This window comes from Miscanthus floridulus, chromosome 5 (assembly GCF_019320115.1).
Source record: "Miscanthus floridulus cultivar M001 chromosome 5, ASM1932011v1, whole genome shotgun sequence".
Lineage (NCBI taxonomy): Eukaryota > Viridiplantae > Streptophyta > Magnoliopsida > Poales > Poaceae > Miscanthus > Miscanthus floridulus.
The window spans coordinates 13018407-13087756 of record NC_089584.1 but is presented as its reverse complement, the minus strand read 5'-3'; the positions used below and the strand labels follow the sequence as shown (position 1 = coordinate 13087756).

The window sequence follows — 69350 nt, the reverse complement described above, 5'->3', positions numbered from 1 at the left end:
ATCAAATGCAAGCAATCAAGTGCAAGTGCTCCAACCAACCAATGTTGCAAAAGATCATCCATTGGATTCTATCATTTGTGTCTTCTATTGAACCAAAGAAGATAAACGAAGCTTTATTAGATGTTGATTAGATAAATGCTATGCATAAAGAGCTAAACAACTTCACAAGAAATCAAGTATGAGAGTTAGTTGAGAGGCCTAAGGATCATAATGTGATTGGAACCAAGTGGATCTTTCAGAACAAGCAAGATCAAGATGGGATAGTTGTAAGGAACAAAGCAAGATTAGTGGATCAAGGTTACACTCAAGTTGTAGGTCTTGACTTTGGAGAAACATATGCCCCTATTGTAAGATTGGAAGTAATTAGGATCTTGTTAGCCTATGCTTGTGCCCACAACATCAAGTTGTACCAAATAGATGTGAAGAGTGCATTTCTCAATAGGTACATCAATGAGCTTGTGTATGTTGAGCAACCTCCTGGTTTTGAAGATGAGAAGAAGTCCAACCATGTTTACAAGCTAAGAAAGGCATTGTATAGTTTGAAGCAAGCATCTAGAGCATGGTATGAGAGATTGAGAGATTTCTTGCTCTCTAAAGGGTTCACGATGGGTAAGGTTGACACCACTCTCTTCACCAAGAAGCTAGGCAATGACTTATTTGTGTTGCAAATCTATATTGATGATATCATATTTAGATCAACCAATCAAGATTTTTATGAAGAGTTTAGAAAGATGATGGCAAGTGAGTTTGAGATATCCATGATTGGAGAGCTTAGTTACTTCCTTTTTCTTCAAATCAAGCAAATGAAGAATGGCATATTTGTGAGTCAAGGCAAGTATATCAAAGACATGCTCAAGAAGTTTGGCATGGATAAAAACAAAGCTATTAGTACACCAATGGGGATAAATGGAAGCTTAGATAGTGATGCTAGTGGAAACATGGTGGATCAAAAGATGTCTTAGTCAATGATTTGAAGCCTATTCTATGTGACCGCATCAAGACCGAATGTGATGTTTAGTGTATGCATGTGTGCAAGATTTCAAGCCTCACCAAGAGAGTTATTTGAAGGCAACAAAGAGAATATTGAGGTACTTAAAGCATACACAAAAAATGGATTGTGGTATCCTAAAGGAGCAAGATTTGAGTTGATTAGATATTCAGACTCCGATTATGCGGGATGCAAAATTGAGAGAAAGAGTACATCGGGCACATGTCAACTATTGGGAATATCACTTGTGTCTTGGTCATCAAAGAAGCAAAATAGTATAGCACTCTCAACCGCCGAAGCGAAGTACATATCAGCCGGTAGTTGTTGTGCACAATTACTATGAATAAAGGCTACTTTGAGTGATTTTGAATCAAGTTCAAACAAGTGCCATTGCTTTGTGACAATGAGACTACCATGAAGCTCACCAACAATTCGGTGAAACATTCAAGAACAAAGCACATAGATGTCCGCCATCATTTCATAAGAGATCACCAACAAAAAGGGGATATTTGCATTGAGAGTGTGGGCACCGATGATCAACTTGCCGATATTTTCACCAAGCCACTTGATGAGAAGAGGTTTTGCAAGCTAAGAAATGAATTGAACATACTTGACTTCTTAAATATGTGTTGATGCACCCCATTATATGACATGCCTCTCCTTCGAGCAAAAGCAAGGTAAAGTTGATTGACATGTCATTCATCCATTGCTAAGGATTTGTTTAGTGCATCTAGTCATTCCTCATATATCTTAGGCTCATTCATGAAAATTAAATGAATTTTATGCTTGTATGGTACCACTATTGCTTGTATGCTTGAAATAATCTAGTGATAGCATATGACATGTTTGTGGTCTTGTGAACCTAGTGTTTAATCTAGAAAATGAGCTATAAGTGTTTAACTCAACATGGTGCATGATAACCCTTATTTGGAGGTGTGAAGAAGCTTGCCCTTGGATCAAACTGAGTTAAATATCTTTTGCAATTGATCTAGATTGAACCAAATTGGAAAAATGGTCCTCACTTATCATGGTTTCACACAACCTATCTAAAAGTTAAGCTCACCTTTTGTGGTCATTGATGACAAAGGGGGAGAAGTAATTTCCAAAGATAAGCAAAGGGGGAGAGAAACCAAAGATAGCCAAAGACAAAGATAGTAAGATAGGTGAAAAAAAGGGGATCAATTAAAATTTAAAGCACACAAGTAGGGGAAGCAAGCTCATAAACTTGTATGTCAAGTTGCTTTTGAATGTGCATTACATATGTTTGCTTGCATAGCACAAGTTTTAAAATTCCATATCCATACTTGTGTGGTGTATGCTAGATTATAGAAAATGATTGATGAAATAAAAACTAGCATGCATAGGATAACTAGATATACCTTGATCTTTTATAAGTGGTACTAGAGCCTTACTTCTAATGTTGATCTCGCGAGGTATCTAGTTTGTCCTTGCTTTTCAAGTGATATCTAGCAAATCTTGGTGCTAAGGATGGTGTTCAAATGGCAACTCCGATTGGTATCACTCTTCAAAGGTCCATTCTTTACACCTTAGCATCATTTGGTAGACATTATTTCCCCACACTTCCTAACTATGCATATATGTAAGCTTTCAAATCCAAACTCTTAGCACATATGCAGGGGAGCTAATGCTACTAATTCGGGTTTATGAAACTTGTCCATATCCTTTACACATGGTAAAATGCTTGGACAAGCAACATGAATCCAAAAAGATTTTATTGAGTATATTTGGGAAAAGGTTGTCATCAATTACCAAAATGGGGGAGATTGAAAGCCCTAGTTTGGTTTTGGCTAATTGATGAAACCTAAGTGTCATGTGAGCAAGGTTGGTACATACCAAGTGATGGAGCATGGTGATGAAGTCCATGGAGATAGAGATGAACATGTGTTGAAGACGATCAAGCTCCAACTTAAAAAGAAGAAAGAGAAAAACAAAAACAAGATTGATCAAGGCAAAGGTATCAAATAGGTTTTTGTTTTGGCACTCAAGACACCATAGAGGGTGTGGGTGTATTTAGGATCGATAGTCATACTATAAAGAGGGAAAATCTTTGGCTAAACGGTTTATCGAGTGCCACTAGGTGACATGATTCGTGCATATGCATTTAGGAACCTAGTGTGCTAACCTTGACCCTAGTAAAATGCTTTGAAAAATGGTAACATACGTGCACACAAGTTCTACACTTTGTGGTTAGCAAGTTAGAAGCAAGGGTGAAGCAGTTGTGGACTTAGAAAAAGAAAAATTGGAGAAGGTCCACGACCGTATGCTGGCCATAGGGTGACCGTACTCACCCTAGGCATGTCCGATCATTATAGGCATGGCGCGCTGTCTGGCTGAGATTGAACAGAAGCGATCAGACGCTAAGGCCAGGTGCATCGACGCGTCCGATCAACCTTTGGTGGCCACGCGCAGAGAAGAAGAGAGAGGATCGGACGCCGGGGTGCGTCAGGTTGCCACTGACCTAACGCGTTCGGTCATTAAAACCCGCCTCTGGAGCCTTACTGGAAATGACTAGACACCACGTGTACGTGCGTCAGGTTGCATCAACGGTGCGTTCGGTCATCTTTTAACTGCGCGAGCGATCGAGAGATGACCGTTGAGATTGAGCGTCTCTGGTTCAAACGGGGACACATGGATGGCCGTAGGCAACCAGACGCTGGGACATGTCTGGTCAGCCCGAGAGTGCCCAACGGCTCTTTGAGTCTTGGGGCTCTATAAATAGAAAGGTACCAGCTTTGGGCTCTCTCTCTCTTGGCACTTTGACATACCTAACATCCTTGTGAGCCTAAGCAAACACCTTCTACTCATCTCCATCATTGATTCATCATCATAGCGAGATGGGGAGTGATTCCAAGTGCATTTGCTTTAGTGATTGCAGATAGTGGCACTTGAGGATCATTGTGGCTGCGGAGTTCTTGTTACTCTTGGTGGTTGCCACCACCTAGATGGCTTGAGTAGCGGAGGAGCTTCGGCACGTGTTGGTGATTGTTCATGGTAGGCTCCGGTGATTGTGAGGGGTCTTGCACCTTCCCCGGCGAAGAGCCTCAAGATAGCTCTAGTAAATTGCTCGTGTCATTGAGTTACCTCACTTGTGGGTAGGTTCTTGCGGCACCTCTTATGGTGGGCTAGATGTTTGATACCTATTAACCGCCGAACCACCAAGTGTTGGTCGACACAACGGGGACTAGTGTGCTAGCAAGCACGTGAACCTCGGAAGAAAAATTAGTTGTCTCTTGCCCTTTGGTATTCTCCCGGTGATTGAATTGGTATTCATCTTGTGGTTGGTTTACTCCTCAATGCGGTGGTATAATCACCCTACTCACTCATTTACGTTTCCGCAAACTAGTTGTAATAAGCTTTTTAGTGTAGCTAGAATTGAGAGCTTGTCTTGCTTGCTAGTTTAGTATCACCTAGTGGAGCTCTTTAGTGTAGACTTATTGAGAGCTCTTAGTGAGTAGTGACATAGCCATTGTTTGTGCATAGTGATCATAGCAACTAGAATTATTGAATAGGTGGTGTTGGGTACCTTAGAACAGGGTACCCCAAGCAAACATCGAAGGGGTCGCTAAAGTCCTATCTAAAAATTAAAAACTAGAAGGTAAGTCGTGGGCCCCTCACCCGCCACGACCGAGCCCACTAGGTCCTCCTCCTCCTCACCTCGAGCCTCGAGTAGGAGGTCTCGGCATCCTAACGCAAACTCCGCTTCGTGCGAGGCTCTCCAGGGAAGGCCTCGGCAGGGAACACCGTCTCCGCCTCGCCTGAAGCTCTCCAGGGAAGGCCTCAGCAGGGAATGCCGTCTCCGCCTTGCCCGAGGCTCTCCACAGAAGGCCTTGGCAGGAGGTGCATTCTCCGTATCACGCGAGGCCTCTCATGTGAGGCCTCTCGCAAGGAGCCTGATCTCTGTCTCACGTGAGGCCTCATTCTCCGTGTCGCCCGAGGTCGGCTCGTCCGTAGCCCGTCGCCCCCCACCTCGGTCGACCCTCCCGACAGCGCATCACGTCTCATTAATACTTCAACCACTCCCGCAATCTTAGCCGGATGGTGGCTCAACGCCATAGAATGGCCGACGTGACCCGAGGTCGCATCAGTGCCATACCGGCCAGGACAGGGCATGGTGGGGATTACCGGCCACTGTGTCCTAATACTGTGTCCACGATTAGCGCCATACCGGCTGGGACAGGGTACGACGGGGATTACCGGCCACTGTGTCCTAACGCTGTACCCATGATCAGCCGCTCGCTCAAGGCCTCGGCACTATACACCAGGGCCTTGGTGATCTTGGGGTTCGTGCCTGCCGAGACCCCCCCACCGCAGTGCAAGCCTCGGCACCGACCAAGTCTCAGCCTCACGCACAGTCCATCCATAGTGGCTTGCATGTTCGCCGCCACGTCCACTTCGAGGCATTCCCGGGGCTCCCACGACGCACAGGATCTGATGGGACAACCATGCCGCCCCAGTACTCCAAGGACGGATCACTCCTATGACCACGCCGCCACAAGAACAGGCCACAGGGCTTGGACGTGCCACCCCTATTAGCATGATGCCGCATAGTAATACATGTACTGTCCTTTCCCTCCCTTCAACTATAAAAGGAGAGGACTTGGGCCACTTAGGGGGGGGGACGAAGAACACCTTGTAATACACACACGCACATATTCCAGCCGCTGGAGAGCAACGTCTCAGACGGCCCACATGACACCCTGCCGAGACCTGGGACTAGTTCCCTCTCTCCCTTAGCTTGTAACCCCCTACTACGAGCACTTCGGTGCAAGGAATACAAGTTTGATCTCTCAGACTGGACGTAGGGCACCGATTGCCTGAACCAGTATAAACCTTGTGTCTCTTTGCATCACCATCCGAAATAGGGAGCACGCAGAACAAATTCACTAGTTGGTTGAGGACCCCCCGGTCCGAAACACCGACAGTTGGCGCGCCAGGTAGGGGACTCTGCGTGTCAGTTTCGTCATCCCAGCAAGTTCCGGATGGCAGACCCCGTATGACCATTGCGTCTCGGCACCGTGGTTTGGTTCGGGAGCCTAGAGTTCATGTCTCTAGGGCATGAGTACGACATGGTACTCCTCACTCCTCGAGGCCCCACCGTCCGACGATGAAGTTACGCACCGGCAGCCCAGGCGCAGGCGGCGCCCGGGCGGCCGCTCTCGCCGCACTCGCCTAGCACGACACGAGCAAGGCCACCCCTGACGCTACGCGAACCAGGGGGCACTGCCACTCCCCCCAATATCCTACGACCAGCTGTTGGCGCAGGCTCCCTAGCTAGGGGACCTGTCTAGCCTGAGCCTGGACAAGGGAAAATCGCCGGTGGCACGCGGCGATGCCCAGTCATCAAGCTCCGCTCCACCACTCCCTAAAGAACCGACCCCGGTGGAGCAGAATCTGGCGACGACACCATCCCCATACCCCTTTGGGTTGAGGAATGCCACCGCCTCTTACGCCTACGCTTACACTGCTGCTCACGAGGATCCCTCGAAATGTCACCAGTGCTTCGCTCTCGACCTGAGCACCCACGCCGACCCCTCGGACGAGGACGAGGCATGGCCCAGAGTGGATTTCTCCGGACTCCACAACCCTGGGGCTTTGCGCTAGTTCTTGGCCGCAAGCGACTACTACCTCGGCTACTCCGACTCCGACGACAAAAGCACTTATGACCCCACTCGCGAGTGTTTTCACGTCGGGCTCGGGATGCCGAGGGCCGGTGAAGAGGATGAGGGGGCAGGTAGCCGTTCCCCGCTTCGTCCAGGGGCGGGCGCCGCCACGCCCCCACGCAATGTCCTGCCGGCCGCACGAAATGAGAACGTCGCTCTTGCATGACCACAGCGCCTAGACCTGGAGCAGCTCCGTGAGCTCCAGGCCAAGGTTGAACAAGACCAACTCCTTCTGCAGCAGCTTCGAGACTCTCTCGAACAAGAACAGCGAGGCCGCGGCGAAGGCGGGGGAGCCCGACGGAGGGCCCACGATGTGCATCACCGCATCCATGACGACGAAGGGAGTGAGCAACCCCCAGTCTTTAATCGCGCCAGCTAGAACGTCGCGGTTGCGGCAATGCTGGTCCGCGCAATGCCCGAGCCTTCTACCACGGAGGGGCGGCGGGTCCGCGGTGAGCTCCGAGATCTCCTAGAGACCGCAGCGGTTCAGCAGGCCAAGAGTTCCTGCCTCTCGACGGCACGAGGGCGCCTCGAACCTGCCCACGGTACCGCCTCGGCAGGACAGGGAAGCCTCAGCTCGTCCCAGAGCCCGACCGAGCGCCAATAGCCCACAGGGTCCCCGTGCTTCTGGACTGCCTCGGCAATCGATGCGAGGTGTAGGGAGACCATGAGGTGGTCAGTAGGCGATGATGCCACGACAACGAGGGGCCCGCTCGGGGCTACCACCCACACCGAGGCGGTCGCTACAACAGCGGGGAGGACCGCAGTCCTTCCCCTAAACCGCCAGGCCCTCGGGTCTTTAGCAGGGCCATCCGCGCTGCTCTTTTCCCCGCCCGGTTTCGGCAACCTAGCCAATCTCGCTAAGTACAGCGGCGAGACCAACCTAGAACTTTGGCTTGCCGATTACCGCCTGGCCTGCCAGTTAGGTAGCGCGGACGATGACCTACTCATCATCCGCAATCTCCCCTTGCTCCTGTCGGACTCGGCGCGAGCCTGGCTCGAGCACCTTCCTCCCTCACAAATCCACGACTGGCGTGACTTGGTTAGGATCTTTGTCAGGAACTTCCAAGGGCACATACGTGCACCCTGGGAACTCCTGGGATCTTAAGAGCTGTCGCCAGAAGCCAGACAAGTCTCTCCGAGACTTCATCCGGTGCTTCTCCAAACAGTGCACTGAGTTGCCCAGCGTCGGCGACTCGGAGATCGTCTAGGCTTTCCTCTCCAGCACCACTTGCCGGGACTTGGTCTGAGAGTTAGGTCGGAACATGCCGCGCTCTGCTGCCGTGCTCCTCGACATCGCCACCAGCTTCGCCTTGGGTGAAGAGGCTGTCGAAGCCATCTTCCCCGACACCGACACCAAGGGTAAGCGGAGGGACGAGGCCCCCGAGGCCTCAGCCTCTCACCTCCCCAAGAGAAAGAAAAAGGGGCGCCTGGGGAAGCAGGAGATCCTGGAGGCTGATCTGGTTGTGGCCACAGAGCGCAAGAATCCCCGAGGCTTGAAAGGCCCTAGGCCCTTCGACGACATGCTCAAGAAACCCTGCCCTTACCACCAGAGCCCGATCAATCACGCTCTCGAGGATTGCACCATGCTGCGGCGCTACTACGCCAGGCTCGGGCTCCCCGGCGACGACGCCAAGCAGAAGGATGCCGACGGCCGGGATGAAGACAAGGACGACGGGTTCCCCGAGGTGCGCAACGCCTTCATGATCTTCGGTGGGCCCTCAGCATGCCTTACGGCGTGGTAGCGCAAGAGGGAACACCGAGAAGTCTTCTCGGTCAAGGTGGCCACCGCCCAGTACCTCGACTGGTCTCGAGAGGCGATCACCTTTGATCGAGATGACCACCCTGACCATGTTCTGAATCCCGGGCAGTACCCACTGGTTGTCGACCCGATCATTGGCAACACCCGACTCTCCAAGGTGTTGATGGATGGAGGCAGCGGCCTCAACATCCTCTACGTCAATACCCTGGAGCTCTTGGAGATCAACCGGTTGAGGCTCCAAGGCGACATTGCCCCCTTCCATGGCATCATGCCAGGGAAGCGCACGCGACCCATTGGGCGCATCGACCTCCCTGTTTGCTTCGGCACCCCCTCCAACTACCGCAAGGAAGTCCTCACCTTCGAGGTAGTCGGGTTCTAGGGAGCCTACCATGCCATCCTGGGGCAGCCGTGCTACGCCAAGTTCATGGCAGTGCCCAACTATACCTACCTCAAGCTCAAGATGCCAGGCCCTAGCGGTGTCATCACGGTTGAGTCCACGTACGAACATGCATACGACTGCGACGTCGAATGCATTGAGTACGTCGAGGCTCTTGCAGAGGCCGAGACCCTCATCGCCCACCTCGACCAACTTAGTGGCGAGATGCCTGACTCCAAGCATCGCGCGGGGGCGTTCGAGCCCGTGGAAACCATCAAACTCATCCCGGTCGACCCCGCCTGCCCCGACGACCGAGCGCTGAGGATCGGCGCCACCCTCGCATCAAATAGGAAGCCGTGCTCGTCGACTTTCTCCGTGCGAACGCCGACATATTCGTATGGAGTCCCTCGGACATGCCGGGCATACTAAGGGAGGTCGCCGAGCACGCCCTGGACATCCGGGCCGGATCTAGACCGGCGAGGCAACACCTACGCTGCTTCGACGAAGAAAAGCGTAGGGCCATCGGTGAGGAGATACAGAAACTCTTGGCGGCCAGCTTCATCAAGGAAGTGTCCCACCCAGAGTGGTTGGCTAACCCCGTGTTAGTTAAGAAGAAAAACGGGAAATGGAGGATGTGTGTAGACTATACCGGTTTGAACAAAGCCTATCCGAAAGTCCCCTTTCCATTGCCCCGAATCGATCAAATCGTTGATTCCACTGCAGGGTGCGAGACCCTATCTTTCCTTGATGCGTATTCTGGTTACCATCAGATCAAGATAAAAGAGTCTGACCAGCTCATGACTTCTTTCATCACACCATTCGTCATGTACTGCTACGTGACGATGCCCTTCGGCCTCCGAAACGCAGGTGCCACGTACCAACGATGCATGACCCAGGTCTTTGGCGACAACATTGGGCGGACCATCGAGGCCTACGTAGATGACATCGTGGTCAAGACCAGAAAGGCCGAGGGTCTCGTCGACGACTTAAGGATAACCTTCAAATGCCTTAGAGAGAAGGGCATCAAGCTCAATCCCGAGAAGTGTGTGTTCGAGGTCCCCCGAGGCATGCTCTTGGGATTCATAGTCTCAGAATGCGGCATTGAAGCCAACCCAGAGAAGGTCTCGGCCATAACCAGCATGAGACCAATCAGAGACCTCAAGGGAGTGCAGAGGGTCATGGGATGCCTTGCGACCCTAAGCCGCTTCATCTCGTGCCTCGGCAAAAAAGGTTTGCCTCTGTACCAACTCTTGAGAAAGTCCAAGCATTTTTCTTAGACCCCCGAGGCCGAGGAAGCCCTCGACAGACTCAAGAGGCTGCTCACCAATCCTCCCATCCTGATACCTCTAGCCATGGACGAGGTCCTCTTACTCTATGTTGCCGCAACAACCCAAGTGGTCAGCGCCGCCGTAGTGGTAGAGAGGCAGGAAGAAGGGCATACTCTGCCCACCCAACAACCTGTTTATTTCATCAGCGAGGTGCTCTCTGAGACCAAAGCATGCTACCCCCACATCTAGAAGCTGGTCTACTCCTTGGTCCTGGCCCGGCGCAAACTGCGTCACTACTTCGAGTCGCACCCAGTGACTGTGGTATCATCCTTCCCCCTGGGCGAGATAGTCTACAACCGGGAGGCCTCGGGCAAGATAGCCAAGTGGGCTGTCGAGCTTATGGGGGAAACCTTGACCTTTGCGCCTCGAAAAGCGATCAAGTCTCAGGTCTTGGCTGATTTCGTGGCTGAATGGACAGATACCCAACTGCCACCTGCTCAAATTCAGATGGAGTGCTGGACCCTGTACTTCGACGGATCCCTGATGAAGACCGGAGCAGGCGTGGGTCTGCTCTTCATTTCGCCCCTCGGAGTACACATGCGCTACATGGTGCGGCTCCTCTTCGCCGCCTCCAACAACATGGCCGAATACGAGGCCCTCCTCAAAGGCTTACAAGTCGCCATCGAACTTGGGGCGCGGCACCTCGACGTCCGAGGCGACTCGCGGCTCGTCATAGATCAAGTGATGAAGGAGTCGAACTACCTCGACCCCAAAATGGAGGCTTACTACAAGTTGGTACGACGCCTAGAAGACAAGTTCGATAGTCTCGAACTTAGTCACGTCGTGCGGAAGTACAACGAGGCCACCGACGAGCTGGCAAAGATGGCCTCGGCACGGGCCCCGGTCCCCCCGAACGTCTTCGCTAGAGACCTCCACAAACCTTCCATCGGCTACACCTCGGCAACAGAGGGGGGCCCACCTGTGGAACCCACGGCAAAGCTCGACACCCCCTCTGCTGCCGAGACCCCCTCGACCAAGCCCAAGGTCATGGAAGTCAACGCCGAGCCTCCGCAGATTGATCAGGATGCGGATTGGCGAGTCCCATTCCTCGATTGGCTTGATCGGGGGGAGCTTCCTGATGACAAAACCGAAGCACGATGGCTCACGCGCCGAGCCAAGACCTATGCCCTCTACAATGACGAATTATACAGGCGAAGTCCCTCAGGTGTCCTCCAACGTTGTATTAGTGCCGAGGCGGGCCAAGCCCTGCTTTGGGACTTACACGCAGGCGCCTGCGGGCACCATGCAGCGCCTCGGACGCTCGTAGGGAACGCTTTCCGCCAAGGGTTCTACTGGCCGACGGTGGTCGCCGATGCTACCAAGCTAGTACGCTCCTGCAAAGGATGCCAGTACTACGCTTGGCAGACACATCTCTCGGCCCTGGCCCTGCAAACCATCCCCATCACATGGCCATTTGCCGTGTGGGGGCTCGACATGGTTGGGCCTCTGCAAAAGGCCCCCGGAGGCTACACCCATCTACTGGTATCAATCAACAAGTTCTCCAAATGGATCGAGGCTCATCCGATCAATCGAATCAAATCCGAGCAGGCGGTGCTGTTCTTCATTGACATTATCCACAGGTTTGGGGTCCCCAACACCATCATCACCGATAATGGGACGCAGTTCACTGGCAAAAAGTTCCTGACGTTTTGCGACGACCACCACATCCGTGTGGCCTGGTCGGCCGTAGGACACCCAAGGACCAACGGCCAAGTAGAGTGTGCCAACGGCATGATCCTACAAGGTCTCAAGCCAAGGATTCACAACCGGTTGAAAAAGTTTGGCAAGAAATGGCTCGCCGAACTCCCGTCGGTCATCTGGAGCCTGAGGAATACTCCAAGCCGAGCCACGGGATTCACGCCTTTCTTCCTAGTCTATGGGGCCGAGGCCATCCTCCCCACCGACCTAGAATATGGTTCCCCGAGGCTGCAAGCCTATAACAAACAAAGTAACCGCACCACCCGAGAGGACGCCCTTGATCAACTGGAGGAAGCCCGAGACGTTGCGCTACTACACTCAGCCAAATACCAGCAGAGCCTACGACGCTATCAGGCCTGACATGTCTGAGGCCGAGACCTAAAGGTAGGCGACCTAGTGCTGAGGCTAGCACAGAGCAACAAGGGTCACCACAAGCTGACCTCACCATGGGAAGGACCATACATCATCACCCAAGTACTGAAGCCCGGGACCTACAAGCTGGCCAACGAGAAGGGCGAAGTCTTCACCAACGCTTGGAACATAGAACAGCTATGTCGCTTTTACCCCTAAATTTCCAAGCATTGTATATGTCATTTCTCGAAATACAATTAAATAGCGTTCTTTAGTTGGTCTAAATTTTTCGAGAAACCCCCCGAGCCCATAGTAGGCCTCGGCAAGACAGTAACACGGCAAGGGAGATCCGGTTCCGCCTCGGCAGAACCAAGCCTCCCTCAGGGGCTAGGTAGGGGACCCCCCTAGGTGTCCCCTAGGTCTCACGCACCATTCTTTAGTTGTTTTTCACAAAAAATTCCTACGCCAAGACTCTAGCAGGCTCTGACGAATCATTTGTAAAGACTCCCCGGACCAAGGTCTATTTCCTAAGCAAAAGGCCGGTAGAGTCGCGAGATGGCCTATGCCCCCGGGCTACGGCACTCCCTCACTACCTCTCGCTCAAGGGACGGCTTAGGCCCCAAAGAGGTATTTTGCAAATGAAATCTGATCAGAAGCAACAGAGGACAAAGGCTCAGAAACATAAGAAAAACAACTAAGAAACACAAATACTTCGAAAATAAAGGCCTCTACAGCCACAAACGTTTTGATACAAAAATAACCCCTATTCTATCTTTACATAGCCCCCGGGGCCCAGATCAAGGCTCAGGGCCTTCAGCACTGGTAGATGGTAGGGGAGGGACCACCTCCTCTTCGAAGAGCGTCGCCAGCGCCGTGCCAGGGCCTTTTGCCGCCTCCATCAGCTTCGCGACCGCCGCGGCGGCCTCCTCGTCATCATCAGGTAGAACATAGCCATCACTGATGGCCGGGAGGTCAACACCAAGGTAGTGAGAGGAGATGATGGCCATCGCTCGCTTGACACCCGTGTGCAGTGCCCCTCGGAGCTGCTCACGCATCTGGCTGCTCAGCGCAATCAAGCGGCTACCAAGGGAGCTTCCTGACTGAACCCCCTCGACCTCCAAGGCCTCGTAGGCGGAAAGGGCAGCATGTTTTAGCGCCTCGTGCTCCTTGATCTCGGCATCGAGCACTGTCTGCACCACGCTAGAAGCCTCGGCGGCCCGAGTGAACTCCGCCTCTGACTCTACACCGTGGAAAATGGAATGAGGTCGAGCCAGAGAAAAAAAACAACCTAAGTTAGGGACGGAAGCCCACGGAACTCACCCTTGGCCTTCTGCTCCCAGCGTCGGGTCTCGGCCTGACAGTCCTTGGCCTTCTCCTTCAACCGCTGGGCCTCGACCCGAGAGGCCTCGGCCACCCTAGAAGCTTCACTCCCTAGCTCTACGTCATACAAGGAAGTTAGGGAGCGAACATAAGGAGAAGGAAACAAAACAAGGGGACTGGAACTCACCCTCGACCGTCCCCCTCAAAACCACAGCCTCGATTTGCGAGGCCTCAACCGCAGCAAGGGCCTCGTTCAGAGCGCCTTTAGTCAGCCAGTGCGCACTCTCCTCTGCCCCCAGCTGCCCGGCGAAGGCCTTGCCCGAGGCTGTCGCTTCTTCAGCCCAGGACCTGAAGGCATCCCGATCGCTGACGGCGCGGGTAAGCTCCTCCTCCAGCTCCTTGACCCACGCCGCCAAGGGGGCGAGCTACGTCTGGGCTATGGCCGCCTCGACCTTCGTGTCGGCACAGTGAAGGCGGAGGTCCTCCACCTCCGCGCTTCGTGCCGACAGAAGCTCGTTAGCATCGGCAAAAAGGCCCCTCTATCGCTAAAGCTGGTCCCAGATTCCCCTCTCCCACCGGAGAAAGACCAACTTCCCGAGGGACCGGGTCTTGAGCTCCTGAGGAGGCAGAACAGAGGCCGTCGATTGCGACAAAACCGAGAAAAGAACAACGCCACACGAGAAAGGAAAACACGAACCTGGGCGACTCCGGGCAGTTCATCGGCCACCACGGACAGCGCCATCCATAGCGACTGCTCCACCAGCTCGTGGTACTGCTCGAAGGTGCTCCAGCGCCCGCCCTCGGCCACGTCCTCGAGGGCGAACAGAGGCTCCCCCTCAGGGTCATCCCGGCTCCGCCACAGTACCCGTGGGTGATCCCACCCGCGAGGCTCGGGTCGCACCCGCATGAGGGCCGAGCTTCCCTCATCCAAGAGCAGCGCCGGCTGCTCCACAGCATCGGTCTCCTCGGCGTCGACCACCTCCGGCGCCCGGGAAGTATCATCGGAGGAGATCGGATAGACCTCTGCCTCCCGGGCGCTCTCCCGCAACAACGGCGGGCCTTGAACCAAGGGCACGACCGAGGCCTCCGCCGCCTGCATCCCCGCCTCCTACATAGATGGCCTCGCCGCCATCATGATGGCCTCGGCGGTCTTGGGGGCTCTGACCTCCGCCATCGTGGCCTCGATAGACACAGAGACGCCGACCACGGCCACTGCGGTCTCGGCGGTCATGAGCGTCGTGGCCTCCATCGCCTCAGCCTCGGAGGCCCCGGGAGCCTCGGCAACAAAGGGCACGACGGCCCCATCCGGCTGTGTAGGGGCCGCCTTGGCAACCCCTCCTTGGGCGGCCGGTCCCTTTGGGTCGACCCTCGCCGACGCCGCGCTGCGTTGGATGGCGGCTTGTGCCTCCACCACCCAGTGGGTGGAGGAGCCGGGGCTCGCCTTAAGCGCCTTAAGGGGCGCCAAGGGGAGGTCGTCCGCAGGCCGCTTCCGACTAAAGAAAATTAACCTATAGGGTCAGCGTGAGACCAAAAAAGCGAACGGAAGACACCATAACCCTGCCAAAAATACACTTACTTTGAACGGGGCGGCCCCCGCTTCGCCATAGCAAACCTCATCCGCAACGGCGGAGGCGGCAGCAGTGGCGTCGCATCCGTATCCATTGGCGCCGGTCGGTCCTCAGCAGACCCTAGCGCCCCTTCGGTCCTCTGCGGGGGTGGTGGCGTCGCCTCCACCGCCACCTGCTCCACCACGGCTGCCGAGCCTACCGGGCTGACGACGCATTTGCTTAATGCCCGCGCCTCGGGCGTGTCGGCCTCAGCCCCAGAGCGGGCAACTGCCGGCCTCGGGTCCGCTTCTCCTCCCCTTCCTAGGGGTGTCGGGCTGCTTGCCGATGCCCCGGGCGCCACCTCCATGATGTCAGGAAGGTGGTCTAGGGGACCTCGCCCTCCCTCGCCCTTGTCGTTCCCGTCCGAGGCCTCCGTCGACAACGACATCGATGGGGATTCCTCCAACGGGAGACCATCCTTCCGTTGCTGACGGTGGCGCTTATCCAATTCCTCGCGCGTGAGGATGTGCTTCGTGTGCTTCGCCGCCTTAGCATCCTTTCGCCTCTTCTGCGCATTGGCGTGAGCACGGTTGATCGCCCGCTGCCCCGCGTCCTCGGGAACGGGCGGTGGAGAGGAGCACACGTCCCTCATCCCCTGAAGGAATGACAAACGTGCATAAGGAAATAAGGGATAAGGGGAGATTGAGGAGGCTCAGAGGCTACAGCGGCACTCGACTTACCAGTGAAAGGAACCCCCGTGACGGTCGCATCGCGAAGGGGGTCAAGTTGCCACCCCTGAACTTCGCATCTACCGTCTCCCCCACCCGACAGAGAATTTCCTCGTTGGAGAGGGCGGAGGAGGACATCCGGGTGCCCTCAAGTCACAGCCGCTAGTACTCAAGTCGCTCACAGCCACCCAACCAACATGGCTTGCACAACGATGACCCCTCAGACAACCGTCAAGGCAGAAACGGTGGCCATGATGGTGGTCGGGACGACAACCGCCGCAACTACCAGGACGACAATCGCTGAGACAACCGTGACAATCGCTGTGATAACCGCGGTCGCAGGGTTAACCAGGGTGGCAATCGGGATTGCCACGATTGTAATAACGATCTCCGCCATTACCTCGAAGAACATGATCTACGCGATCGCATTAACCAGAAAGCCCACAATCATGCATCCCACGAAAGCCATCGCCGTATGGAATACGATACTACCCATGGCCCTCCGGGTTTGAAGCAGTTTACTTCTCACCTTCGCCAAGTCATATGGCCCAAGAACTTCAAGCTCAAGAAACTTCAGAAGTACGACGGCAAGGAGAACCCCGAATTATGGGTAATGCTCTACGAAACCACGTGCAGATGAGCCATGGCTGACGAGCATGTCATGTCTAATTACTTCCTAGTCACCATCGGCCATGTAGGCCACCAATGGCTAGTCAGCTTGCTGGTGAACTACTTTGATTCTTGGTAGGAGCTTAAGCAAGCTTTCATCAACAACTTCATTGCTACTTGCGAGCAACCCCACAACAAATATGATCTACAGCGGATTCGAGATCGGAAAGATGAGCCACTATGCGAGTACGTCCAGCGTTTCTCAGAGATGCACATCAAGGTCCCGTCAATCTCTAACAACGAGGCAATCGAGGCTTTCATCACTAGCCTCTGCTTCCACGATGCCCTAAGGGACAAGCTCCTCTGCAAGAGACCTGAATCAGTCATAGCGCTCCTGGCCACTGCTAAGAAATATGCGGACGCCGATGATTCTAAAAAGATAATCATCAAAGAAGCAGCAAGGGTTCCATGCTCCGACCACCCCCACACCGCGACGACTACCACGGCAACCGTGGTCGGAACGACAATTTTGATCACCGCAACCAGCGCAACGACTCCCGCAACCACCACGACCAGCGTAATCAGCGGCGTAATTGCCGTGACGATTACAGGGGCAAGCATGCTCGGGAAGACGATAGCGAGGTCAACACCATTAAAAAAGGTGGCGGACATCGTAACTACGAAGAAGACTACGCCAAAGCATTGAAAGGGCCCTGCCAGCTCCATCCCAAGCCAAACCATACCATGGAGAATTGCTGCGTTCTCAAGTCTATCTACACGCATCAATAGGCTCCGGATACATCTGACAAGCCTAACGACGTAGGGGAACAGTGCAACGAGGACAACGATGATGAAGACACAGATCCCCGTCACAAGTACGTCAAGCCAACCGATCGCATCTACACCATCATTGGAGGCAAAGTGTCCATCGAGACCAAACGAGAACGCAAGCTGCTCGCCCGCGCCTGCTTGAACGTGGCCAACATCGACAACCTCATCACTGATCCATGGCTCCCCCCTTGGTCTCACCGCGAGATCTCCTTCAGCAGAAAGGACCAATGGGCTGCAATACCCGAGCCAGGACATTTTCCTCTGGTCCTCGATCCTTGTATCAATAAGGTTTAGTTCGATAGAGTGCTAACTGATGGCGGCAGCTCCATCGATATACTGTTCAAGAACAGTCTGCCAGCCCTAAAGATAACCCAGGCAGATCTCAAGCCATACGAGGCACAGTTCTAGGGTGTTCTCCCTGGACACAGCTCTACACCTCTCAGGTAGATCACGCTACCTTTGCAATTTGGTACCCCAGACCACTTCCGCACCGACTACGTCAACTTCATGGTCGCTGACTTCGACGGCACCTACCATGCTATCCTTGGTCGACCATCGCTCACCAAATTTATGGCCATACCTCATTACAGGTATTTGGTGCTTAAGATGCCTACCGAGAAAGGGGTTCTAACTCTTAGGGGCAACGTATATGCACCTTATACCTGCGAGGACGACAGCTTCAAAACAGCAGAGGCTCACAACCTCTCTATTCGCATGGCTGAGACCATGCTCAACGCCAAGAAGACCTGAACTGACCACCTGGAGATCCCAGAGCTCGAGGCTCCACGCTAGAACATTAAGTCCAAGGAGCACAAGGTGATCCAGCTGGTCGATGGTGATCCCAGCAAAACGGCCCTTATTGGGGCCAACCTGGATCCTAAATAGGAAGACATGCTTGTCAGGTTCTTGAGGAGCAACGTGAGTGTGTTCGCATGGAAACTGACTGACATGCCCGGTGTACCTCGGAACTTGATCTAGCACTCCTTGAATGTCAACGGCAAGGCCAAACCTATCAAGCAGAAGCTACGATGGTTCGCTCGTGACAAAAAGGAGGCGATTAGGGTAGAAGTTACGCGGCTTTTGGCAGCCGGATTTATCAAAGAAGTGTATCATCCAGAGTGGTTAGCCAACCCGGTTCTTGTACGCAAAAAGAATAATGAATGGAGAATGTGCGTTGATTACACTGATCTCAACAAACACTGCCCTAAAGACCTCTTTGGCTTACCTTGCATAGACGAGGTCATAGATTCAACCGCCAGTTGTGAGCTGCTTTCCTTTCTCAATTGCTACTCTGGTTATCACCAGATCGCTCTAAAAAAGGACGACCAGATCAAGACATCCTTCATCATGCCTTTCGGCGCCTACTGCTACATGACCATGTTGTTCGGGCTCAAGAACGCCGAGGCTACCTACCAACGCGCCATACAGGCCTACCTCAAAGACGAGATAAAAGACGACCTCATCGAGGCTTATGTTGATGATATAGTTATCAAGACCAAGGAAGCACATACCCTTGTTGACAACCTGGAACACACCTTTGTAGCCCTTAATACATTCCAATGGAAATTAAACCCAAAGAAGTGCATCTTTGGTGTTCCTTCTAGTATACTGCTTAGCAACGTCGTCAGTCATGATGGCATACGCCCTAACCCGGAGAAAGTCAAAGCTATCTTAGACATGAAGCCGCTAAAAAGGTGAAGGATGTCCAGAAGCTTACCGGATGCATGGCTGCTCTCAGTCGTTTCATATCAAGATTAGGCGAAAAAGGACTACCATTTTTCAAGCTACTCAAAGCATCCGAGAAGTTTGAGTGGTCGGAGGAAGCAGACGTTGCCTTCACACAGTTGAAACAATTCCTTACATCACCTCCGGTCCTCACTGCTCCTAGAGAAGACGAAACCCTCCTGCTTTACATTGTGTCAACTAATCGAGTGGTCTCTGCTGCCATGGTGGTCAAGCGCGATGAGCCTGGCCATGCCTACAAGGTACAATGACTAATCTATTTCATCAGTGAGGTACTCAATGAATCCAAGACCAGGTACCCATAGATTCAGAAACTAATCTACGCCATACTGATAACATCCCAAAAGTTGAAACATTACTTCGACGAATATCGTGTGGTGGTCATGACCGAGTACCCTCTCGGAGACATCATTCACAACAAGGATGCGAATGGGCGCATCGTCAAATGGGCAATGGAGCTATGCCCTTTCTCCTTAGAATTTGCAAGCCATACTACAATCAAGTCTCGGGCACTCGTCAATTTCATCATCGAGTGGACAGACTTAAGCACACCTGCCTCCTAGGGGCCCGATGAGTATTGGAAGATGTACTTCGATGGCTCTCTCAACATCGATGGCACAGGAGCAGGAGTCCTTTTCGTGTCACCATCTAAGGAGCAGCTCCGGTACGTCCTCCGGATTTATTTCCTAGCGTCTAATAACGCCGCTGAGTACGAAGCATGCCTACATGGTTTGCGCATTGTGGTCGAGCTCGGTGTCAAACGTCTCTATGTCTACGGAGACTTGGCTCTGGTCATCAACCAACTCAACAAGGACTGGGACACGACCAGTGAAAAGATGGATGCATACTACAAATCGATCAGAAAGCTGGAAGGCAAGTTCTACGACATCGAGTACACACATGTGGTCTAGGACAAAAATCAAGCAGCAGATGCGCTGTCAAAGTTAGGATCATCCCGAGCCAAAGTCCCACATGGCATATTCGTTCAAGACCTGCTCACGCCTTCCATCGAAGAGGAAGATCCCACCGTCGACTATTGGTGGCTATGGTTCCGGCGTCAAACACCACCGAGCCACCTCCGACCACTAATGAGCCTGACTGGAGAGTACCTTTCATCAAGTACCTGATAGATGGTAGCGGTTACACCGATCAGATAGAAAATGAATGCTTGATGCGTCGCAGTAAGCAGTATCTGCTCGTCGATGGCAAATTATGGTGCAAGAACGCAAAGGAGGAAATCTTGATGAAGTGTATAACCAAGGAGGATGGTGAACATCTCCTGGACCAAATCCACTCTGGCTCCTACGGCAACCACGTGGCCTTGAGAATGCTGGTTGGCAAGGCTTTCCGAGCAGGGTTCTATTGGCCATCAGCTATAGCCGATGCAGAGAAGCTAGTCCGCCATTGTGAGGGTTGTCAGTTCTTCACCAAGAGAATCCACGTACCAGCACATGAGATCCAGACAATACCAGCCTCTTGGCCCTTTGCATGCTGGGGACTAGATATGATCAAGACCTTCAAATTGGCTCCTGGGAAATTTACATGTGTCTTTGTGCTGATCGATAAATTTTCTAAGTGGATAGAGTATATGCCCCTGGTACAGGCATCTTTAGAAAAGGCTATCACGTTCATCGACTAGGTCATCCACCGCTTTGGCATACCCAACAGCATCATCACTAATCTGGGCACTCAGTTCACCGGGAATGTTTTTTGGGACTTCTACGATGAAAGGAGCATAGTAGTAAAAATAAGTCTCGGTGGTGCACCCCAGAGCTAATGGATAGGTCGAGTGGGCAAATGGTATGATCTTGGACGCACTTAAGAAGAGGATGTATAGAGAAAATGACAAAGCTCCTAGAAGATGGCTCAAAGAGTTACCAGCCGTGGTCTGGGGCCTCAGAACCTAGCCCAGTCGCAATACCGGCGTATCACCATACTTTATGGTTTATGGTGCTGAGGCAGTGCTCCCAGCAGATATAGCCTTCAGATCAGCACGGGTAGAGAACTTCAACGAAGACAAGGTCAATGAAGTGCGGGAGCTAGAAGTGAATAGTGTAGAAGAGAAGCGGCTTGATTCTTGCGTACGTATAGCCAAATACTTTGCTGTTTTGTGTAGGTACTACAACAAGAACATTAAAGAGCGGTTCTTCATGGTCGGGGACCTAGTCCTGAAGTGAAAGACGAATCAGGCTGGTGTCCATAAACTCGCAACTCCATGGGAAGGGCCCTTCATGATCAAAGAAGTTACACGACCAACGTCTTACAGGTTAGCTCACCTGGACGGTACGGACGTACCCAATTCATGGCACATCGACAAGCTTAGGCGTTTCTATGCTTAACTACTAAGATATGTACTCCTCTTGTACTTTCAATTTAATTCAATAAAGCTATTATGATTTCTCCGACCACTCTAATGTGTCACTTCGAAGTCTATTGTTATTCTAACTCAACCAGTCAAAACCGACCACCATTCCTTCCTGGGTTTTCGGAGCAGGCCCTATCTTTGATTCCTCCCAATGCGTGCATGGGATCTGCTCTCTACGCTACAGGTGATTGATAGGTCCCCTCTGGTTTGACTTGTGTGCGTCTACGTGTGCACAGGCTACGCACCTCACACTCCGATCACAGGAAAAACCAGGGCCATACAAATCTGTCAGGATGATGTGTAGACTAAACTGGTACAACTAAACAGAATGCTAACATGTTCTCACTTAGTTACACCAACATGAAATCCAAGCTTAAATACGTTTTCTACAAAACAAACAAGCTTATGCTGATGTACAGTTACGTTATTACAAGCTTGCCTGAAAAGGTCTAAGTTTATAATAACATAACTACATCTTCTTCTACAGCTATAGCCTATCCTATTGGCTGGTCGGGGTATGCGGCACCTGCTGCTCGCTGGGCCTGACATCATGCTCGAGTCTCAGGGACTCTTGTACTGGTCGAGCTGAAGAAGATGGCCCCGCCGATGCCTGGCTGGTCGAGACCGCAGGCTTCGCCGGTTGGCTTAAAACTGATGGCGCTTCCAGCTGACTTGTTGATGGCGTACCCTATACAGGTGTTGTCCCGCCTCCACATAGGTTAATGTCGCCAATTATTTTTGCCGACAAGTCTAGCTAGGTCATCCGAAGCTCCTCAGCCTTGTTTGTATCTACCTCCTTCGGGTATCTAGCCTCTAGGCGCTTGAGATCGATCAAGGGGTAGTGAGCACGCACCGTGCTTAGCACATGTGCGCCTGTGTACTCACCCGCCTCCTTCACGAACTCCTGGAACCATCCCCATGCCTTTTGGCATCTATCGACCAGTCCGAGCTGTGGCATCCTTGGCACATCCTCTATAAGCGCTGGATCGATAAGGTTGAGGACCGGCAAAATGCCAGTCGCCACTTCTTGGCACCAGTTTTTCCATGTGTCCTGATCCTTGGTGATCTCTTGGCACTGCGCCTTCTAGCCGTCACAATCTTTTATCACGGCCTCCAGATGCTTCTTAGCATTAACTTTTAAAACTACAAACCGCACAAGCTATTAAAACGTCATACCACAACAAGATAAGGCGGGTAACAAAAGTGAGCAAAGGGGTTTGGAAAACTTACTTTTCAGTTCCTCTTTCATCTTGGTCGTGTGGTCCCAGAGCTACAACTGGTCATGCGCCAGTTTTCTGTTGTCCTCCTTCAGGTGATCACACTCTACGACCGCACGACTGTTCTCCTCTCGGAGATGGACCACTTCGGCTTCTAAGCTTGCACTATAGCTGTTAATACCAACAATGCAACAACACTTGTCATGCACTTGTTGTGCTACAGTGACTACTTACTTGTTCTTTCCTGCTCTTTGTTACTGAGCTAGACGACCAGGTTCTGGTTCTGGGACTCTTGCTCCGTCCTCTCATGGTTGGCGGCTTCAAGTTGGTGGCGCAAGCGTTCCACTTCGGCCGTCAGCTCTTTATTGCTTGTAGTGATCCCCTCGATCTGGTCGAAGCATTTCTTACGATACCTTACGGTCTTCATTAAGTCCTGTGTGCAAAAAGCTAAGTAAGAAAGTTTGACTAGACAGCAAGATCAGGTGGTGAAGCAAAGCATACCTGGACCTCCGTCACCAGTCATTTCGCCGCTCGTTCAACTTTCTTGGTCTCTTCGACCTCTGGAATTTCCTCATTGGTCGTTCCACCAGCGCGACACATACACATGTAGTCGCTTGTCCTGTGGACGGCCCAGGACCTCCTCTACTTCGTCCTCTTCGGGCTCTTCTTCGGGTATCGGTGCTGGTCCAGAGTTAGCAGCTTCTACGATCACTATGGCCTTCCCACGGGCTGCAGCATCGACAAACACGCTCTATGCTCTCATTTTCGGCCGCTGCTCCTCGGTCTGTTCCGTTACCCTTGGTGCTGAGGTGTTGCCCTCAGCAGGGTTGGTGCTTGGAGCACTTGTGCTTGGCTCGGCTCTTCTCTCGACCCCCTGCTCGGGGACTGTTGTCTGACTGCTTGTGTGCTGAGGCTCCAACGGACTTTCTGCTATGGGTTCCTCCATGGCCGGCTGATGGGCAGTCTTCTCTGACATCGCTAGCGGAGCCACGCCGCTCCCGGCTAGTTGGTCTAGATTTTCGGTGAATGCCGAACTAGTACATATGAGTTAAGTTCAGAAGGCAACCATATTCAACACAAATTGCAAGCTTACATCAAGGTTACAAATACTTACAGGTTGGAAGCACGGAATGATGTGGCGAAGGCGCGTCTCTTTGGCCGTGCTTGTTCCACGTGCTGTGCGGGTGACACCTGGTCTCCCTCTACATCCAGCACCGTCGCTGGGCCTTGGTGCTCGACCCCTCCACCGCTTGTCCTTCGCGTCGCAGTGGTCGATGATGTGGGTCCCACCGGCGCAGAGGACCCACCTTGCTTCGTTGACTCTAGTTGCCTTCTCCTCTTTCGAGGGACGAGTCGAAAGATGTCTGTATCCTCTCCCTCCTCTATGTCATCGTCCGACAGAGTAAAGATCGCCTGACGATGTTTGCTGGCCGCCGGCTGCTTACCAGCAGCTTTGGCCGTCGCCTCCTCACCAACTCCGAGCACGGCCCAGTCGACGTTCTCGACCACGACGCTGGTCCGGGTGGTTGGGTCGGCAACTTGCGGCCAATCTACTCTAGGGGGTGGTGACACAAACACTGTCGCTCTATCCAGACTGTTAATCTAGGAAACAAATAGGAGTGAGCACAGTAAGTTTCTTCTACAATATAAGACTATGGGTACAAGGCAAGATGAGTTACCTTTGGGGGAGGTCGGGCGAGCTTGAAAGCGTGCTCGATGTCGCTCAATCTGACATAATTCGGATCAGCTAAGTTAAATAGCTCTCCAATTCTGGCCCTGACTTTGATCTTGTCAAGCGCCTCCTGCCTCATCCTCATCGGGTCTGCGCTACCTTGGTACTCATAGCCAGGATGTATCCTCCTCTAGCAGGGCTGGATCCGTCGGCTGATGAAGCTCCCGACCACGCTCGAACCGTCTAGTTTCTTCCATGGGATCATCCTAAGTATTTCTAAAATCTGTTCCAGGTGCTCGGGCTTCTCTAACCAGCTTGTCCTCTTCTCTGGAATGAACCCCATGTCGCACAGTGTGATCGTGTTTGGCTCTTCGCGGATGTAGAACCATTTCTTGTACCAGTCGTCAAGCGACGTGTTCCAAGGGCAGTGCAGGTACTGGGCTTTCATCCCGTCACGGAGGTTGAGGTACACACCTCCGTCTATCTTTGAGTCGCCGCTTCCTTTCTTCCGCAGACAGAAAAGATGGCGAAAGAAGTCGAAATGGGCCTGGAAGCCGCCATATGCTTTGCAAAGATGAATGAAGGTGGAGACAAGGAGAACCGAGTTGGGATGCAGATTGCAAATCACAACCTCGTAGTACAGACAGAGCCCCTGAAGGAAAGGGTGCACTGGAACCCCAAAACCCCGCTTAAAGAAGTCTTCGAAAACCACGATCTCACCTGGTTGTGGATCGGGGTACCCCTCGCCCTCCGGCGCACGCCATCCTACGAGTTCCTTGTTGTGGAGTACTCCTATGGTGATGAGGTCTTCGATGGTATGCCCATTGCTTCTCGATTTCCACCACTCCTTCGCCATGACTCCTGCTTTCTTCTGGGCATCACTTTTTGCCATGAATCCGGCATTGCTGATGAACGAGGATACGGTGGAGGATTGATTGGTGGTGATTTCGGAGGTATTAGGGTTAGAAAGAGGAAGAAGAAGGTTGCGGCGGCAAATGGTAATGGGGTTCAGTAAAAAGTAACTTACCAATTCTATATTGTATTTAACCAAGAGTTCTGCCGTTTAGTTTGCCCAAAATTCTTGGGAGACGTGTGCACGTGCCGCAGACGGTTGTTTCACAACCTCGAGATCTATGCCAATATATGCGCCTCTTCGTTACCAGTGTGAGAGGGCCCACGCTGACGCACCTACTTACAGGTGCCACGTAACTATTTGCTTGAAAGGACAAGAAGGCAGTATATCGTCTATACCCGTCTACTTTTTTGACCAGACGTGTCAGATTGGACTTGACAGAGCAAGTAAATAAATAAATACACAAAATAGTAGTACAAGTGGCATTTGGTTTTTCGCCGCACCTCTCGTGCTCGGGGACTGTCCAGACCACTATCGTGCTCGGAGACTGTCCAGACCACTACCGTGCTCAGGGACTGTTCTGATCACTATCGTGCTCGGGAACTTTTCCGACCACTGCTCGGAGACCGCTCTCCTCGGCTATATGTGATTTGTACTCACATACAGTCGAGAGACATTTATTTAGACCTTGCTACAAGGCTTATATTTCGCCTTCCAGCAAGCTCGGGGACTACATCGGTACGATGCACCTGCCGGTGCATCTCGTATTGCTTGTACGACGATTGGATTCTTAACTTCAGTGGAAATTCTTTTTTAGACCCTAGCACTACGTGCCTACGTCACCTACTACCAGGCTCGGGGACTAAGTGGGCACACTTCACCTTGCGATGAATGTGCTTATTTTATCGACCCCTACGCTCTGACTGTTCGCCAGAACTACTATTGTCCAAGGGTCACTTATATTTCTTTTCAGAAATACAAGTGGGCACACTTGATAAGGAAAGAAATCTTTTTCTTTTTTCTTTAGAGCACCATGCACTCTTCGGACAACCGGAATCTTCGGCTATAATCGTGGTCCACTGCTCTCTGTTCTGACCAGAATGCTGGCACATTCGATTGGTCAATATTTTAACCAGTTGGAGATGACATGATGACGGATCGCATTAGTTGAAGGAGATCGAACGGCGTGTCGCAGCATAATACATGGTGCTCGGGGACTAGCTGTGGGGGTATTAACCCCTATACCCTTACGGCTAGGCTTGGGCCGGCCCAAATCAGGAGGTCTGGCCCACTAGAAGACGATGCGCGGCCCGACCAATCTATTCGAAGTCCCACACAAGGAATCAAGGCAGATTTGAAGGTCAAGCAAGATCCTGGTCGGTTAGAATAGGAATCCTTATCCGGTCACCTATGGCAATTGTAACTGGCTAGGATTAGTTTTCAGATCTGTAACCCTGCCCTCCGGACTATATAAGGCGGGCAGGGGACCCCTCTAAAAAACATCTCTCATTGACATACATCAATACAATCAGACGCAGGACGTAGGTATTACGCCTTCACGACGGCCGAACCTGGATAAAATCCCATGTCTGTCTTGCGTCACCATCTTGTTTGTAGCTTGCGCATCTATCTGCCGACAATCTACTACCTTAGGCATAACCCTAGGTAGACTGTCGACCATATTTCGTCGACACCCACGTCCAAACATTTTCATTAGAATATTCTTTTGTTGGTAAGTTGCTCATTCTTTGCCTGTATTGAACATAAAAACACTAAGGTCTGTTTTAGTTTCAGAAAATTTTGCAAATTTTTTTCAAGATTTCCCATCACATCGAATCTTTGACACATGCATGAAGCATTAAATATAGATAAAAAATAAAATTAATTACACAGTTTAGCCGTAATTCATGAGACGAATCTTTTAAGTCTAATTAGTCCATGATTGGACACTAATTGTAGGTAGTCTTTTAAGCCTACAGTAGCATTTTGCAAAACTTTTCGTCATCTAAACACGGCCTAAAATGAAACTGGAGTGTTCAGAAAAAGACAGGGATCGTGGAAAGTCAAGAATCCCCCGTTGCAATGTGACATGCACTGATGCACCTATAGTCCTGTATTACTAGACTCTGCCTTGCATCAGCTCTAGCGGACAAATAATGGTTATCAAAGAAAAGAAGAAGCGACTGATGGTCTGCGCTGTAATTTTCCTGCAAGTTTATTAAGCTAAAACTAAATTTGCTATATACTTTCCTGCACTGCTGTCTTTTTCGCCTGACCTTTTTTTTCCCTGCAACCATCAGTTCAACCTTACCTTGTAAGAAAAGTATGCCTTTCTACCTCCTCCTATCCACCACAGAAGCGAAGTCTTCAAGGTTTCCCACCCACACCCACTCCTCTAATCTCACATGCTGATGCATCTTCCTAATGTAACCTGAAGCTTTAAGAAAACAAAGAAAATTAGTAATAACAACTCCCGGAAGACTCCAAGCTGCAGCTCTCCTTCCCCCTCCCGTTCCAATTCCAAGAACAGGGCAGCGGAGGAGAGGAGAGTCCGAGTCAACCAGGTGAGCTGCATCTTGATTTCCTCATCCTCATCCATACATATTAGCTTCTTCTGTGCTATCTATACTACTGCTGCCCTCGGTTCTTGATTCGCTCTGTCCAGTTCGACCCCTGTCCCTGAATCCAAGAACCTCCAATTCTTCGGAACCGGAAGCTGCTTGGAAAGAAAATTAGGGGCAAAATAAATGGCAAAGCGAGCGTAATGCTTCGCGAATCTTGCTGCGAAGGCGTATCTGGATTGATGCCAAAATAGTAGCAGCTCTGCTGGCGTGGAGCGAGCTGAATCTCGTGAATCTGTTGCCTGGAATGTGGATGCGGAGGGCTAGCTCATGCTCTGTGCTGAGATAGCTACATCTTGAAGCCAACTGAAGTTCTTCCGTTACGTTGGGCTGACTGAATCTGAAACTTTTACTGATCTGTTACATGACGTAGAGTGAGGGCCCTAAGGATATATTTCATGTTTTTTTTTTTCTTTTACCTTTTGGCTTTATGGAGAAGCTTGAGTTAGCCAGCTTTTCTGCATCCATCGGCCACAGCTGATTTCATTGCGACAGTTTTCTTCTAGTTTTGTTCCTGTCAACTGACCAACTGGTAAGCAGGTACGATGTGCTCAATAACGAGGCTCGCGTTTGTGCTTGCACTGGCTATAGCCTCATCAACTGAGGTTGCAGAGAGCAGAGATTTTAATATCTTGGGTAAGTTTTGAATCTATTGATTTTTGCTCCGTTCTCTCTCTTTTTCTTTATTGTTGAATGTTGTTGATCCATAGCAGTGAATTTTCTGTTGCTATAAGTAGATCAGGTGCAACAACGTATGAAATCCTAAGTGTTGTTCTGAATGTCTTCTACCTATAAGGTTATAACTATCAAGTCTAGTGATAGTTTCAACTAGTTTACCTAAATTCCTTCTTGGTTTGCATTTGCATTTAATCCTGTGATCTGTTAAAGAAAACAATTACGTCTAAGCCATCAATTCTACTCACCGTAGAGGGTGTAGCTTCAGCTTAGCTGCTATTCCTTATAGAAACTCAAGCTTCTGAAGTTTTGCACTTCTGATCAATCTTTTCTTTTGTCTTCAATTCAGCTCAGGGCAGCTTGCCTGATGCAGCCAAGGGACTAGGTCTAACTGCATCCAGTGGAAAGCTGTGTCAATTATGTGAGCAGTACTCAACTGAGGCACTTTTCTATCTCACACAAAACGAAACACGGACTGAAATTCTTAGCATTCTACACCATGAATGTGCAAGCCTTGCCCCTCTGAAGCAGCAGGTATGTGTAGCTTGTGATCCGGCCTTGGGTACCACGTTTTCAGTTGCTTAAATCTATTGGTGTGTTGATGATTCACTCTGCTGCAGTGCATCACGCTGGTCGACTACTATGTACCCCTTTTCTTCCTCGAGGTTTCCATGGTTACCCCTGAAAAGTTCTGTGAATCGATGCATCTCTGCAAGAAGGGGATGAAGATTAGCCTACCCACTCGGGAGGGTACTTGTGGTTTATGCCACCATGTTGTTGTTGAAATTCTTGTCATGGTTAAAGATCCCAACACGCAGGTAATAGCCATATTTTCACTCTCTGTCGCCAACGTTCTGTGCGTTGTACTGCTTTGTTCTTTGTACATACTGTAATGTCTTCCTTTGTTTGCTGTAATTTTGCAGCTGGAAGTAATCGACCTACTCACCAAAACATGCAGCAAGGCGCAGAACTATGAACAGCAGGTGAGCTAAGTTCAAGAAAAAGAATCTCAGATGTGCTATGAGTGCATCGGCCTATATTGAATGGTATCTGAGAACAAAAGTCAGTAAGAAATGAGAAACCTTGAACTGTTTAAACACTTTAGAAAGTAAATACTTCGGTGATTACTGTACTTTTCTGTTTTCGCCCCCCAAAAAACTAGACCAACCTAGGTGGCATTTTATTTAAGAAGAAAATAGGCACCCAAATATTCACATCAACGAGGACTTGAACCTAGATGGTCTGGGCACACATCCACGCCCTCGACCAACTGAGCTAGCTCAGCTTCCTAATTTTAGCTGTCTTCTCCAATCTGCCTAAAGATGTACCAAGTTCAATCATCTTAGCTGTTCTCGAACTTTAACACTTACAGAACTGTATCTTAAATTAGGTTTGTTGCTGATGCCTGCACCCTGCAGGTTTGTGCAAATATTTCATATACAGAACAGGGGGTCTCTTTCTTTGAAATCTGACGTTTGCTACCTCTGTTATCTTCTGTTCATAATAATCTTCTTTTCATCCCTCCAGTGCAAGCGGCTGGTCCTCAAGTATACCCCACTGATTCTGGTGAAGGGCCAGAAATTCCTTGAGACAACGGATGTCTGCTCTGCGATACATGCATGCAAAGCAGGCACACAAGCATCAATGGAAGCTATGCCTCTGTCTGCCACTTTGTGAAGATGATGCAAATCAGAATAAGGCTTATCGGCTTATCTGCCTAGGAGATCAAATTGGGGGAAAACGATGAAAGTCAGATGACTGTTTTAAGCTCTCTTCCTCTATTGCTGAAACACTATTGACTGGTGAAAATTCGACTGTGTAAAAATCTTTGGTGTAAATTTGGAGCCATATCCAGTGTTTCTGTGAACTATATAGCAACTGAGCAGCTACACCTATCTCTTCGGCATTGGATTGAGAGGTTGTAAACAGTTATTGCATTTTACTGTATCATCTATTGTTTGTAACTACTGAGAGTTACGAATTCCTTGTTTCTCTGTTGCTCTGGCAAATGGTCTGTAACATTAAAGTGACAAGAAAACTTTTAGTTTGCTTTGAGATAATGAAACATGAGATTTAAAATACAGAGAAGGTTCATTTCATTGAATAAAATGAATGTAGCGATTACAAATGTTGAGCAATTGCACTCATAAACCTTGCACTACCAAAAAACTCCATCCATTTAGGTGGAAGAAAAATGTTTGTTTGCTATAATTTTGCAGCTAGAAGTAATCAAAGGTTTGCTTGTTTTGGCTTTTGTAGTGTATCTGTACATTACATATTTAGGTGCATAGCGAATGTACTTAGAAAAGCCTTATTCTTGCAGAGTTAAAGATGGGTTTGATTTATTTCAAAACATCCATTACGTGGTCCCATTCAGAGAAATTTTGCATTACAATCCTGAAATCACAGATCTGAGATCGACATGCCATGGTTCCCTGAGTGCATTTCAAATTTGAGCAAGAAAATGCACAGCAGACATCATAGCATCCATAGGATCATAGAAGCTGTTCGTTGTTACAGAAATGGCTTGGATCCATGTCTTGATTCACACATCTAGTCCTATACACATAACAGCATACCACCATAACAATTAGAATGTAAAAACACATGCTAATGATGCGTCATCTCATTGCATCCTCTGCTTTCTAAGCCTCTCAAGCTCCTTCACCATGTGCCAGTGCTCCAAAGAAAGACTCTTCTCGCCAAAGCTCGAGGCCATTATTTGTGCCATTGTTAGCCATCTGCAGATCAGAGGAAGGGAAATGAGCTCAAAAACGATTCATAGACTTCCTGACCAAACAGCCAGGCTAGTGTTTTCAACTGTGGCACTAATACAGACCTGCTAAGTTCAGAACAACCCAAGCTCCTATCATCGCGCATCGCACTGACCATTTCATCTTGAATCATCTGCAATAAGTGCAAACGTTACACAACTCATTAACCATGTCATGCAAAGTGGTATAGTTGGATATTCGAATATGCATCTTTTGCAATCATATTCGAGGTTTTAAGATTATATCAAGGTTTTGGATCAGTGCCATTGCTAGATAGAGAATGGAGTAAGGGGTGTTTACCTGGTAAGTCTCAGGTTCAGTGGACTGAGGAAGAGACCTTACTGTGGCCAAATACCACCTCCAACTTTCAGTTTCCTCAGCACCTGCATTAACTGTGGGAACAGAGGATGGCCGGAAAGGCACTACCAAGTCTGAAGGAAGGATGTTTGATTTTCCCTCAGAGAGAGTAAGTAGCTGCACATCAGCTGCCATTTCCAGCTTGTAGTACTCAAAATCGTAGTCAACCTGCAAGTAAATTCAAAGAAACTTAAATGTCAGATAATCGGTTCAACTTAACCTAAGGCCAGCAACACCAGTACTAGAATTAAAATATTAGGTTCAATGTTGCAAGGATCATTACCTTCTGCGACTCCATCAGATTCTTGAGCAGCATGGTATTTTCCACACCTTTAGATGTCAATGACCCTGTCTGCAGAAGAGTCTCATCAAAGGTCAGATGAGTGCCTTGAGGTAGCTGCAGAACTCCTGTGACCAACCTACAGCAAATATTAGGGTAAGTATAGGATACATTTTAGCTCTAAATGAAAGTTCATGTCAATATAATACTTATATATTGTTGATACTTAATAGACAATCTAAAAGCACGCACCTTCCTGACTTGTTGTCCTTTCTAGGTTGAAGTGTGGCTGAGTTGAGATAGTCAATTGACAGAGGTATGGCTTGTGAATATGGCACCAATTTCTGGATCAAAGAATACAGTTGATTCCCAAATATGGAAGCACTTTCCTTGTTGAAGCCAGTGAAATTCAAGGAGAGTCTGCCAACAGTGACCACGTCCACCCTATTGCGAAGCTGCATAAAGATTAATGAGCAATAATTTAGTAATTGGATATGAATTGACTTTGCAAGAATCATCTCAAATCAAACTTTTAAAATATGCTTATAGTTAGGGCATTTGATTAGAAATACAACATACTCTGGATAGAAGATGCAACAGCAAGCACTGGGCTGCAAGTTCATCATTGCCTAACACAAGGGTGAGGTGTGAGAGCAAAGATTGCCGAATGCCTTTTAACAGGCTAGGTGAAGGCTGCATGACCAAAACAAAGAACAGAATAAGTTCTATTAGTCAGTGGGTAAAAGCTGGTGAAAGTAGCAAACACACTACAGATTTCATGACAACAAATTTGGTAATATCTACCTCAACAACAGGCCTTGAAATAAAATCGTGGGATGATAATTTTCTCCATACCAAACAGTGAAGACGTGGCACCTGTATAATCATTTAAAGGAATCAAAAGTTAAGGGAAAAAAATAGCAAAAGATAAACTAACATTTTCCCGTGTTATACATGACCTCAGGTACTATGTATATGCATACCTTGCTCGGAGGCAACTGAACTGTTACATCTTCCATGAGGTCTAACATTATATCATCTGGGTTGTCACTAGGAGCAGCAAGTTCTGGGTCAAATGTATATACACCAATAAACTCAATAACATCATTTAGCTTCACTTGACTTTCAGGCATGTCATAGATCTGCAACAAAGATATAAAAGAGTCAATCGTAAATAAGATAACTAAAACAAAACCAAATAAATCTGATCATTTGCATTTCATTCACAAAATTCTAGGTCATTACCTTCACTAGACATGAAAATGAGCTTCCAGGTATATGATGATCGCCTCCATTCATCTCTGGAACAGTTCCTGCCACTTCAGTTGAACTGGATGAGACATGAACATCGCCTTCCTTCTGCAAAGAGAATAGAGATTAAATCAGATTAATAGCCGGTTCATATAATTCTTCACAATGTTAGAAGGAAAATAAGCAGGTATGCATAAATAAATCAGGTTATCAACTATCCTAATTTATCAGGATACCTGCCTATATTCAGAGTAGAAAATTACAGGATGACATATATCCAGGGAAATTGTCAGATGAAGCTTCCAAATACAAAAAAACAAGCAAGAAACTGATACATATACATTTATGAGATTCAGGTGTGTGCACATCAACATATAAGAAAGTAAGTATGAATATATGCTTCATGAGACAAACATGACCATTTAGTATTTACCCTTAATAGTGAAACTGAAATCAAATAATTGTCAACTCTTACCGGCTTCTTGCAGAATGAAGACTCTCCGTGCCCATTTTCTGAAACCTGTCGAAAGAAAGAAATACACTAAATGTCAACACTTCAACAGTGGGTGTCAGGAATAATAGCTGCATTTTATTTGCAGGAAACATGTAAAAAAACATACATCCATAGCATCATCATCCCCATCTCTCTTCCTTTTCTCTCTTAATTCAGGTGCCAAGCAGTTTGACATCCTGCGGACATCGGGTCCTGGTGAAGACTCCAGTGTCCAAGAATTTTGTCCAGGTGCCTGTAATACACCAATTACAAATCGGGTGCTGGTGCGCTGATAAAAAAACCTTTAGGGTTACAGAATGAAAAACAAATGCCATGGAAGCAGTAACATACAGGCACACAGTGGAAGAGATGCCGCTCCCAAAGATGTGAATCACAAGGATGTGGCATTGAGAACGGTGAGAAGTCAGTGTACTTGTTTGTCCTCCAAGTTGACCCATCCTACATAGATGATACAGTAAAATAAGCTTAGCAGGCACTAAAGGACAGTTTTCCAAGAGTTTATGAGCCTCAGCCCATTACCTTGAAAGCACCAATGTAGTACTCATTCCCAAGCATATCCTGAACCATTCCCCGGTACCGGACCAGGGTGTTTGGTTTGATCAATCCAAGATTTGATGCATCCAACACCGGAACCTGGAATAGTTTTTATTTTGGCATTAAAAGCCTCGCTTGCAAACACGTTACGAAAAATGCGTGCAGCAAAAAGGAGACCCTTTGCTCCTCCCAAGAATATGAAAACGTAAGTTCCTAACGCGTGTTCTTATTTGTGCAGATTATTGATTAATTAAAATTAAATGACTCAATTTATGCGACTAGTCAATCTATATCTTGAATCGCCACCCAGATCCATAGGTAAACCAGTGTAAAGTAACCGGGAAAAAACACAAAAATCAAAAACAGAAAGGGCAAGGGCTGATCCTTCACCTTGCCAAGGCCGTCTTGCTCGAAGAGGAAGGAGCGGAAGAGGTCGCCGGCGCCCCAATCCTTGCCCCGGAACGCCGCCACAGGGTCGGCTCCTCCGGACTCCGCGGCCGCCGCCGCGGCCGTCCTCTCGAAGGTGGCGCGCACCGCGCCCAGCGGGTTCCCGACGAGATCGTACTGCGGCCCCACCATCACTCTCTCTCTCTCTCTCTCTCTCTTCTTCTCTCTCGCGCTGGGGTTTGGCACTCGGGAGCAACGGCGGGAGAGGTGGGCAGGCGAGGGGACGAGAGGACTGAGGCCTGAGGGGAGGGGTGATATAGCGGCTCGGGGTTTTGGCGCCACTGGCGGCGGCGCTTCCCGCCGTTTCCTGCCCGCTTCCCGCCATCGCTCTTGGGCTTGGGCTGGGTAAGTAAGTCTCTTGAGCCGAAGTAGGCCAAGTTTTAAATGGGCCAATATCCACAATGTGTAGACCTATGAAGGCCCAGTCTGAACGTTCTTGGAAGAAATGAAACGGGCCTAAAATATTTCCGTCCTGGAACCCTTGTGTAGGTGGGCCCCACAGCTTCTGTCTGCACCTTTGTGGTTGTGGGCGAGCACCTCCGCCGCGGTGAGGCTTCTCCGGCGAGGAATGCGGCTTAGGGAGCGGTGGAGAGGGCGGCGGCCGGCGAGTCGCCTTTAGCCCAGGCGGCGGAACGCTGGTGCCTGGTGGTGGTGGGCGACGAGGAGGGGAAGGATGAAGATGCCCGGTGCGGACATGAGCTTGCGGAACGCGAGGAACACATAACAGAAGACTGAGATATACAGTACTATAAACTAGTACAAAAGAATGCAAACTACTACTGTTGACATCATGTCCATCTACCAGGTTACACGTGGAGTGGAGCATAAGAAAATAGCTTTCAGGCAGATCACTCGTCTCGAGCTGAGGTATCATCCTCTCAAGAGTGAGATCCATTTACTGACAGCACATATATTTATAGTATATGCCAGAAAGGAAGAAAAAAATAGAAGGCCAAAAATGGAACAGGAACAGGGTTGCCTTCCAACCCTAGTATCTGCCTACCAAGCTTAATTCTTTATAGCACCGTATGCTAGTAACAGAACAGCCTTCATCACGCCGAGTACTTTGAGCTCCACATTGGTACCTTCAGGGGTTCGTCGTCGGTGGCACTGCCCCCGTTTTCAGCAGCGCTCAGGGAGTCCGACATCAGAGGGTTTGATTCACCCTCTTTATCCTGTGATGTCAGTGACATGCAACTTGTCAAGAAAAGCTTCTAGAGAACTAGAAAAAACATAGTAATGTTTCCACAACAATATAAATGTTGCATATCAAGTGAAAAGATTTGACATAAGATCAATGGAACAACAAAGATTTATAGATCTGTTCGACATAAGATCAATGTCACCAGACTAATGAGAATTTCAGTTTCAAACGTCCATGGAATTTATCTGTTCGAATGTTATCTGCTCAAAACCCGGTACTATCGATGGAATTTATCCACTAAAAACCCAATACTATCCATGGAATTTATCTGCTGAAAACACGATACTATCCATGGAATTTAGCTAACCATTGCAGAACATACCTGAATGACTTGCGGGGAGACTTCTGCTGGTTTTTGCTGAGTCTCTCTAGTGCAGAAGTATGAATACAAAACCATCCCAATTACTGCAATTAGGATTCCAAGTATGTTTCTCCAGCTAAACGGATCGTGAAGCAGAACATAGCCAAAGGTGAGAACCAAGCATGTTTTCAGATGGCCAAGAACTTGGTAAGTTACAGGAGATGTCTTCCCAATCACAAGAAAAGTGCTGAAGTTTACTGAGACTGAAATTAGGCATGACAACACGATGAAAAACTGCAGAGACAATAAATGCAGACCCATGATCAGATGAAGTAATATCCACAATTAACATAAACTCCCCAAAGCCCAATTTAATGCTTACCAGAACTTGAGTTGTGTAATCGAAAGCAAAGACATTTTGGTTAGTCAAAAATCCATCAAGGAATGGACCGATAAGGAACAAAGTCAATGCTTGGTATGGGCAAGATTGGTACAGAAGCTGCGTTGAAGATACCTTGAACTTCTTCTGTATTGTATTTGTCATCTGATGGCTTGTTAAGGACTCAAGTTATTCGTCACAGAACACTAATGCTCAAATTAAATGCCGCTTTAGTGGCAACTACCCCCTTTTTTTAATGATGAGGAAATATGCATATCACTTAGATGAATGTGCTGATGTGCAATGAGATGATGACAATGCTAAACAAGACAATGTATACCATGTTTAAAATTTATGCTCAACAGGTAAACTAAATAAAACAGTAGAGGAAGAACTAGCCTCTATTGTTCACATATTAGCGCTTTGCCCCCCTTTTGCGATATTAAGAACCTCAAACACATGCAAAGTTTGTTGTATGCAAATGATTCTGTGACAGATGTACCACATAAAAGAAAATAATGAGTATATGTACAATTGAAAGGATACGATCTGAGCAATACAGGTTGTGATGATTGCCAGCAGGGACAGTATGGATCCTACAGTGTTGAGTTGCAGATCAGTTACAGTTGCAACACCAACACCAACAAGGAGCACACTAAGGGAGAGCTTGATATTCCGACTGCACAGTAAGGTCAGTGAAAAAGATTAGATGATATATTATAAAGCTGCATAAAACACATGACGTAGTACAAACAAACCTAAATTTCTTCCTGAAGAAAAGGGTCTCCAATATAACAGTACAGGGAATAATAGCCAGCTTTGTCATCTGAACATAAACAGTACTTTGTTATGAGCTTGGTGGAGTGATTAGCATGTGAGATGGAGAGCATGAATAGCGCCAAACTGAAACCATGTTTCTAGGATGTTTTTGGCCCATCCTGATATACCTTTACTGATGACAACACATCATGTTATGGGCGCCGAATAAGAAATTTGTGCCAGATCACTTAAGTTTGGATGAATACAAATAGAATTAGAGAAAAAAAAGGGATGTATACCTGATAGAAACCAACAGAATTGAAACCCAGACTCAAGTTAAGAAGTCCAATCGATATGCCATTGAGCACTCCAAATCCCATGACGGTCCTTGCATCGAAAGGTTTGTGCTCAAAGAGCTTCATACATAATGCCACATGGAGAGAGCAGAACGTAACCAGGAGATGCCAGCTTGTCAAAGTAGTGGCTGCGAAACAAATACCGCATTTCATTAACACTTGGAGGAAACCCTATTATTGTCTGTTTATAGACGGACTATCACTTCACGACACGTGGTGACACTGTAAATTAATGCGATCGGATTCCAAAAATAGACCAAACGGTAAAAACATATCCATGTGCAATCAATAGCAAAAGCGCGACGTGTTTTACTGCTAAAGATCACAGAGACCATTTTGGTATCACTTAAGCTGAACCTAGCCCCTTTTCCACGGTATAGCCATTTCCAGTAAGTCACCTTAGCCCTATCATATGAACTCACAGTTCACTCATTTTCCAACTCACGACACCAAATATTCGATTCACAGATATTCAAGCTAATTTGCGCTTGCCCCTGAAACTGTGAAATCTCTCGCAGCACCAGTCTCCTCATACCAATTCACAGCACAAAGTCGCTGTGCACTTGTGCAGCATCAACCAATTCCCGCTGCACCCGCCTGGACTAATCTTGACCTCGCGCCTCAGCAGACAGCATATACGAGTAAAAACATGGAGCAGAAGCATCTAATAGCCAAACAGTAGCTGAACGGAAAGGAGACAAGCATCTCGGACAAGATTGGATCTCATACCAAAGTTGAAGCCGAGGGAGCTCATGAGAGCCTTGTTGCAGATGACGATGGAGACGGAGGACACCACCGAGAGGCTCAGCGCCCCCACCGTCCCCAGCTGGAACTTCTCCCCCGCCACCCCCATTTCCAACCCGTCGCAGAAAGCAGACACGCAGAGCCGGAGAACGCAAAAACTCGCCGGCCCCAAAGCACCAAACCACGCCGCCGACCAGCACCTGCAAAGCACAAAAGGTCACATTTCGATCAAGCAACCGCAGCAGGAACACCAGGAAGCAGCCAAGAGCCGGCCTTTCTGGCCAAAACTACCTCTTTGCTCCCAAAGAACAGAATTCAGCCAAACGAGGCAAGATCTGGGAGACGAGCTCGTGAATCTGAGCTGCGCGAGGGACTGGCAGTGGCACGGGGACCTGAGAAACGAGCTGGAGCAGGACAGCAGGGGCCGGATCAGGTGTGCTTGGCTTCGCGGCTGCGTTCTTGGCCTCCTCCCTCCCCCCTCTCCTGCTCACCGGAGACGGAGACGGGTGTTTTATACAAAAGAAAAGAAAAGATATTGTTGCGAGTATATGGTCATCTCGGGTTGTTGGTGGTTGCTGAGGGGCAGATGTGTAATTATTATTTTTTGTCGGGGTGATCAAGGAGTGTCAATTTTGATCTGTTCGCTCGGTCGTAAACGATCATGTATTATAATTAGAACAATATTTTTCTCTCACATCAAACCAGCTAGCAGTAATAATCCATGATCGTTTCAGCCGAAACGAACAGGCTGTTTGTTTGGACTTTGGAATGTATTGTACTTTGCACGTGTTTAATGAGATTTGAAAATTTTGTATTTGAAAGTATATATATTGTTTGGTGAGGTGTTTGGTGGACTCACCTCGAATACAAGCTGGCAAGATCCAATTGTCGTTTCAAAAAATAGGTCCAAATACTTAATAGGAGTACCTCATTTGCCTCGTACGATTGATTGACAGATAATCTCTTATTGTCGGCGAATTTGTGATGTGTTTTTTAGAGTACTCTTATATTATATGTGAATGGAGGCTATCATCTCCCATTTATTGAATATTATTATAGTGAGGTTGTTTTCGTGTTGCTTAGTGGATGCCACTTAGGTCATGTTGGCTTGTCTTATAATTCGTATTTTTTCGTTTATTATTTTAGCCGGAACAGCGTTTTCCTCTCACAACAAATTAGTCAAAACAGTGTTTCGGCTTTTTTCAGAGAAGTGAACGGGCCTTAACTTGTGGCCATCTTGGTATCTAATCGACCCTTTACTCGTTGTCAATCAATAAAAAAATAATGCTCAAATGCTGCACTGCTCTTTCTTTTTCTGCCAAAAAATCATTGTCCACAAATCTGTACTAAGGTCGTTGTTAACACTTGAAATTTGACACGTGTCGGTTTGAGATAACTAAGGTCTTGTTTAAATTCCAGGGTAAAGTTTTTGGATGTCACGTTGTGTGTTATATGGGGTGTTCAGATACTAATAAAAAACAAATTACAAAATCCGTCAGTAATCCGCGAGACGAATTTATTAAGCCTAATTAATTCATCATTAGCACATGTGTTACGGTAGCACCACATTGTCAAATCGTGGACACGTCTCACAAATTAGTCATAAAATATACAATTAGTTATTTTTAGTCAATATTTAATACTTTATATATATATGTTTAAATATTGGATAAGATACGAGCAAACTTTAACTTTAGAGAGAGAAACTGGACGAGCCCTAAACGAAATTACAGTATCGGTCCACCTCCACTCGAAAAATGTACCGTGTCTCGTCAAGAACCCCACTCTTTGTTTGTTTTTTGTGAAAAGTTGCGATGCTCTTTTGGCGGTACAATTTGTAGGTGCATGGGTTTATGGAGCACAGACACAAGTGTGTCCTTGCTGCTGGCTCCCCTCTGCACAGTCGATAGCATCGAGAAACAGTATATGCGTGAAATTCGCTCACTGCGCTGGGATCTTGCATGTTCGTGGGAATCTCTACGCGGTGATCCGTGCGGGAGTACCACTCCATTTTCATCACCACATTGGAGTATGAATGCCGCCATCAAAACGAGTCCTTGTACCTCTGTTGCTCCAGCACTTAAGATGTACAGCCCGTTGGTCTCGGCCGAATTGGCTTATAAGCCATGGCTGAAAGTACTGCTAGCTGATTTGGTGTGAGAGAAAAACACTGTCCAATCCGTGAATTATAAGTTAGATACGAGCGAATAAGCCGAAACGAAAAGGCTGCAGTGGCGGACCAAGATTTGAACCGAGGGTAGTCCTAGTCAAAATTTTTGTATGCAATACGGTAAATTCCAATAGCAAATTTGAGAACACGGATATAAAAGAGAACACACATCTTACGATGGATGGCTAAGGATGCCTTATGTATATCTGTATTTATTTTCTTAAAGGAAAATGAACCGTATTTAGGCGTGACGTAAGGGTGATGTCATCAAGCTAATAAGGAGGAAGGGGCTTCGCTCGCTCTCGTGGTGTCGCCGCTGACCGTGTCGCCGCTGACCGCAAAATCTCTTCTCTCCTTCCCATCCGGATCTCCATCGTCGCCGCTCGACAGGAGGACCTCCACACGCTGCTCGACTGCTCTTCGCCGGAGTCCCCTTCCTCCTCCTTCTCTACAGCCATGCCCCTTCCTCCTAGGCACTATCGCGTCCGCTCAGCCGCCTTCACCTCGCTCGCGCTCCGCGGGCTAGTCCAGCCGCCTGCGCCTCACCGTCACTTGGCATGTCCGCGGGCGGACGGCGCACGGCGACGCTGGACTGCGGTTGATTGGGAAGCCGGCCAGATGCTTGGCGCGCCGCGGCCGGCGGGGCGCCGGTGGACTGGCGGAGCCGCAGAGCACTGTGCCTGTGCCTGTGCCTGTGCGTGCGGGCATGGCCACGTAGGGCAGCGGCCGGTGAGGGACCTGCGCTCGAGCCTCGGGGCTCGGCCGGGGGGCGGCGGTCGCTCCTCGCTACTTGCTCGCACCTGGAAAAGTCGAGGTCGAGGGCTGCGGTCGCGAGGGGGCGAGATGGCGAGCGCTTGGGCCAAACTTTTCGTGGGCTCTGCGAAGTATTAGAAAATGTCTGGGCCTAAATTTGCGGGTAGTCCCGGGCCTACCTGGACTACCCACTGGGTCCGCCACTGACAGGCTGGTAGTATAGGAGTGCTTGCCCCTAGAAAACATAAGTTCTTTTTTGTTAATCCCTATGTCCCAAATTAAATTAATTTGTAGAGAGTTTAAACAAATTTATACAAAAAAGAGCACGTATATTTATGACACGAAATAGTTTCACTTAGGATGATATATGGATTGATTTATTTTGAGACAGAGCGGGATAGCATAAACATACTCTCTACGTCTACAAATGTAAGGACATGTGAGTTTAGAACAATTTATGCAGGACAAGAAAAAAAAACACATGTACATACACTCAATCAAGCACCTAATTTAGGGTGGCACACAACTAAAATATGTCTATTCGATCGGCCACACTTTGTGTCCCAAAATAAGTACATTTCCAGCTTCTAAGTATGCATTTGGAAAAGTGCTTGTCCAGGTGCATGCATAGAAATGCAGTTATTTGGAATGAAAGGATTATTCGATGCCATAAAATGACAAACCACTAGCGACTAATTATTGCTATTTATTAGACCAAAAGTGCTTACATTTATGGATAAATTTTAAATCACTGGAGTCCTTAAATTTGTGAACAGAGGGAGTATGTTGCTTTTTATTTGAACCGAACTACCCGTAGCCAAGTTGGCGTTAGTGTGCGAGTTGGGTATAACTTAGATGATTATTAGGTTCTCTATGATAGAGTTTGTCCATCTAAGTTCAAGTTTTAAACTTGCCATGGAGCTTTTTTTTTTGATACATTCTAAGGATTAGTAGTGCTACATTCTTTTAGTAGTAATAAGTACTGTGTCCAGCAATCTAATATCTGCCGATCCAGCTTTTAGGTGGTGCTCATAAGGATATGGTGTTTGTGCATATTCATAGGGTTGTGTGCGCGCGTGAATGTAATTGTCTGTATTTGTATTTGTATTGTTTCCATAAAATTAAATTGCCGTTGTAAAAGGGATCATATAGATGAATGATGTAAATTTATTTTTAGTTATAAACAAGCTAGAGACGTCTTGGACTATCTGAATTTCTGAAGTCAATTATTTTAGACATTGACCTATCTTTTTTATAATATATCTATTAAATCATTTGTTTGTGAAAAATATATTTAAACAAATATACTCATAGATATCCAAACATTTTTTCTAGAAAAAGGAGAGTAAAGATAATTTGTAGCCAAAGTGTGTGATCTAAGGCACCTCAAAACGCCATTTAATATATGTGACCGGAAGTCCAGAAAGACTGTAGAAAACGACACATATACAGTGCAACGTACACAGGCCAGAAGGAATAATGAGGAAACAAACCCACGGAAAAAGGGCACAAAAGGACGGGACGCCACCTTGGCATGCATGATGATGATCATTCTCGCGGCGTTGGTGTATGTTGCTTTGAAACAAAGGTATATATATGGAGAGTATATTCAGTAGACAGCTACAAAATAAGTTATTATGTAGCCACCTCCATTTTACGATAATTTTATATACTAATTTATGATAATGTCAATACATATTTACGATAGTTGTGTTACTATAACACATAGGGATATTTACCATAATGTTATAGTAAACCACTTAGTAAGGAGTTACTGTAATCTCGTAAATTAACATAGTAATTATCGTAACTCAAAGTGGCTATAGAATAAGTTATTTTGTAACCAGCTACAGGGTAGTAGTTCTACGGTAAGACTATTCTACAGCTGGTCACAGAATAACTTATTCTATGGCCACCTTGATTTGCGATAATGTTTGTACCAATTTATGATAATGACAATACACGTTTACGATACATGTGTTACTATAATTCAAGATGATACTTACCATAATGCTACAGTAATCATTTATGAGGGAGTTACCATAATCTCGTAAATTAGTATAGTAATTATCATAACTCAAAGTGGTCATAGAATAACTTATTCTGCGGCCAGCTACAGAACAGTATGTCTATAGATAGACCCAGCTGGGGTTTGGCCGTGTGGATAAGGAGAAGGAAGGGGAGGGATGATATTGACGCATGGCAGCATGGGCGAGAGGATGAGCGGCGAAGAGGAGGAGGAGGGTGGGTTCGGTGGCACGCCACTGTCGTGGAGGACTACTTTGGGATTAGTCAATAATTAACTGAGTAATAAATTGAAAAGCAGGTAGCATATGGAATGGGAACGCAGCCAAGTTGTGTTCGTTTTGGATGGCCTCCACCTGCTGCTTATTGCCATCTGCTACAGGAAGTAATAGGAGGTCGCTTTCGTTGGGAGGTCGCCGAACCCACCGACACTCTCAGCTCTCTCCCGGCCGGAGCTAGCTGCCTCTCTCAGACTCAGATCAGAGCCAGTAGTCCATGCCCATTCACTGTTCATGGTGTTGGAGGCTGACACCGACGCCAAACAATCATGCAGTCCAATGGTGGTCTGAATTCTGAATCGTTTGATCGATTCTGCATATGACTGGATGGACGGAGGATGCATGGCATGCAGGCTGTAAAAGCTAGCTTGTCCTTGCTCGCTCATTGCCTCATTCCAGTACTACATGTGTTGTTGCCTGCCACTGCCAGGCGCCAGCACGAGCTAGCTAGTCGTAGGTCTCTCCCGGCCCTCCCCTTGCAGTGAGTTCTGGACGGCATGGACACCGCTAGTGCTCACCTTCCACTGTGCTGAGATGCGAGTGAATGTTCATGGGCACGTACGTCGTCTCCGACATCCGATCCTGCGTGCTCCACTCGATCGGCATGCAGGTTCATATGCAGCATACTAGTATGCATGGATGATGGCGACGACGCGCGCGTACTTCAGTTCTCCTCGCTCGATCCGTCTCGTCGCCGTCGGTCCAGCGTCTACAATAATCTACACTGACGCACTCGCAGTGTCATCGTAGCTAGTGGAGCCGTGGAGATCTGGACTGGAGGAGCAATCTCTTCAATTAACATACTCATATAATAATGCAGGGATATAGATAGATTTATATTCGAATTCAACACAGGCCGTCCGGATCCTGTTCCTGTCCATCCTCCACTGAATATGAGAGATGCATCCCTTCATCACAAAAGGGACCAGGATATCAGTGGTAGACCGGTAGGGTGGCCGGTGGTAGCAGCAGCAGCCAGCAGCCATGCTTACTCTACTGGCGAGGCTAGGGTTTACTCCGTAGACGACTACAAAAATGGAGACATGTTTGGTGAGCTTTATGGCCGCCGTCCTTTCCAAACCGAAAGGTTTTTTCGTGTTGCCTTCTGCTTTTCGTTTTTACTCTAGATAATATAGAGGTACGCATCTACAGTTCTTCGTCGGTAAAAACTTTGGGGCCGGAGAATATGTGTATGCATTCAATCAGGACGTACTCGGGTTGGCGCCTGCCACGACGGTCGACGGCAAAGATCCCAACCATGCACACCCGTCCCAAATCGAACGTGTGGTGGCAGTTTCGGTCAGGGACGAGCCAACTAAAACAGTTCCTTCATCTGTAGCGCACTTGAAATGTACTTATGACAATCAAGGAGAGTTTTCTCTTTGATAGATTACTGCCATAGTGATGGTGTAGAAACAGTTAATCCTTCATCCGACGTCACCTGGAGCCTTCCTCTAAGCCCGGTAATGGATACGGAAGAAACAAGAAAAACTTCGCCTGTGACCAACCCCTGACGCTGAAACGGTGAAAGTGAAACCATTCAATGCAAGTCTCAGGCCGCTGAGTCTGTTGGCCTTCAATTCTGGGAGATGTTTTCTTTGCATGCCTTCGTATGGACTGTTGACTCTCTGCACAGCTCCCAAGCCAAGTGCCAACCAACTTGATTTGCAACATAACCAACCAAGCGACGGACAGAGAATCAGGTGGCTTTCATCCGACACGGATGCGATCGAGGACGCCATGCATCATGCACGGCAAATGGGTCCTCTGTTTCCAACTCCTCCTTCATAGCGCATGCCATTGGGCCTCTCTGTTTTCGGCTCCTCCTTCGTTGCTGCCGACATTGTCTCCCTAAACTATGCGAATCACCCATGCATAATGCATGGGAGGAGATCTATCGTTGTCGTTTCATGGGAATTATTCAGCTCGTTATGTCGTCAGCAGGGCAGCATCAATGGCCAGTTAGTGCCTGTTCGCGACGACGACGACGACGACGAACAGTGCTTTTTTCTCGAGTCTTTGGTAGGCAGTTAGTTAGGCGCACGACTTCTGGATTCTTGAAGCTATCGTCGCAGCCGTCCACATCAACAGCGCTCCAATAGATGGAGTAGGTCCATGCCGTGATCTCCGGGGCAGATCAAATGGATATGCAATCCACGTGCAATCCACTTATCCACGCCACGTTTAGGTACGGTTTAGTCCGAGGGATTATGGAACGTAGCCTGCTCCTTAATTAGTCATGAATACTTGGCCTACTCTTTAGAACATCTACAAGAGTCTTTCTATATCATTTCACCATCAAACGGTTTCTCTATATCCGGTGCACACTATAAAGAGCCATTTTCGCTCTCTATCGTTGACTATTGAGAAATCTAGAATAGAGAATGACAATACTTGGATAAATGAGCTATTGTAGGAAAAAATTTTCCACCAAAATCTCTATTCCTGTCAATTAGAAAGGATATAAAGAGTCTTTTGAAATCGCTCTTAACTAAAATCCAGCATACTTTAAAAGCTTGGAGCCTTGAACTATTAGAGCATCTCCAAGATCATGTCTCTGAAACTCACTCTCTAAATCACTTGGAGAGCCATTTAAATAAAAATCGTTCTCTATATCTCTTTATTTATCAATAGCTTTCCTATATCTTGTGCGCAACACTCTATAGAGTCAGTCTCGCTCTCTTTTGCTAGGAAGAAATCCAGAATATGGACATCTAATTAAAGAAACTGTTGGAGGATAATTTTTATGAAAATGTTTACTTCTATCAATTAGGAATGATATAAAGATATTCTTATTGGAGTTGTTCTTAGAGCATCTCCAAGAGTCATTTTTTTAAATTCACTATCTCAAGATTTGAAGAGCCATTTGAATGAAACTAATCTTTTATATCTTTTCACCCTTCAACATATCTTCTCTATATCTTTTGTGCACTCTAGAGAGCCGTCTCTGCTCTTTATCTCTGGCTAGCGAGAAATCAAGAATTAGAGAATGACAATATTTAGATATCTTATTAAAAACTGTTGGAGGTTTTCTTTCTTTACCAAAATCTCTATTCCTATCAATTAAGAAGGATTTTAAGAGGATCTTGAAGTTGCTCTTAGTAATCTCCAAATATTTAGCTTTTAATAAACACAAAAAAAAGATATGAAGAGCTTCTTACCTTTACACAAATGTGGGAGTAATAAATAAGGGTATGTTTTGGTGTTAGAAAACTATGGTACCATGAATAATGTAGTTTATAAGCCAGTGGCATATAAAATTATGGGTTTAGAAAGGAAAAAAGGTGTCCATCATAGTTTTTTTTCTAAAAATCCAAAATATTATGGCTTTAACAATACCATGGTCCTAAAATCTAAACAAAATTGTTGCATCTCGACCATTCTGAAACGATAATATTTTCCAAATACCCTAGCTCTCTCTAAAAAGAAAATAAGCATAATTTTATGGCCTTTCCAACTTGACTAGGTTCAGGTTCAAGTTTGAAAGGCCTTAAAGTTATATGTCTATCTAAAGGCCCTATATATAGAGCATCACAAAGAAAACCAATTTTTTTGTGTATAATTGGCCCCGTTCGCTTCGCTGAAAAACAAGCCGAAACACTGTTCCGATTAATTCGTTGTGAGAGGAAAATACTGTTCCGGCTGAAAAAACAAGCTGAAAAAGACAGATTATAAGAGAACGAATAGGGCCAATATGCATAGAGACTAGCCTAGGAAGGATTGCAAGAACAAAAGGCCAAAAACTCCAGCAACAAGAAGTAGATCTAGCCAGTAGCCGCGCCGGCGTAGAAATTTTAGATTCTCCAATGGATTAGACTCGTAATTTGCTTTGTGGATATTTGAGAAGAATCTTTACATAAATTAGTGGGCATTATATTGTGAGCAGACATTGTGCTTGTACATAGAATGTGTCTAGATTTAAGATTGTTCATTTCTTAGCAAGAAAGTTATGGAATTCTGTGTCAAACGAAATTAATGTATCAATGTCTAATGCCTGATTTTGAAATCAAGAATTATTTTTTTACAAAAACTTAAAATGGAAATATTTCATCACTAGGGTTGTTGCAAAACCATAGGGAAAGAAACTTTGCAAATGTGACATGTAAGCAAGGTTCCCTACCATTCAGATAATTAGTAGGGAAACTATTATTATTATATTATTCTTAGAAGGAATCGTAGGGCACATCTTCTTTCCCGACAGTATTTCTCCTACAAATCTTTTCCTAGTAAGAACTCTTGGGCAACAGTTTCCCTACACATTTTGGGTCGTTCCCTAGTAATATTAGCTGCAGGAACATTGTTGATTATGGTAGTGTATAGAGCATTACAAAAAAATCCAAAAATTATATACATATAGGCAATGTTTTGTATGACAAACACACTAAGTTGGCTTCCAAATGATAAACTTAGGAGCTGGACATTAGAAGGCCAATCCCAAATAGAAAGTTTCATTTCGCTGTCCTGAACGGTAAGAGTTAATGAATGAAACAATCCCTTCAATGCATACAATTATTTTTTTTGAGGCCAGACACAAGATTAGAGACCTCAGATGAGATGAAACCTCTCAAGTCCCTTCAATGCATACACTTATATATTTTTTCATATGTATGTTTCATAGTCCTGGAAATATTGTATAATTAATTTAATCTAAACGAAACTTCTCCCCCTATCCCTCCCCTTCCTTTATCTCGCATCCATGTCGTTGACTTTGTTCACCTGACACGCTATTAAGAGTTGGAACACCATTAGAATTGACCAAAGAACCAAATCAAGAGTGGATGCAACAGTGGCAGTTAATGTGCGACGGGTCCGCGTGGTCGTGAAGCGCACAACCCCTCCCGCCGCCCGCCTCCACACCACCACCCATGGGCTGCTCTGCCCACTGTTTGCCAACCTCACCCATTCGACCCCGTCCTTCGGCTAATCCGTCGCTCCCGTCAACTAGTCACCGCCAAGCCGCCCTGCCTCTACTCCACCCCTACGGCCGCCTCCACCACCACACTAGCGGTTCGGGGGCCGCCCACCCATGCTAACACAGGGATCTAGGGATTTGGGAAGTAGCAAACCCTAACGGGGGGAGGGGGGTGAATTGCTCTAGGTGGAGGTAGTAGATGGAATGACTATTGATATGTGAAACAACATGGTTCCTTTTTTTTTGGATATAATAATATAGGGAGCCAGAGTGATAGCGGCAGTGACAACCAATGGGCCCGTTGGTTCCAGCCAAAAACCAAAAATTTTTTATAGTTGGTAATCAACCTTGCGGCACATGCATGGAGTACTAAATGTAGACGAAAAAAAAACTAATTGCACAGTTAGCCGAGAAATCGTGAGACGAATCTTTTAAGCCTAATTAGTCTATAATTGGACAATTTTTATCAAATAAAAACGAAAGTGCTACAGTAGCCAAAGCCAAAAAATTTCGGAACTAAACGGGGCCTGGACAAACTGGGAAAGTCAATCTATGTAATTGAGCTATAAACACCAATGAACATATCGAAATTACTATTTAATCAATGGAGATTAAATTAAGCAAAGGGAACCATGGTCCACGTTGGCCTCAACTAAGCTCCGCCCTGAATGAACCTTTAGACTTCAATTTTTAGCAAGGTCTTGGACATTGCAACTATTATTTGATAATTAATATTAATTAAGGTCCCATTGATGTTTTCTTTTTTCTTAAAAAAACAAAACTCAGTTAAAAAAACTCACAAAAGCACCCGCACTGGTTGGACACCACGCTTTAGATCGGATGGCCCAGATCTCGAGACACGCCCCGCGCCGGTCGCCTTCGCCACTCGACCGTTACCACAGGAGAAGCAGAGCCGCGGCGGCCGAACCGCCGCCTCCCTCCAGGCCTCCCCCATGGCGTCGCCGCCGCCTGGTCCTCCGGCATGGTCGGTGACCCTGAACCTAAGGCACCGCGGCGGGCTGGAGATCCGCGCCGCCGCGGAGAACTTGCTCCCGGGGTGGGGCCGTGGCGGGGAGCGCCTGTCCCTGCTGCTCCGCCTCCGCCGCCGCCGCCTCCTCTCCGTCACTCCCAATGCGGCGACCACCCCGCGGCTGCCACACAGCCCGAGACGCCGCCTCGAGGCAGCAGGATAGTCCGCTTCCTGCGGAGCAGGTGGGCGCGGCTGCCGCGGGTCACCTCCATTTGGCGGCGCAAGAAGCAGCCCCCGGCGCGCGTCGCCGCCGCTGTGCAGCGGGACCGCCGGGATCAGGTGACCCGATCTCCCTAGTTCTTTAAGCACTCGCTTCCTCAGTGTATCCAATTCTTGATTGGTTCTTGCCTGCGTGCAGTGGAGTGGAACGCTGACGCGGCCTGGCTTCTGGGCAATGGCATGGACGCCTAAGTCGGCGGCGACGCTGCGGTTCGTCGTCGTCGTCGCCGCCGCCCTCGCCGTAGCCGTGGATATTTTCGCGGCGTTCAGCATCACGGTAAGCCAATACTCCGGTTTCAGCATCTTGGATTCGCCGATTTGAGCATGGTTGAACTCTGAATTTGAACTCGGGCGGGTGTGCATCGGCTGCTTCTTGCAGCGTGACTTCAGCAACCGGAGAGGAGGCTGCGACAGCAAACCGATTGCACGCTGGGCCAAGTTCTTGGAGTTGATGGAGCAAACCGACAGCAAAAACGAGTGCATTTGCCATATAAAATAAATTGGTTTTCAACATTTCTATTAACAAAGGGTTGCCATAGCAGGGATCTGAGAGTTGAAGTTCAGGGCACAAAAGGTCCGGTGAATCTAATTGCTACATTTCTGTAGCTTTTGACGAACTTTACTTACAATATTCAGAAGTCTAATAGATTAGCATTGTTCAACATCAGATGATCCTCCCAGAATCACTAACAACCAATACTAATTCACAAATCCAGATTTCCACAGGCATATAACAAGGCGAGATTATGGCAAAGACCAACACTAAAAAAACTAATGGTTAAAGTAAACACTAATATTTACAAACAGACACTAAAAAAGAGCGAGGTGCCCTTAAATGATCGTATGGACACAGAAGAACTCCTTAGACGCATGTAAGTGCTTGCTCCTGCCTTTCGCGGGCGTGAAATGAGTTCTTCCCTACATTGTCATTTCATTCCCCTGAAACTTTACCGTGTCGATCGCCAGTTTGTCTTACAGAACTCGCTGCTTTCTCTGCAGGGAAGGTGTCTGAACTTGGACTGCTGAAACTTGGAAATTTATCTTCTTGCTTCTTGTCCACCTTCTGTCCAAAGAAAATGCTCATATCAATGTCACTCTGAAGATTCTTGGTCTGAAATGGGTTCGATAATTCAATTTTACTGCCAAACATATCTGAAACAGGTGCTGCATGTGAATTTCATCTTCAGAAACAGGATTCTTAGGTCCCTGATAAATAGAACGAACTTTTGAAGCAGGCCTCTTTTCAGCTGACTCCACAGTTGGATACATGCTCAAATCTCGAGCAGCATTGAAAGAAGGTTTATCCTTAATGCATCATGGTGCAACTCTATTGATCAGTTAGTCCAGTGACACTTTAAATGGGAAGTAGGAGAATCCCAATCAGAAAATTTCTCCTTAAGTGACAAAAGACAGCTTGGTTCTCGAGTTCTTGGCTGCCCAGTAACACTTTGCGACCAATAACTTGTCTCCATTTTCTTCTGAGGTGCTGTTTCTTTCCTCTATCAAACTTTTTCTGGATTGTTAAATAGTGACCTCCCATGAAGATGTGCATCCATGTTTTGCACGATTCTTCACTGCAGCAGATAAGCATTATTCTTCATCTGATCTTATATGAAACTCACCATTCTCATTCATCTTATTCTTCATCTGATCTGCAGCAGATAAGCATGATTCTTCACTGCAAAGAGCAATTCTGAAAGGATCGGCAGCAAATTCCTAATAATTTAGCTTATCCGATCTTATATGAAACTCATCATTCTCATTCATCTTATTCTTCATCTGATCTGCAGCAGATAAGCATGATTCTTCACTACAAAGAGCAATTCTGAAAGGATTGGCAGCAAATTCCTAATAATTTTGCACGACGTATAAGAACAATAAGGAATCAGAAGCCTAGAACTCATTCAGACACAGTTACAAGTAAATCCTCGGATACCTTATTGGGCTCCTTTCTCTGAACCATTGACCATGTCAAAAAGGCCAAACAGAAGGACCAAAAGTGTTATTTGGGTTGGATATTTTCTTACTTGGTGGGTGCCTGACAAGAATGAAAGAAACATCAGAAGTATTGTATTACCATAATATGCATGAGGCTTCATTATGCTTTACCTTTCCCACTTTGAAAAGTTAAGTGCCCTCATCATGCATCAATGAATGATCAGAAAAGAGATCATGTGAGGAAGGAATTGCCTCAATGAAAATTGAAACACAATTTTTTCAGAGCAGAAAAAGGGTAGTCATAATTTAGTAATAGTGAGACAAGTATGCAATGGAATCATACTGTTAGGTGACTTATAGAGTTATAGTCCATAACATAACAAAAAGAGTACAAAGAGAATCCACCATTAATTCCAAGAATCTCATATACTCCTATGTCAGAACATAAACTGACATGAACCGACCGAATATCGAAAATGTTGCTGGAGCAAAATATGTACGAAGATCATCAGAAACCGAATGTGCTGTTGAATCTGTCTCATACAGATGATGGCTATGCGAGCATGAAATGAAATTTACACGGCAAAAGATTCACGCAATATTAAACACTGTTTACATGGTGGAAGAGATCTCAGTACATAGGGTACACGAACACACAACGATGCATGTAGCTGAGCTCGATCAGCCCCGCTTGACGGGATCGAAGTTAGAGACGGCGACGACGGCGCCAACGATGGCGACGAGCACGACCCCGCCGGAGACAATGCTGAGGAGGAAGTTCTTGAGCGACGGCGAGATCCCCGGCGCGGCCTCCGCGACCTCCGGCAGCACCAGCGCCGCCGCCACGGCAGCCGCGGCCGCCCACTCCTTGGCCGGGTGCTGCTTCTGCGCGGACGCCCGGACGACGGCCATCCTCCTGGCCGACTGACGGGGCGCGACGACCCGGAGCGACGACGCGTTGCTGCCGGCGCAGAGGGGCTTTCCGAGCCCCTGGGCCACGGACAGAGACGCCGCGACGGCGGTGGTGGCCATGGGTCTTGAGCTCAGGCGCTTGCTCTGGGGTCTCTGCGGATGTGTGATGGCAGGAGCGGGTGGGGCGGGGGAGAGGGACGCAGATATGAGTAGATAGGATGAGCTGGAGGGGCGCCAGGTCAGCCCGCTTTTTCAGTTGCTTAAATCTATTGGTGTGTTGATGATTCACTCTGCTGCAGTGCATCACGCTGGTCGACTACTATGTACCCCTTTTCTTCCTTGAGGTTTCCATGGTTACCCCTGAAAAGTTCTGTGAATCGATGCATCTCTGCAAGAAGGGGATGAAGATTAGCCTACCCACTCGGGAGGGTACTTGTGGTTTATGCCACCATGTTGTTGTTGAAATTCTTGTCATGGTTAAAGATCCCAACACGCAGGTAATAGCCATATTTTCACTCTCTGTCGCCAACGTTCTGTGCGCTGTACTGCTTTGTTCTTTGTACATACTGTAATGTCTTCCTTTGTTTGCTGTAATTTTGCAGCTGGAAGTAATCGACCTACTCACCAAAACATGCAGCAAGGCGCAGAACTATGAACAGCAGGTGAGCTAAGTTCAAGAAAAAGAATCTCAGATGTGCTATGAGTGCATCGGCCTATATTAAATGGTATCTGAGAACAAAAGTCAGTAAGAAATGAGAAACCTTGAACTGTTTAAACACTTTAGAAAGTAAATACTTCGGTGATTACTGTACTTTTCTGTTTTCGCCCCCCAAAAAACTAGACCAACCTAGGTGGCATTTTATTTAAGAAGAAAATAGGCACCCAAATATTCACATCAACGAGGACTTGAACCTAGATGGTCTGGGCACACATCCACGCCCTCGACCAACTGAGCTAGCTCAGCTTCCTAATTTTAGCTGTCTTCTCCAATCTGCCTAAAGATGTACCAAGTTCAATCATCTTAGCTGTTCTCGAACTATAACACTTACAGAACTGTATCTTAAATTAGGTTTGTTGCTGATGCCTGCACCCTGCAGGTTTGTGCAAATATTTCATATACAGAACAGGGGGTCTCTTTCTTTGAAATCTGACGTTTGCTACCTCTGTTATCTTCTGTTCATAATAATCTTCTTTTCATCCCTCCAGTGCAAGCGGCTGGTCCTCAAGTATACCCCACTGATTCTGGTTAAGGGCCAGAAATTCCTTGAGACAACGGATGTCTGCTCTGCGATACATGCATGCAAAGCAGGCACACAAGCATCAATGGAAGCTATGCCTCTGTCTGCCACTTTGTGAAGATGATGCAAATCAGAATAAGGCTTATCGGTTTATCTGCCTATGAGATCAAATTGGGGGGAAAACGATGAAAGTCAGATGACTGTTTTAAGCTCTCTTCCTCTATTGCTGAAACACTATTGACTGGTGAAAATTCGACTGTGTAAAAATCTTTGGTGTAAATTTGGAGCCATATCCAGTGTTTCTGTGAACTATATAGCAACTGAGCAGCTACACCTATCTCTTCGGCATTGGATTGAGAGGTTGTAAACAGTTATTGCATTTTACTGTATCATCTATTGTTTGTAACTACTGAGAGTTACGAATTCCTTGTTTCTCTGTTGCTCTGGCAAATGGTCTGTAACATTAAGTGACAAGAAAACTTTTAGTTTGCTTTGAGATAATGAAACATGAGATTTAAAATACAGAGAAGGTCCATTGAATAAAATGAATATAGCGATTACAAATGTTGAGCAATTGCACATAAACTTGCCCTACCAAAAAACTCCATCCATTTAGGTGGAAGAAAAATGTTTGTTTGCTATAATTTTGCAGCTAGAAGTAATCAAAGGTTTGCTTGTTTTGGCTTTTGTAGCGTATCTGTACATATATATTTAGGTGCATTGCGAATGTACTTAGAAAAGCCTTATTCTTGCAGAGTTAAAGATGGGTTTGATTTATTTCAAAACATCCATTAAGTGGTCCCATTCAGAGAAATTTTGCATTACAATCCTGAAATCACAGATCTGAGATCGACATGCCATGGTTCCCAGAGTGCATTTCAAATTTGAGCAAGAAAATGCACAGCAGACATCATAGCATCCATAGGATCATAGAAGCTGTTCGTTGTTACAGAAATGGCTTGGATCCATGTCTTGATTCACACATCTAGTCCTATACACATAACAGCATACCACCATAACAATTAGAATGTAAAAACACATGCTAATGATGCGTCATCTCATTGCATCCTCTGCTTTCTAAGCCTCTCAAGCTCCTTCACCATGTGCCAGTGCTCCAAAGAAAGACTCTTCTCGCCAAAGCTCGAGGCCATTATTTGTGCCATTGTTAGCCATCTGCAGATCAGAGGAAGGGAAATGAGCTCAAAAACGATTCATAGACTTCCTGACCAAACAGCCAGGTTAGTGTTTTCAACTGTGGCACTAATACAGACCTGCTAAGTTCAGAACAACCCAAGCTCCTATCATCGCGCATCGCACTGACCATTTCATCTTGAATCATCTGCAATAAGTGCAAACGTTACACAACTCATTAACCATGTCATGCAAAGTGGTATAGTTGGATATTCGAATATGCATCTTTTGCAATCATATTCGAGGTTTTAAGATTATATCAAGGTTTTCGATCAGTGCCATTGCTAGATAGAGAATGGAGTAAGGGGTGTTTACCTGGTAAGTCTCAGGTTCAGTGGACTGAGGAAGAGACCTTACTGTGGCCAAATACCACCTCCAACTTTCAGTTTCCTCAGCACCTGCATTAACTGTGGGAACAGAGGATGGCCGGAAAGGCACTACCAAGTCTGAAGGAAGGATGTTTGATTTTCCCTCAGAGAGAGTAAGTAGCTGCACATCAGCTGCCATTTCCAGCTTGTAGTACTCAAAATCGTAGTCAACCTGCAAGTAAATTCAAAGAAACTTAAATGTCAGATAATCGGTTCAACTTAACCTAAGGCCAGCAACACCAGTACTAGAATTAAAATATTAGGTTCAATGTTGCAAGGATCATTACCTTCTGCGACTCCATCAGATTCTTGAGCAGCATGGTATTTTCCACACCTTTAGATGTCAATGACCCTGTCTGCAGAAGAGTCTCATCAAAGGTCAGATGAGTGCCTTGAGGTAGCTGCAGAACTCCTGTGACCAACCTACAGCAAATATTAGGGTAAGTATAGGATACATTTTAGCTCTAAATATAATACTTATATATTGTTGATACTTAATAGACAATCTAAAAGCACGCACCTTCCTGACTTGTTGTCCTTTCTAGGTTGAAGTGTGGCTGAGTTGAGATAGTCAATTGACAGAGGTATGGCTTGTGAATATGGCACCAATTTCTGGATCAAAGAATACAGTTGATTCCCAAATATGGAAGCACTTTCCTTGTTGAAGCCAGTGAAATTCAAGGAGAGTCTGCCAACAGTGACCACGTCCACCCTATTGCGAAGCTGCATAAAGATTAATGAGCAATAATTTAGTAATTGGATATGAATTGACTTTGCAAGAATCATCTCAAATCAAACTTTTAAAATATGCTTATAGTTAGGGCATTTGATTAGAAATACAACATACTCTGGATAGAAGATGCAACAGCAAGCACTGGGCTGCAAGTTCATCATTGCCTAACACAAGGGTGAGGTGTGAGAGCAAAGATTGCCGAATGCCTTTTAACAGGCTAGGTGAAGGCTGCACGACCAAAACAAAGAACAGAATAAGTTCTATTAGTCAGTGGGTAAAAGCTGGTGAAAGTAGCAAACACACTACAGATTTCATGACAACAAATTTGGTAATATCTACCTCAACAACAGGCCTTGAAATAAAATCGTGGGATGATAATTTTCTCCATACCAAACAGTGAAGACGTGGCACCTGTATAATCATTTAAAGGAATCAAAAGTTAAGGGAAAAAATAGCAAAAGATAAACTAACATTTTCCCGTGTTATACATGACCTCAGGTACTATGTATATGCATACCTTGCTCGGAGGCAACTGAACTGTTACATCTTCCATGAGGTCTAACATTATATCATCTGGGTTGTCACTAGGAGCAGCAAGTTCTGGGTCAAATGTATATACACCAATAAACTCAATAACATCATTTAGCTTCACTTGACTTTCAGGCATGTCATAGATCTGCAACAAAGATATAAAAGAGTCAATCGTAAATAAGATAACTGAAATAAAACCAAATAAATCTGATCATTTGCATTTCATTCACAAAATTCTAGGTCATTACCTTCACTAGACATGAAAATGAGCTTCCAGGTATATGATGATCGCCTCCATTCATCTCTGGAACAGTTCCTGCCACTTCAGTTGAACTGGATGAGACATGAACATCGCCTTCCTTCTGCAAAGAGAATAGAGATTAAATCAGATTAATAGCCAGTTCATATAATTCTTCACAATGTTAGAAGGAAAATAAGCAGGTATGCATAAATAAATCAGGTTATCAACTATCCTAATTTATCAGGATACCTGCCTATATTCAGAATAGAAAATTACAGGATGACATATATCCAGGGAAATTGTCAGATGAAGCTTCCAAATACAAAAAAACAAGCAAGAAACTGATACATATACATTTATGAGATTCAGGTGTGTGCACATCAACATATAAGAATGTAAGTATGAATATATGCTTCATGAGACAAACATGACCATTTAGTATTTACCCTTAATAGTGAAACTGAAATCAAATAATTGTCAACTCTTACCGGCTTCTTGCAGAATGAAGACTCTCCGTGCCCATTTTCTGAAACCTGTCGAAAGAAAGAAATACACTAAATGTCAACACTTCAACAGTGGGTGTCAGGAATAATAGCTGCATTTTATTTGCAGGAAACATGTAAAAAACATACATCCATAGCATCATCATCCCCATCTCTCTTCCTTTTCTCTCTTAATTCAGGTGCCAAGCAGTTTGACATCCTGCGGACATCGGGTCCTGGTGAAGACTCCAGTGTCCAAGAATTTTGTCCAGGTGCCTGTAATACACCAATTACAAATCGGGTGCTGGTGCGCTGATAAAAAAACCTTTAGGGTTACAGAATGAAAAACAAATGCCATGGAAGCAGTAACATACAGGCACACAGTGGAAGAGATGCCGCTCCCAAAGATGTGAATCACAAGGATGTGGCATTGAGAACGGTGAGAAGTCAGTGTACTTGTTTGTCCTCCAAGTTGACCCATCCTACATAGATGATACAGTAAAATAAGCTTAGCAGGCACTAAAGACAGTTTTCCAAGAGTTTATGAGCCTCAGCCCATTACCTTGAAAGCACCAATGTAGTACTCATTCCCAAGCATATCCTGAACCATTCCCCGGTACCGGACCAGGGTGTTTGGTTTGATCAATCCAAGATTTGATGCATCCAACACCGGAACCTGGAATAGTTTTTATTTTGGCATTAAAAGCCTCGCTTGCAAACACGTTACGAAAAATGAGTGCAGCAAAAAGGAGACCCTTTGCTCCTCCCAAAAAATATGAAAACGTAAGTTCCTAACGCGTGTTCTTATTTGTGCAGATTATTGATTAATTAAAATTAAATGACTCAATTTATGCGACTAGTCAATCTATATCTTGAATCGCCACCCAGATCCATAGGTAAACCAGTGTAAAGTAATCGGGAAAAAACACAAAAATCAAAAACAGAAAGGGCAAGGGCTGATCCTTCACCTTGCCAAGGCCGTCTTGCTCGAAGAGGAAGGAGCGGAAGAGGTCGCCGGCGCCCCAATCCTTGCCCCGGAACGCCGCCACAGGGTCGGCTCCTCCGGACTCCGCGGCCGCCGCCGCGGCCGTCCTCTCGAAGGTGGCGCGCACCGCGCCCAGCGGGTTCCCGACGAGATCGTACTGCGGCCCCACCATCACTCTCTCTCTCTCTCTCTTCTTCTCTCGCGCTGGGGTTTGGCACTCGGGAGCAACGGCGGGAGAGGTGGGCAGGCGAGGGGACGAGAGGACTGAGGCCTGAGGGGAGGGGTGATATAGCGGCTCGGGGTTTTGGCGCCACTGGCGGCGGCGCTTCCCGCCGTTTCCTGCCCGCTTCCCGCCATCGCTCTTGGGCTTGGGCTGGGTAAGTAAGTCTCTTGAGCCGAAGTAGGCCAAGTTTTAAATGGGCCAATATCCACAATGTGTAGACCTATGAAGGCCCAGTCTGAACGTTCTTGGAAGAAATGAAACGGGCCTAAAATATTTCCGTCCTGGAACCCTTGTGTAGGTGGGCCCCACAGCTTCTGTCTGCACCTTTGTGGTTGTGGGCGAGCACCTCCGCCGCGGTGAGGCTTCTCCGGCGAGGAATGCGGCTTAGGGAGCGGTGGAGAGGGCGGCGGCCGGCGAGTCGCCGTTAGCCCAGGCGGCGGAACGCTGGTGCCTGGTGGTGGTGGGCGACGAGGAGGGGAAGGATGAAGATGCCCGGTGCGGACATGAGCTTGCGGAACGCGAGGAACACATAACAGAAGACTGAGATATACAGTACTATAAACTAGTACAAAAGAATGCAAACTACTACTGTTGACATCATGTCCATCTACCAGGTTACACGTGGAGTGGAGCATAAGAAAATAGCTTTCAGGCAGATCACTCGTCTCGAGCTGAGGTATCATCCTCTCAAGAGTGAGATCCATTTACTGACAGCACATATATTTATAGTATATGCCAGAAAGGAAGAAAAAAATAGAAGGCCAAAAATGGAACAGGAACAGGGTTGCCTTCCAACCCTAGTATCTGCCTACCAAGCTTAATTCTTTATAGCACCGTATGCTAGTAACAGAACAGCCTTCATCACGCCGAGTACTTTGAGCTCCACATTGGTACCTTCAGGGGTTCGTCGTCGGTGGCACTGCCCCCGTTTTCAGCAGCGCTCAGGGAGTCCGACATCAGAGGGTTTGATTCACCCTCTTTATCCTGTGATGTCAGTGACATGCAACTTGTCAAGAAAAGCTTCTAGAGAACTAGAAAAAACATAGTAATGTTTCCACAACAATATAAATGTTGCATATCAAGTGAAAAGATTTGACATAAGATCAATGGAACAACAAAGATTTATAGATCTGTTCGACATAAGATCAATGTCACCAGACTAATGAGAATTTCAGTTTCAAACGTCCATGGAATTTATCTGTTCGAATGTTATCTGCTCAAAACCCGGTACTATCGATGGAATTTATCCACTAAAAACCCAATACTATCCATGGAATTTATCTGCTGAAAACACGATACTATCCATGGAATTTAGCTAACCATTGCAGAACATACCTGAATGACTTGCGGGGAGACTTCTGCTGGTTTTTGCTGAGTCTCTCTAGTGCAGAAGTATGAATACAAAACCATCCCAATTACTGCAATTAGGATTCCAAGTATGTTTCTCCAGCTAAACGGATCGTGAAGCAGAACATAGCCAAAGGTGAGAACCAAGCATGTTTTCAGATGGCCAAGAACTTGGTAAGTTACAGGAGATGTCTTCCCAATCACAAGAAAAGTGCTGAAGTTTACTGAGACTGAAATTAGGCATGACAACACGATGAAAAACTGCAGAGACAATAAATGCAGACCCATGATCAGATGAAGTAATATCCACAATTAACATAAACTCCCCAAAGCCCAATTTAATGCTTACCAGAACTTGAGTTGTGTAATCGAAAGCAAAGACATTTTGGTTAGTCAAAAATCCATCAAGGAATGGACCAATAAGGAACAAAGTCAATGCTTGGTATGGGCAAGATTGGTACAGAAGCTGCGTTGAAGATACCTTGAACTTCTTCTGTATTGTATTTGTCATCTGATGGCTTGTTAAGGACTCAAGTTATTCGTCACAGAACACTAATGCTCAAATTAAATGCCGCTTTAGTGGCAACTACCCCCTTTTTTTAATGATGAGGAAATATGCATATCACTTAGATGAATGTGCTGATGTGCAATGAGATGATGACAATGCTAAACAAGACAATGTATACCATGTTTAAAATTTATGCTCAACAGGTAAACTAAATAAAACAGTAGAGGAAGAACTAGCCTCTATTGTTCACATATTAGCGCTTTGCCCCCCTTTTGCGATATTAAGAACCTCAAACACATGCAAAGTTTGTTGTATGCAAATGATTCTGTGACAGATGTACCACATAAAAGAAAATAATGAGTATATGTACAATTGAAAGGATACGATCTGAGCAATACAGGTTGTGATGATTGCCAGCAGGGACAGTATGGATCCTACAGTGTTGAGTTGCAGATCAGTTACAGTTGCAACACCAACACCAACAAGGAGCACACTAAGGGAGAGCTTGATATTCTGACTGCACAGTAAGGTCAGTGAAAAAGATTAGATGATATATTATAAAGCTGCATAAAACACATGACGTAGTACAAACAAACCTAAATTTCTTCCTGAAGAAAAGGGTCTCCAATATAACAGTACAGGGAATAATAGCCAGCTTTGTCATCTGAACATAAACAGTACTTTGTTATGAGCTTGGTGGAGTGATTAGCATGTGAGATGGAGAGCATGAATAGCGCCAAACTGAAACCATGTTTCTAGGATGTTTTTGGCCCATCCTGATATACCTTTACTGATGACAACACATCATGTTATGGGCGCCGAATAAGAAATTTGTGCCAGATCACTTAAGTTTGGATGAATACAAATAGAATTAGAGAAAAAAAAGGGATGTATACCTGATAGAAACCAACAGAATTGAAACCAAGACTCAAGTTAAGAAGTCCAATCGATATGCCATTGAGCACTCCAAATCCCATGACGGTCCTTGCATCGAAAGGTTTGTGCTCAAAGAGCTTCATACATAATGCCACATGGAGAGAGCAGAACGTAACCAGGAGATGCCAGCTTGTCAAAGTAGTGGCTGCGAAACAAATACCGCATTTCATTAACACTTGGAGGAAACCCTATTATTGTCTGTTTATAGACGGACTATCACTTCACGACACGTGGTGACACTGTAAATTAATGCGATCGGATTCCAAAAATAGACCAAACGGTAAAAACATATCCATGTGCAATCAATAGCAAAAGCGCGACGTGTTTTACTGCTAAAGATCACAGAGACCATTTTGGTATCACTTAAGCTGAACCTAGCCCCTTTTCCACGGTATAGCCATTTCCAGTAAGTCACCTTAGCCCTATCATATGAACTCACAGTTCACTCATTTTCCAACTCACGACACCAAATATTCGATTCACAGATATTCAAGCTAATTTGCGCTTGCCCCTGAAACTGTGAAATCTCTCGCAGCACCAGTCTCCTCATACCAATTCACAGCACAAAGTCGCTGTGCCCTTGTGCAGCATCAACCAATTCCCGCTGCACCCGCCTGGACTAATCTTGACCTCGCGCCTCAGCAGACAGCATATACGAGTAAAAACATGGAGCAGAAGCATCTAATAGCCAAACAGTAGCTGAACGGAAAGGAGACAAGCATCTCGGACAAGATTGGATCTCATACCAAAGTTGAAGCCGAGGGAGCTCATGAGAGCCTTGTTGCAGATGACGATGGAGACGGAGGACACCACCGAGAGGCTCAGCGCCCCCACCGTCCCCAGCTGGAACTTCTCCCCCGCCACCCCCATTTCCAACCCGTCGCAGAAAGCAGACACGCAGAGCCGGAGAACGCAAAAACTCGCCGGCCCCAAAGCACCAAACCACGCCGCCGACCAGCACCTGCAAAGCACAAAAGGTCACATTTCGATCAAGCAACCGCAGCAGGAACACCAGGAAGCAGCCAAGAGCCGGCCTTTCTGGCCAAAACTACCTCTTTGCTCCCAAAGAACAGAATTCAGCCAAACGAGGCAAGATCTGGGAGACGAGCTCGTGAATCTGAGCTGCGCGAGGGACTGGCAGTGGCACGGGGACCTGAGAAACGAGCTGGAGCAGGACAGCAGGGGCCGGATCAGGTGTGCTTGGCTTCGCGGCTGCGTTCTTGGCCTCCTCCCTCCCCCCTCTCCTGCTCACCGGAGACGGAGACGGGTGTTTTATACAAAAGAAAAGAAAAGATATTGTTGCGAGTATATGGTCATCTCGGGTTGTTGGTGGTTGCTGAGGGGCAGATGTGTAATTATTATTTTTTGTCGGGGTGATCCAGGAGTGTCAATTTTCGATCTGTTCGCTTGATCGTAAACGTTCATGTATTATAATTAGAATAATATTTTTCTCTCACATCAAACCAGCTAGCAGTAATAATCCTTTGGAATGTATTGTACTTTGCACGTGTTTAATGAGATTTGAAAATTTTGTATTTGAAAGTATATATATTGTTTGGTGAGGTGTTTGGTGGACTCACCTCGAATACAAGCTGGCAAGATCCAATTGTCGTTTCAAAAAATAGGTCCAAATACTTAATAGGAGTACCTCATTTGCCTCGTACGATTGATTGATAGATAATCTCTTATTGTCGGCGAATTTGTGATGTGTTTTTTAGAGTACTCTTATATTATATGTGAATGGAGGCTATCATCTCCCATTTATTGAATATTATTATAGTGAGGTTGTTTTCGTGTTGCTTAGTGGATGCCACTTAGGTCATGTTGGCTTGTCTTATAATTCGTATTTTTTCGTTTATTATTTTAGCCGGAACAGCGTTTTCCTCTCACAACAAATTAGTCAAAAACAGTGTTTCGGCTTTTTTCAGAGAAGTGAACGGGCCTTAACTTGTGGCCATCTTGGTATCTAATCGACCCTTTACTCGTTGTCAATCAATAAAAAAATAATGCTCAAATGCTGCACTGCTCTTTCTTTTTCTGCCAAAAAATCATTGTCCACAAATCTGTACTAAGGTCGTTGTTAACACTTGAAATTTGACACGTGTCGGTTTGAGATAACTAAGGTCTTGTTTAAATCCAGGGTAAAGTTTTTGGATGTCACGTTGTGTGTTATATGGGGTGTTCGGATACTAATAAAAAACAAATTACAAAATCCGTCAGTAATCCGCGAGACGAATTTATTAAGCCTAATTAATTCATCATTAGCACATGTGTTACGGTAGCACCACATTGTCAAATCGTGGACACGTCTCACAAATTAGTCACAAAATATATAATTAATTATTTTTAGTCAATATTTAATACTTCATATATATGTCTAAATATTGGATAAGATACGAGCAAACTTTAACTTTAGAGAGAGAAACTGGACGAGCCCTAAACGAAATTACAGTATCGGTCCACCTCCACTCGAAAAATGTACCGTGTCTCGTCAAGAACCCCACTCTTTGTTTGTTTTTTGTGAAAAGTTGCGATGCTCTTTTGGCGGTACAATTTGTAGGTGCATGGGTTTATGGAGCACAGACACAAGTGTGTCCTTGCTGCTGGCTCCCCTCTGCACAGTCGATAGCATCGAGAAACAGTATATGCGTGAAATTCGCTCACTGCGCCGGGATCTTGCATGTTCGTGGGAATCTCAACGCGGTGATCCGTGCGGGAGTACCACTCCATTTTCATCACCACATTGGAGTATGAATGCCGCCATCAAAACGAGTCCTTGTACCTCTGTTGCTCCAGCACTTAGATGTACAGCCCGTTGGTCTCGGCCGAATTGGCTTATAAGCCATGGCTGAAAGTACTGCTAGCTGATTTGGTGTGAGAGAAAAACACTGTCCAATCCGTGAATTATAAGTTAGATACGAGCGAATAAGCCGAAACGAAAAGGCTGCAGTGGCGGACCAAGATTTGAACCGAGGGTAGTCCTAGTCAAAATTTTTGTATGCAATACGGTAAATTCCAATAGCAAATTTGAGAACACGGATATAAAAGAGAACACACATCTTACGATGGATGGCTAAGGATGCCTTATGTATATCTGTATTTATTTTCTTAAAGGAAAATGACCGTATTTAGGCGTGACGTAAGGGTGATGTCATCAAGCTAATAAGGAGGAAGGGGCTTCGCTCGCTCTCGTGGTGTCGCCGCTGACCGCAAAATCTCTTCTCTCCTTCCCATCCGGATCTCCATCGTCGCCGCTCGACAGGAGGACCTCCACACGCTGCTCGACTGCTCTTCGCCGGAGTCCCCTTCCTCCTCCTTCTCTACAGCCATGCCCCTTCCTCCTAGGCACTATCGCGTCCGCTCAGCCGCCTTCACCTCGCTCGCGCTCCGCGGGCTAGTCCAGCCGCCTGCGCCTCACCGTCACTTGGCATGTCCGCGGGCGGACGGCGCACGGCGACGCTGGACTGCGGTTGATTGGGAAGCCGGCCAGATGCTTGGCGCACCGCGGCCGGCGGGGCGCCGGTGGACTGGCGGAGCCGCAGAGCACTGTGCCTGTGCCTGTGTGTGCGGGCATGGCCACGTAGGGCAGCGGCCGGTGAGGGACCTGCGCTCGAGCCTCGGGGCTCGGCCGGGGGGCGGCGGTCGCTCCTCGCTACTTGCTCGCACCTGGAAAAGTCGAGGTCGAGGGCTGCGGTCGCGAGGGGGCGAGATGGCGAGCGCTTGGGCCAAACTTTTCGTGGGCTCTGCGAAGTATTAGAAAATGTCTGGGCCAAATTTGCGGGTAGTCCCGGGCCTACCTGGACTACCCGCTGGGTCCGCCACTGACAGGCTGGTAGTATAGGAGTGCTTGCCCCTAGAAAACATAAGTTCTTTTTTGTTAATCCCTATGTCCCAAATTAAATTAATTTGTAGAGAGTTTAAACAAATTTATACAAAAAAGAGCACGTATATTTATGACACGAAATAGTTCACTTAGGATGATATATGGATTGATTTATTTTGAGACAGAGCGGGTAGCATAAACATACTCTCTACGTCTACAAATGTAAGGACATGTGAGTTTAGAACAATTTATGCAGGACAAGAAAAAAAACACATGTACATACACTCAATCAAGCACCTAATTTAGGGTGGCACACAACTAAAATATGTCTATTCGATCGGCCACACTTTGTGTCCCAAAATAAGTACATTTCCAGCTTCTAAGTATGCATTTGGAAAAGTGCTTGTCCAGGTGCATGCATAGAAATGCAGTTATTTGGAATGAAAGGATTATTCGATGCCATAAAATGACAAACCACTAGCGACTAATTATTGCTATTTATTAGACCAAAAGTGCTTACATTTATGGATAAATTTTAAATCACTGGAGTCCTTAAATTTGTGAACAGAGGGAGTATGTTGCTTTTTATTTGAACCGAACTACCCGTAGCCAAGTTGGCGTTAGTGTGCGAGTTGGGTATAACTTAGATGATTATTAGGTTCTCTATGATAGAGTTTGTCCATCTAAGTTCAAGTTTTAAACTTGCCATGGAGCTTTTTTTTTTGATACATTCTAAGGATTAGTAGTGCTACATTCTTTTAGTAGTAATAAGTACTGTGTCCAGCAATCTAATATCTGCCGATCCAGCTTTTAGGTGGTGCTCATAAGGATATGGTGTTTGTGCATATTCATAGGGTTGTGTGTGCGCGTGAATGTAATTGTCTGTATTTGTATTTGTATTGTTTCCATAAAATTAAATTGCCATTGTAAAAGGGATAATATAGATGAATGATGTAAATTTATTTTTAGTTATAAACAAGCTAGAGACGTCTTGGACTATCTGAATTTCTGAAGTCAATTATTTTAGACATTGACCTATCTTTTTTTATAATATATCTATTAAATCATTTGTTTGTGAAAAATATATTTAAACAAATATACTCATAGATATCCAAACATTTTTTCTAGAAAAAGGAGAGTAAAGATAATTTGTAGCCAAAGTGTGTGATCTAAGGCACCTCAAAACGCCATTTAATATATGTGACCGGAAGTCCAGAAAGACTGTAGAAAACGACACATATACAGTGCAACGTACACAGGCCAGAAGGAATAATGAGGAAACAAACCCACGGAAAAAGGGCACAAAAGGACGGGACGCCACCTTGGCATGCATGATGATGATCATTCTCGCGGCGTTGGTGTATGTTGCTTTGAAACAAATTATATATATATATATATGGAGAGTATATTCAGTAGACAGCTACAAAATAAGTTATTATGTAGCCATCTCCATTTTACGATAATTTTATATACTAATTTATGATAATGTCAATATATATTTACGATAGTTGTGTTACTATAACACATAGGGATATTTACCATAACGTTATAGTAAACCACTTAGTAAGGAGTTACTGTAATCTTGTAAATTAACATAGTAATTATCGTAACTCAAAGTGGCTATAGAATAAGTTATTTTGTAACCAGCTACAGGGTAGTAGTTCTACGGTAAGACTATTCTACAGCTGGTCACAGAATAACTTATTCTATGGCCACCTTGATTTGCGATAATGTTTGTACCAATTTACGATAATGACAATACAGGTTTATGATACATGTGTTACTATAATTCAAGATGATACTTACCATAATGCTACAGTAATCATTTATGAGGGAGTTACCATAATCTCGTAAATTAGTATAGTAATTATCATAACTCAAAGTGGTCATAGAATAACTTATTCTGCGGCCAGCTACAGAACAGTATGTCTATAGATAGACCCAGCTTGGGGTTTGGCCGTGTGGATAAGGAGAAGGAAGGGGAGGGATGATATTGACGCATGGCAGCATGGGCGAGAGGATGAGCGGAGAAGAGGAGGAGGAGGAGGGTGGGTTCGGTGGCACGCCATTGTCGTGGAGGACTACTTTGGGATTAGTCAATAATTAACTGAGTAATAAATTGAAAAGCAGGTAGCATATGGAATGGGAACGCAGCCAAGTTGTGTTCGTTTTGGATGGCCTCCACCTGCTGCTTATTGCCATCTGCTACAGGAAGTAATAGGAGGTCGCTTTCGTTGGGAGGTCGCCGAACCCACCGACACTCTCAGCTCTCTCCCGGCCGGAGCTAGCTGCCTCTCTCAGACTCAGATCAGAGCCAGTAGTCCATGCCCATTCACTGTTCATGGTGTTGGAGGCTGACACCGACGCCAAACAATCATGCAGTCCAATGGTGGTCTGAATTCTGAATCGTTTGATCGATTCTGCATATGACTGGATGGACGGAGGATGCATGGCATGCAGGCTGTAAAAGCTAGCTTGTCCTTGCTCGCTCATTGCCTCATTCCAGTACTACATGTGTTGTTGCCTGCCACTGCCAGGCGCCAGCACGAGCTAGCTAGTCGTAGGTCTCTCCCGGCCCTCCCCTTGCAGTGAGTTCTGGACGGCATGGACACCGCTAGTGCTCACCTTCCACTGTGCTGAGATGCGAGTGAATGTTCATGGGCACGTACGTCGTCTCCGACATCCGATCCTGCGTGCTCCACTCGATCGGCATGCAGGTTCATATGCAGCATACTAGTATGCATGGATGATGGCGACGACGCGCGCGTACTTCAGTTCTCCTCGCTCGATCCGTCTCGTCGCCGTCGGTCCAGCGTCTACAATAATCTACACTGACGCACTCGCAGTGTCATCGTAGCTAGTGGAGCCGTGGAGATCTGGACTGGAGGAGCAATCTCTTCAATTAACATACTCATATAATAATGCAGGGATATAGATAGATTTATATTCGAATTCAACACAGGCCGTCCGGATCCTGTTCCTGTCCATCCTCCACTGAATATGAGAGATGCATCCCTTCATCACAAAAGGGACCAGGATATCAGTGGTAGACCGGTAGGGTGGCCGGTGGCAGCAGCAGCAGCCAGCAGCCATGCTCTACTGGCGAGGCTAGGGTTTACTCCGTAGACGACTACAAAAATGGAGACATGTTTGGTGAGCTTTATGGCCGCCGTCCTTTCCAAACCGAAAGGTTTTTTCGTGTTGCCTTCTGCTTTTCGTTTTTACTCTAGATAATATAGAGGTACGCATCTACAGTCTTCGTCGGTAAAAACTTTGGGGCCGGAGAATATGTGTATGCATTCAATCAGGACGTACTCGGGTTGGTGCCTGCCACGACGGTCGACGGCAAAGATCCCAACCATGCACACCCGTCCCAAATCGGACGTGTGGTGGCAGTTTCGGTCAGGGACGAGCCAACTAAAACAGTTCCTTCATCTGTAGCGCACTTGAAATGTACTTATGACAATCAAAGAGAGTTTTCTCTTTGATAGATTACTGCCATAGTGATGGTGTAGAAACAGTTAATCCTTCATCCGACGTCACCTGGAGCCTTCCTCTAAGCCCGGTAATGGATACGGAAGAAACAAGAAAAACTTCGCCTGTGACCAACCCGTGACGCTGAAACGGTGAAAGTGAAACCATTCAATGCAAGTCTCAGGCCGCTGAGTCTGTTGGCCTTCAATTCTGGGAGATGTTTTCTTTGCATGCCTTCGTATGGACTGTTGACTCTCTGCACAGCTCCCAAGCCAAGTGCCAACCAACTTGATTTGCAACATAACCAACCAAGCGACGGACAGAGAATCAGGTGGCTTTCATCCGATACGGATGCGATCGAGGACGCCATGCATCATGCACGGCAAATGGGTCCTCTGTTTCCAACTCCTCCTTCATAGCGCATGCCATTGGGCCTCTCTGTTTTCAGCTCCTCCTTCGTTGCTGCCGACATTGTCTCCCTAAACTATGCGAATCACCCATGCATAATGCATGGGAGGAGATCTATCGTTGTCGTTTCATGGGAATTATTCAGCTCGTTATGTCGTCAGCAGGGCAGCAGCAATGGCCAGTTAGGGCCTGTTCGCGACGACGACGACGACGACGAGCAGTGCTTTTTTCTCGAGTCTTTGGTAGGCAGTTAGTTAGGCGCACGACTTCTGGATTCTTGAAGCTATCGTCGCAGCCGTCCATATCAACAGCGCTCCAATAGATGGAGTAGGTCCATTCCGTGATCTCCGGGGCAGATCA

At 46.8% G+C, this 69350-nt stretch overlaps 6 protein-coding genes and 1 pseudogene across 7 annotated transcripts; 2 read left to right on the top strand and 5 right to left on the bottom strand.

Annotated features, from left to right (window-relative positions):
* Positions 1–27370: 27370 nt before the first annotated feature.
* Positions 27371–54173, top strand: LOC136451550 (uncharacterized). 2 transcript variants are annotated; one of them, XM_066452250.1, is made up of 6 exons: positions 27371–27633; positions 28231–28326; positions 28715–28899; positions 52802–52999; positions 53105–53164; positions 53709–54173. In XM_066452250.1, the coding sequence occupies exons 2-6, from the start codon at positions 28236–28238 to the stop codon at positions 53856–53858; spliced, it is 684 nt and encodes a 227-aa protein (XP_066308347.1). In that variant the 5' UTR covers positions 27371–27633; positions 28231–28235; the 3' UTR covers positions 53859–54173. The 2 variants fall into 2 exon arrangements, with proteins under 2 accessions (XP_066308347.1, XP_066308346.1); XM_066452249.1 differs by lacking the exons at positions 52802–52999; positions 53105–53164; positions 53709–54173 and adding exons at positions 28986–29183; positions 29289–29348; positions 29893–30453 and having other exon boundaries at positions 27378–27633.
* Positions 30714–34690, bottom strand: LOC136449536 (mini-chromosome maintenance complex-binding protein-like). Its single transcript, XM_066449574.1, has 14 exons — positions 34466–34690; positions 34061–34174; positions 33872–33979; positions 33648–33773; positions 33503–33547; positions 33022–33135; positions 32760–32918; positions 32581–32652; positions 32356–32469; positions 32029–32231; positions 31780–31915; positions 31440–31664; positions 31205–31272; positions 30714–31106 (listed from the first exon to the last, which is right to left on the bottom strand). Exons 1-14 carry the CDS (start codon positions 34652–34654, stop codon positions 30992–30994), a joined length of 1788 nt encoding a protein of 595 aa, XP_066305671.1. The 5' UTR covers positions 34655–34690; the 3' UTR covers positions 30714–30991.
* LOC136449537 (UDP-xylose transporter 3-like) lies at positions 35249–38772 on the bottom strand. The gene is made up of 8 exons (XM_066449575.1): positions 38557–38772; positions 38251–38465; positions 37465–37649; positions 37165–37232; positions 36953–37085; positions 36410–36571; positions 36049–36321; positions 35249–35697 (listed from the first exon to the last, which is right to left on the bottom strand). Exons 2-8 carry the CDS (start codon positions 38372–38374, stop codon positions 35575–35577), a joined length of 1068 nt encoding a protein of 355 aa, XP_066305672.1. The 5' UTR covers positions 38375–38465; positions 38557–38772; the 3' UTR covers positions 35249–35574.
* On the top strand, positions 49235–51945 carry LOC136449534 (uncharacterized; annotated as a pseudogene).
* Positions 52086–52685, bottom strand: LOC136449535 (uncharacterized). The gene has a single exon (XM_066449573.1). The coding sequence runs from the start codon at positions 52620–52622 to the stop codon at positions 52272–52274; it is 351 nt and encodes a 116-aa protein (XP_066305670.1). The 5' UTR covers positions 52623–52685; the 3' UTR covers positions 52086–52271.
* Positions 54174–54584: 411 nt separating the features above from the next.
* Positions 54585–58882, bottom strand: LOC136449532 (mini-chromosome maintenance complex-binding protein-like). Its single transcript, XM_066449571.1, has 14 exons — positions 58255–58882; positions 57849–57962; positions 57661–57768; positions 57437–57562; positions 57293–57337; positions 56812–56925; positions 56550–56708; positions 56372–56443; positions 56147–56260; positions 55820–56022; positions 55587–55722; positions 55247–55471; positions 55012–55079; positions 54585–54913 (listed from the first exon to the last, which is right to left on the bottom strand). The coding sequence occupies exons 1-14, from the start codon at positions 58441–58443 to the stop codon at positions 54799–54801; spliced, it is 1788 nt and encodes a 595-aa protein (XP_066305668.1). The 5' UTR covers positions 58444–58882; the 3' UTR covers positions 54585–54798.
* Positions 58883–59029: 147 nt separating this feature from the next.
* Positions 59030–62553, bottom strand: LOC136449533 (UDP-xylose transporter 3-like). Its single transcript, XM_066449572.1, has 8 exons — positions 62338–62553; positions 62032–62246; positions 61246–61430; positions 60946–61013; positions 60734–60866; positions 60191–60352; positions 59830–60102; positions 59030–59478 (listed from the first exon to the last, which is right to left on the bottom strand). Exons 2-8 carry the CDS (start codon positions 62153–62155, stop codon positions 59356–59358), a joined length of 1068 nt encoding a protein of 355 aa, XP_066305669.1. The 5' UTR covers positions 62156–62246; positions 62338–62553; the 3' UTR covers positions 59030–59355.
* Positions 62554–69350: the final 6797 nt, after the last annotated feature.

What these genes read in the sequence shown, in the direction of transcription:
- LOC136449536 (XM_066449574.1), bottom strand. Translation starts at nt 34,654, where the DNA reads ATGGTGGGGCCGCAGTACGATCTCGTCGGGAACCCGCTGGGCGCGGTG. An exon ending in AAGGACAACAAGTCAGGAAG is followed by an intron (nt 31,916 to 32,028) that starts GTGCGTGCTTTT and finishes TATTTGCTGTAG; the next exon opens with GTTGGTCACAGGAGTTCTGC. An exon ending in CTGAACCTGAGACTTACCAG is followed by an intron (nt 31,273 to 31,439) that starts GTAAACACCCCT and finishes CACTTATTGCAG; the next exon opens with ATGATTCAAGATGAAATGGT.
- LOC136449537 (XM_066449575.1), bottom strand. Translation starts at nt 38,374, where the DNA reads ATGGGGGTGGCGGGGGAGAAGTTCCAGCTGGGGACGGTGGGGGCGCTG. An exon ending in CTCCCTCGGCTTCAACTTTG is followed by an intron (nt 37,650 to 38,250) that starts GTATGAGATCCA and finishes TTTGTTTCGCAG; the next exon opens with CCACTACTTTGACAAGCTGG. An exon ending in ATTACACAACTCAAGTTCTG is followed by an intron (nt 36,322 to 36,409) that starts GTAAGCATTAAA and finishes TTGTCTCTGCAG; the next exon opens with TTTTTCATCGTGTTGTCATG.
- LOC136449533 (XM_066449572.1), bottom strand. Translation starts at nt 62,155, where the DNA reads ATGGGGGTGGCGGGGGAGAAGTTCCAGCTGGGGACGGTGGGGGCGCTG. An exon ending in CTCCCTCGGCTTCAACTTTG is followed by an intron (nt 61,431 to 62,031) that starts GTATGAGATCCA and finishes TTTGTTTCGCAG; the next exon opens with CCACTACTTTGACAAGCTGG. An exon ending in TTCTTCAGGAAGAAATTTAG is followed by an intron (nt 60,867 to 60,945) that starts GTTTGTTTGTAC and finishes CTTACTGTGCAG; the next exon opens with TCAGAATATCAAGCTCTCCC.
- LOC136449532 (XM_066449571.1), bottom strand. Translation starts at nt 58,443, where the DNA reads ATGGTGGGGCCGCAGTACGATCTCGTCGGGAACCCGCTGGGCGCGGTG. An exon ending in CATTTTCATGTCTAGTGAAG is followed by an intron (nt 56,709 to 56,811) that starts GTAATGACCTAG and finishes TCTTTGTTGCAG; the next exon opens with ATCTATGACATGCCTGAAAG. An exon ending in GGTTGTTCTGAACTTAGCAG is followed by an intron (nt 54,914 to 55,011) that starts GTCTGTATTAGT and finishes TCTGATCTGCAG; the next exon opens with ATGGCTAACAATGGCACAAA.
- LOC136449535 (XM_066449573.1), bottom strand. Translation starts at nt 52,622, where the DNA reads ATGGCCACCACCGCCGTCGCGGCGTCTCTGTCCGTGGCCCAGGGGCTC.
- LOC136451550 (XM_066452250.1), top strand. Translation starts at nt 28,236, where the DNA reads ATGTGCTCAATAACGAGGCTCGCGTTTGTGCTTGCACTGGCTATAGCC. An exon ending in TTGCCCCTCTGAAGCAGCAG is followed by an intron (nt 28,900 to 52,801) that starts GTATGTGTAGCT and finishes ACTCTGCTGCAG; the next exon opens with TGCATCACGCTGGTCGACTA. An exon ending in TTAAAGATCCCAACACGCAG is followed by an intron (nt 53,000 to 53,104) that starts GTAATAGCCATA and finishes GTAATTTTGCAG; the next exon opens with CTGGAAGTAATCGACCTACT.